A 72,089-nucleotide genomic window follows, 5' to 3' on the forward strand; every position below is an offset into this window, starting at 1 on the left:
ATACATTCTCTAAACAATAGAGAGCTTTAAACAGATACCTCAGTTAACCTATTCCATTTTGAGGTCCTGTTCTATGAAAGTTAGTATATCTCCTAGACGTTAAAATAATAGACTGACCTTACTAATTATGTAAACAACACAAATCTTAAAATAGAACCTAAATACACAAAAATTGCATAAACAGTAAGATGTCAAGAGTCAATATTCCCATCACTTCCTCCATGAAGCTCAAGTGATCACCAAAAGCCGACAGGGAATTTCCAGCATTTAATTTTTTTGACCTCCCAAAACGGCAGTTTCACACAGTCTAACCTGATATGAAGTGGAAATACAAGCAGCAGGTGAATAATTTAAACTAGTTGCTCAAAGTACATTTTCCAGTTGAAGAAAATCATCATAGGATTGGACACATCTTCTAGACACAACATGATCTTTTCAGATCATGACCAAAAGGGGGAAAAACAGAGGTTGAAAGAAACAGTGATTTGAGGATTACCTGGGAATAAGATGAATCAGCTAAGTGAGCAGAGCTGGAGCCCCAACAGCAGGTTGCTCTGATGTAGGCAATGAAATCATGATGCAGCTTGCAAGAGGAGGTGGGACAAACCCTAAATGCAATATTCTGACAGCTGATGGCCAAAGGCTTTTCAAAATCTGGGAGAACCATAAGCAAGAGAAATAAAAGGTCTTCCTGAGGCTATTCAATCAAAGGGATGACCATTGAGGTTGGTAGGAATGCTATTCAACTTACATGTCGCTATTATTATTACTTTGAATCTTAAGCTAACATAACTTTATTATAAGGTTTTTGTAAGAATTAAATGAAATCATGTGATTGCACCCAATCACTGCTGTAAAGTGTCAATTCACTTCACACTCTCTCCTGGCTTCTCAGGGTTTGATCACAGATCTTGTTAAGTGAGGAAGAAGTCTTTATTTATTTTTTTTAATAATTCTTTATTGTTATGTTAATCACCATACATTACATCATTAGTTTTTGATGTAGAGGGAGAAGTCTTTAAAATACAGCCTACAGTGATTACTTGAGTAGCCACTAGCAGGTCTGTGTCAAAGGGTGCCATTCAAATGTAAAAACTGTAACACTCTTCTTTACAACACCATGAAAATATTTATGTTTGCTCCCCTCCTTCCTCAACCAACATAAATTCTCAAAAACAGTAACTTGGCTTCCACCCAGCACTGATCTAAACCAGTCTGATGAATGTCACCAATGACCCCTTGGGTTTCAAATTCCACGTAAACTTCAAAGTGCTGTGCAACATTGGCTTTTTCTTGGTGCCCTCTCTTCCCTCCCTCTTCTGCTGCTTCTCTTTACTGGTTGATTTCTATCTCCTTCCATCTTCCTTTTTTCTGGCTTCCCTTTTAAATGCCAATGCTCCCCAGAGCTCTTAGCTCATTTTCATGAGTTTCTCCATGGCTTTCTCCAAATTCACGACTTCCACTACTACCTATCCATATTCCTATCACCAGTATCACCATTCAGGATGTCTGCTCCAGCCTCTGGCCTGTAAATCCAACTGCCAAATGAGTAGATCCACTAAAGACACCTCAAATTAAACATGGCTCTTAACTCCCCAACCCTCTGTGTTCCCATGGCACTCTGCTGATGACTTACCCTTGCATTTATCACACTATACTGTTGGGGTGTGAAGAACACATTATTATTATTTTACTGAAGACAGGGACTGTTTCTTATTCATATTAGAATTCCTGCATCAAAGCACTAGCACATGGTAGGCATACGCTAAATATGAGTAAGCAAGTACAGGTCTTGTTACTCTGCTGACTTTAACCTGACACAGAGCATCTCCACTCTGCATGGAGTTTTTTTTTTTCTTTCCTTGACTCCTTGGCAGGTCTGGGTTATGTTTTGGTTACTGGTTTGCTTTGTTTTCAACTTTCTGATTGTTGCTGGGTGATTTCCTTGGAACTCTCCTAGTTGCTATGCTTCACACACTCTGAGATTTCCACTGGTAGCTAAATGGTCACATTTTTTATCAGCCTCTTGAATGGAACAGAGTCTCAGAGAAGCTCAATTGCAACAACACATGTATTTGTGGGCTCTACCATGTAGAGAAGGAGTCCGAAGGAATCTCCTTATCTGTGCCCAGAGTCATCCTTCATGTCGTATTTCACCATCTGCTTCCTCAAAAAGGATTTTGCTTTCTCACTGTTCAACACTCCAATGTGAATGTATATTCCAATGGTACTGAATCTACAAATTTAAAAAATAAAGAGGTTCATTAACTTCAAAATAAGTTTTTCTAGCTTTTGTGGGATAAAGTATTTTTGTTGTTTTTCTTTTGAACTTTAAAACAGATATTCTATAACTGACCTTTTGTTTGTTTACCTGTTTTCAATGTCCTTCTACTGAAATCAGAACTGGGGAGAGACATCTTTGATTATTTGCCTTTTACAAACATGCTATAGTAAACCTTTATCTGGAAATGTTGGGAACTATGATATTCTGATTAATTGAATATTCCAGTTACTCCATCCAAAAATATTTCCAAATGTTTCTCAACCCTGTTCTAGACATCAAGAGAAAATCAGAAGAATTTTAAAATACATTTAGGGGGGTGAAAAGTCTAAGACAGATGTATTAATTTGTGAACAACTTAAGACAACAGTAGCAAACCAGATAAATCCTTAAATAGGCTCCTGAAATGGACAAAAATACTACTATATCCACTAGTCAATTTATTCTCCCACTCTCCAGCTTAAGTATTCAAGATTTCTTCACTCTCTTCAAAAAATTCTGATTCAATGCTGTGGCTGCCACTGTTGCAACCCCTAACTTTACCACACTCCTTCACCTTCACTCCTTCCACCTTCCCTGCTCTCATGCCCTTCTCACTTTTCAAGGCTAGCAGCATTGCATCTCTTTGACTCTCTTCTGCCTCCCTCTTCACCTTTGTTTACATTTAGATGTAATCCGCATACCATAAAATTCACTATTTTAAAGCATAAAATTCAGTGGCTGTTAGTATGTTTACAAAGTCATATAAGTATCACTGCTAATTCCAGAAATTTTCCATCACCCCAAAAAGACATCTTACACTCCTCGGCAGTCATTCTTCATTCCTCTTTCCTTTAGCTCTTGGCAACCACTAATTTACTTTGTGTCTCTATGGATTTGCCTATCATGGAAATATAAATGGAAACATGTAATATATAGCCTTCTATGTCTGGTTTCTTTCACTTAGTTCATCCACGTGGTAGCATGTATCAATACATCAAGGTTCTTCCCTGTGGTGGCATGTATCTGTACTTCATCCTCTTTACGGCTGAAAAATATTCCATTGTTTGGAAATACCACACATTGTTTATCCATTGATAACAGTGGATGGATATTTGGGATGTTTTTACCTTTTGGTTACTGTGAATAATGCTGTTATGAAAATTCATGTACAAGTTTTTGTATGAACACGTTTTTAGTTCTCTTGGGTATAGATCCAGGGGTAAAATCATATTGTAACACTATATTTAACTTTTTGGGAGAGGATTCCAATTTCTCCAAATCCTCATTAACACTTGTTCTTTTCCTTTTTTATTTCTATAGCTATCCTAATGGCTGTGAAGTAGTATCTCATTGTGGTTTTGATTTGCATTTTCCTAAGGACTAATGATGTTGAGTATCTCTTCATATGCTTTTTGGCCATTCATATATCCAATTTGGAAAAATGTCCACTCAAATTTTTGCCCCTTTCTAATTATTGTTGAGTTAAATTTTTTTCATATATATATTCTGGATACTAGACCCTTGTCAGATTTATGATAAGAAAATATTTTCTCCCATACTGTGGGTTGTGTTTTCACTTTTCTTGATAGTGTGCTTTGATGCAAAAAAAGTTTTTAATTTTTTTTAAAAGATCTTATTTTTAAGTAATCTCTCCACCCAGTGTGGGGCTCAAATTTACAACGCTGAGATCACTAGCCATCAGGGAAATACAAATCAAAACTTCAATGAGATACCACCCTACACCGTTAGAATGGCAAAAATTAACAAAACAGGAAACAACAAATGTTGGCGAGGATGTGGAGATAGGGGAACCCTCTTACACTGTTGGTGGGAATGCAAACTGGTACAGCCACTCTGGAAAACAGTATGGAATTTCCTCAAGATGTTAAAAATAGAGCTACCCTACGATCTAGCAATTGCACTACTAGGTATTTACCCCAAAGATACAGATGTGGTGAAAAGAAGGGGCACATGCACCCCAGTGTTCATAGCGGCAATGTCCACAATAGCCATACTGTGGAAGGAGCTGAGATGCCCTTCAACAGATGAATGGATAAAGAAGATGTGGTACATATATACAAGGGAATATTACTCAGCCATCAGAAAGGATCAATACCCACCGTTTGCATCTACATGGATGGAACTGGAGGGGATTATGCTAAGTGAAGTAAATCAAGCAGAGAAAGACAATTATCATATGCTTTCACTCATATGTGGAACATAAGCAATAGCATGGAGGACCATAGGGGGAGGGAGGGAAATCTGAAGGGGGAGAACTCAGAGAGGGAGACTGAACCATGAGAGACTATGGACTCCAGGAAACAAACTGAGGATTTCAGAGGGGAGGAGGTGGGGGAGAGGGTAACAGGATGATGGGTACTAAGGAGGGCATGTGTTGCAATGAGCACTGGATGTTATATACAACTAATGAATCACTGAACACTGCATCAAAAACTAATGATGTACTATACAGTGGCTAACTGAACATAAAAAAAAAGAGCCGCATGCTCTACCCACTGAGCCATCCAGGCATCCCAAAAAGTTTTTAATTTTGATGAGGTCCAATATAGCTATTTTATCTTTGGTTGCTTGTGTTTTTGGTGTTGTCTAAGAAGCCATTGCCTAGTCAAATGTCATAAAGATTTACACCTATGTTTTCTAAGAGTTTTATAGTTTCAGATATTACATTTAGGTCTTTGATTCATTTTGAATTTTTGCATACTGTATGAGAAAGGGGTCCATATTCATTCTTTTGCATGAGGATATCAAGTTGTCCCAGCACTGTTTGTTGAAAAGATTTCTTGCACCATTTGAATGATTTTGGCACCCTAGTCCAAAATGAGTTGACCACAGATGTATGAATTAATTTCTGGACTCTGATTCTATGACATGATCTATAGATTTATGCTTGTGCCAGTATCACATTGCTTTTTTTTTGATGTAAGGTTTGAAATCAGGAAATATGAGTCCTCTAATTTTGTTCTTTTTTAAGATTATTTTGACTCTTTGTGGTTCCCTGCAATTCCATATGAATTTTAGGATCAGCTTGTCCATGTCTGTAAAAAAGAAAAAAGTTGAAATTTTGATTGGGATTGTATTGTATCTGTAGGTTAATTTGGGTGGTATTGCCATCTTAACAATATTAAGTCTTCCAATCCAAGAGCACTGGATGTCTTTTCACTTATTTAGGCATTCTTTAATTTCTTTCAGCAATGTCAGTTTTCAGTGTACAAATCTTGTGCCTTTTTGGCTAAATTTATTCCCAAGTATTTTATTCTTGTTTATAGTTTTATAGTAAGTGAAATAATTTTCTTAATTTCATTTTTGTATTGTTTGTTCTAATATATAAAACACAACTCACTTTTGTATATTGATCTTGTATCCTGCAAACTTGCTAAACTTACTATAACAGCTTTTCTGCAAATAGAGGCAGTTTTACTTCTTTCACTCCAATTAGATCTCTCTCATTGAACAGAAGTCATAAAAGCAGACATTCTTTGCTTGTTCCTGATTTTAGGGAGAAAGCTTTCAGACTTTTGCCATTAAGTATGATACCAGCTATGGGTTTTTCATAGATATTTATTATTTTGAGGATATTCCCTTCTGCTCTTACTTTATGGAATATTTTTATCAGAAAATGCTTTTTCTTCTATTGAAATGATCATGTTGAGGGTTTTTTTCCCCTTTATTCTATAATACGGTATATTTCATTGATTCATTTTTTATGTTGAAACATCTTTGGATTCCTGGAATAAATCCCACTTGATCATGTTGTATAATTCTTTTTATATGTTGCTGGATTTGGCTTATTAGTATTCTGTTGAAGATTCACAAGGGATATTGGTCTGTAGTTTTCTTTTCATGTTATGTCCTTACCTGGCTTTTGTATCAGGGTAATAGTGGCTTCATAGAATAAGTTAGGAAATTTTCCTTTCTCTCCTATTTTTTGGAAGAGTCTGTGAAGGATTGGTGCTAATTTTTCTATAAATACTTGGTAGAATTCACCAATGGAGCCAAATGGTCCTGGGCTTTTCTTTGATATAAAGGTTTTGATTACTGATTCAACCTCCTTGCTTATTATAGATCAATAACATATTTTCTATTTCTTCTTGAGTCAGTGTTGGTAATTTGTATCTTCGTAAGAATTCGTCCATTTTTTCTAGGTAATCTAATTTGTTTACATATAATTATTTATAGCATTTAATTTTAAGCTTTTTTATTTCTATGAGGTTGGTAAAAATGTCCCCTATTTCATTCCTAATTTTAGTAACTAAATCTTCTGTCTTTATCATGATCAGTCTAGTTAAATATCTGTCAGTTTTATTGATCTCTTCAAAGAACTAACTTTTAGTTTCTTTGATTTCCTGTATCATGTTTCTATTTTCTATTTTATTTATTTCAGCTCTAGTCTTTATCACTTCCACCCTTCTGCTTTCTTTGGGTTTGATTTGCTCTTCTTTTTCTTATATATTAAGTTAGAAGTTTAGATTGTTGATCTGAAATATCCCTTCTTTTTCTCATAGCTTACAGCTATAAATTTTCCTCTGATTACTGTTGTTTTTTTTTTTTTTTCGTGTCCCATAAGTTTTGGCATGTTGTGCTTTCACTTTTATTCATCTCCAAATACTTTCTAAATTCCCTTGTGGTTTCTTCTTGGAATCATTGGTTCTTCAGATGTGTGGTATTTAATTCCCACATATGTGTGAATTTTCAAAATTTCCTTTTGTTTTTTATTTCTAATTTCCTTCAATTGTAGCTGAAATAACACATTTTGTATTATTTCAATCCTTTTAAATTTATTGAAATGTGTTCAGTATGATGGCCTAACATATGGTCTATCCTGGTAAACATTCCATGCACACTTGAGAAGAATATACATTCTGTTGTTGTTGGGTTGTTTTCTATAGATGTCAGGTCTAGTTGGTTTATACTGTTGTTCAAATTCATTTCCTTGTTGATCTATTTCCCTATTCATTATGGCAAGTGAGATATCAAAGTCTTCAAGTATTATTGTCACATTGACTATATCTCTGTTCAATTTTGTCAGCTTTTGCTTCATACATATTGAGTCTCTGTTAAGTACATAGATGTCTATATTTGTTGCATCTTCCTAGCATATTGACCTTATATCACTATAAAATGTCCACCTTTCTCTCTAGTATTATAAATTAGAAAACTAATTTTTATTTTTAAGTCTATTTTGTCTAGTATTTGTATAGCCACTACAACTCTCTTTTGGTTACAAGTATCTCATTTCTATCCTTTAACTTTTAACATATTTTTGTCTTTAGACCTAAGGTGAGTCTCTTAGAAACATACTGTTGGATCATTGGGGTTTTTTTAATTTGTTTTTTTGTTTTGTTTTGTTTTTAAATCTATCTGCCACTCTGTCTTTTAACTCGAGAATTTAATCCATTTACATTTAATATAATTATTGATAAGCTAGGATTTACTATCTATAGACATCTAGATAGATAAATTTTATTCTATTCTTCTATTTTGCTGTTTGTTTTATATGTGTCTTTTGTCTTTTGTATTCTTCAATTCCTCAATTACTGCTTTCCTTTGTGTTAAATAGATACTTTCTAGTGTTCTATTTTAATTCCCTTATAGAATTTATCTTTTACTATATATCTCAGTTATTTTCTTATTGGTTTCCTTGGGGATTACCATTAATATCTTAAGGTCAGCCAATCAACAACCTTAAGTCCATCTGTAACCTTAATTCCTCTTTGCCATGTAACATAATTTACTCACAGTTTCCAGAGATAAGGATGTGGAAATTTTGAGGAAACCATTATTCTGGTTGAGGAAACTATTATTCTAAAGGCACCTAAAAGTCAGGATTTGCAGACTTCTCCATTGAATGTTGCCCACAAATACACAATCTCACACACACACACACACACACACACACACACACACACACACACAAAGATTCCACAAAATAAACAAGCAAATGACAAACTCCTGGTACTCTCCCAGTGTTTCCATATCTCAGTGTCTCACTGAATCATTTGTTATTGTGTAAACTAGACCTAGGCATTATCTTTCACAACTTCCTTTCTCTCACTCTTTAAATCCCATTCATTATCAAATCCTAGTTGACTTACCTCCCCCCAAATTTTCTGTTTCTGCATTTCTACTTCCATCATCCTAATCTAAACAATTTTTATTAATCTTTTCCTCATTATTATGTCCTAAGAAGCCTTTTTTGACATTTTTTCCTAATTGCCCTATCCACAAAATGTAAGCACCACAAATATATTGTATAGTTATGATTTATATATTTAAAAAAGTAAATATATTAAATACAGCTTTTTATTCACTATAGGATTAAGAATGGCTAAGTAAAATTTTAAAGTTAAAAGGTAAATTAGAAAGCTATCAACATTTAACTTAACTTTAAAACTGTATTTGCTGAGTAACTCTTTTTAATGAATAAAAAAATTTATTAGCTGTTTATTACAAACCAGTTAGTCTGATTGATGATTTTGAAACACAGTATGTCATTTAAACTTTTATCTACAAGTTTTAATTTTTATCAAACTTGTATATGTACATTGTTTTAAATGTTAAATGAAGCTTACTATGGAAAATAGCAATCCTCTACTTTTATCCCCCTTCCCTTCCCCAATTTACACTAGGTAAATTTTAATGTAATTTACATGCTTACGTAAATTGCAATGTATCAAATATATGCATAAATGCAAATGAGCAATTTATATAAATACATACTAATAATAGACGTGTAATCAAGTTTTTCTTAAAAAACCATTAAATTGTATTTTCCAGGGGCACCTGGGTGGCTCAGATGGTTAAGTGTCTGCCTTCAGCTCAGGTCATGATCTGAGGGTCCTGGGATTGAGCCCAGCGTCCCACTCCCTGCTCAGTGGGGAGCCTGCCTCTCCCTCTCCCTCAGCCCTGACCCCTGCTTATTTTCTCTCACTCTCTCTCTCTCTCTCTCTCTCAAATAAATAAATAAATAAATAAATAAATAAATAAATAAATTTGTATTTTCTAGCAAAAGTATAATTAAAAACTGAATTAGGGGTGTCTGGGTGGCTCAGTCATTAAGTATCTGCCTTCGGCTTAGGTTGTGATCCCAGGGTCCTGGGATCGAGCCCTGCACTGGGCTCCCTGCTCGAAGGGGAAGTCTGCTTCTCCCTCTCCCACTGCCCCTGCTTGTGTTCCCTCTCTCACTGTGTCTCTCTCTATCAAATAAATAAATAAAATCTTTAAAAAAAACTGAATTAATTTTTTAATTAATTTCTTAAAGTTATTTTAGTTTTGACTTTGACTTTTGCCTGATATTGGAATATAAAATTCAATTTAATTAGCTGCTAGATACCAATTCTGATAGTGTTGCCCTTTTTTTATCATTTGATAAGATGAAGGATGAGTTAACTTCTGTCAAAATAAATAACATAATATAAACTGCTTTTATGTAATTCTCAAAGCCCAACTCACACACAAAAGCATTAAGATCAAACATAAACAGCATCTAAGGTAGCCCAAAACAGCCCATACCCATGCTCAGACCATCTCTTGTAATATGTATTCAAGATCAAATAATCTTACAAGACAAAGTCCCCAATTACAGCCATCTATTCCCTGTTGTTATGTAGCCCTGATTTTGCATACATTTTGTGCATCATCCAAAAATCCAATGCCAAGGTTGCTCATGTGATACCTCAAAACAACACTAAAACCCAATGAGAGATACTAAATACTGAGGAAAAAGATTTTATCAATCAGAGTTGAGCTTTGGAGGGTCACAAACTATAATAATAATAGCTAAGATTTTTTTGCCCCCAAATGAACCAATTTTTGCCCTGTTGGGGGGTGATATCACCCCTATTAAGAGTTCGTGGTTGGGGAGCCTGGGTGGCTTGGTTGGATGATCAGCTAACTCTTGGTTTTGGCTCAAGTCATGATCTCAGGGTTGTGGTATCAAGCCCTGTGTCAGGCTCCCATGCTCAGTGGGGAGTCTACTTGGGATTCTCTCTCTCCCTCTCTCTTTCTCCCTCTCTCTCTATCCCTACCCCCGCTCCCAGGCATACACCTCTCTCTCTCTAAAATAAATAAATAAATCTTAAAAAAAAAGAGTTCATGGTCTAAACAATCAGCATTTATCACTTGTATTCCTAAAATCATCTCCTAATACCTCTCAATACCTCCTTCTTACCTCTCTGATGTTTCTTTACAATGCTGTCAGAATGATTTTCCTAAACAAACTTTAATCACCCCACCTCCTTCCATGCTTTCAGCAGCTCTCCAAATAAAGCAAAAAAACCTAACAATGCCTACAAATTATGCATGATCTGGTCCTAGTTCACATCATCTCATATAATAACCTCCAACCCTTTCTGCACACCAGCAACACTGCCCTTTATTTCACTGAACCACCCTCTTGCCACAGAGACTTTGCATGTGCTGTTTTGCCCGAAGACTCTTCTCTGCCTTCTTTGCTTATTTAAAGGCTATTTCTTCAGACTTTTGCTTAATCATTCCTTCCTCAAGGGATCATTTTCTGTTATTCCCAATTTTATCAAATCTACCTTTAATAAACTGTAACATGACCATATCTTCCCTTCAGTGACACTCATTACAGCTGCAATTTTATTTGTTCTGTAAGTTCTATAGTCCCTAAGTTTTATGTCTTTTTTTCACCAGTATCTCCCCAATATCTAGCATAAATCTGGCACATAGTAAGTGCTCAATAGTTTACTGAACGAATGCATAATTGATGAATTGTGTTTTAAAGAACTCAAAAGGTTAAGTAGTTTGAATGAGTGAAAAAAAAAATCATTGAGACCCATACCGTAATCGTCTGCAAAGGCTTGATGAGGCAAAAGTGAAACTATAATAACAAATATAAACTATAAAAACAAGCAATATGACTCTAGACCTTGAGTCTTCTATTAAATTGTATTCCAGAAATCTTATTTTAAAGTCCAATTAAACAAATTGTGTTTGACTGAGAGTTGCCATATTGTCACCTAGGGGTGTTATCAAATATAGTAAATGCTAAGACTGTTCCAAATGTAATAACTATTTGATACTTCAGATCACATCCTGAGAACCTACAGTGCCTTAGGGACATTGTTGCAAGCCACAATTATCACAGCACAACTCAGCAGTCACAGATAACACATGCTTGCTTTCAGCGATCTGTCAAAAATGCTGCACCAGTATTCTGCCTCCCAGCCTTCTGCTGTGTCTGGGCTGACGACAATACCCTGGCATACAAGCAGGCACAGAGAAGTAGCTCTTACAAGCCTTAGGGTGTGAAGGCAGCTACTAACCTCTATCCACAGAAAATGGCTTTCATGCCACTTATTGCACAAGCATTTAATACTGTCGATGATGCTGAGGATGGCATTAATGTAGTGAATAGTATGACAGGTTCTAGTCAGAAATTTGGGACTTAGTCTTATTCCCATCACTAACCAGTTGCATGACCTTGGAAAATGCATTTGACCTCATTAGACCTCTGTAGAAATTAAACCAGATGAGAGGTTGAAACACTGACACTACTAAACTCTCCTGCTAATAATTTTTAACCATGGACCTTGTATTTCAAAATATTATGTCTAGAAAAAAATCACTTAGTGAGCAACAATTGTTTCATTTTTTTGTTTTGTTAAAAATTCTGACAAATCTCTAAGGGGGACTAGGAATGGTGGCCACACAGATGGAGGAAGCTGTGGGAGGCAGAGGGCAGTGTAGGTGATTGGGCCAGAAGGAGATGTCAATTTTATCAGGTAATTAAGAAACAATTTGATGTCCTGTTTTTACAGAACAAAGACCTATAAAACTGAGCACATTAGGGGGAAAAAAGCCCAGCAGAAGTATGATTTTGTCAAGGAATTTTGAAATATTGAAAATAGCACATGACATCTCATTATTACCTTTGTAATTATTCAAAGATCTCAGATTAGACACACTGTACAAGATCGCTGAAGTCCCTAGAAAAAGTGCACTCCAAAATGAATTTCTATTAAATGAACTTTGGGAATGACTGACTTCTGTAATCAAGTCAGGGAATTTTTTTAGGAGGCGGGCAGTAATCTCTTTTACATATAAAATTATACGTAAGAAGACAAAAAAATTAAATTATATAGTTCAAGGGAAAATATATTTTTCTTGCAAATATGCACTTTATAAATATTTTCTAGTAATATTTTAAATTTATTTAGATTATGCATTTTCAGTGGGGCACTGTTGCACCAAACAGGACGAAACTTGTTCCTTGGGGAGTGTTAAGAAAGAGTGGTTGAGTTTTGGGTTTTTAGGGGTATCACATGAGCAACATTGACACTGGATTCATGGAAGGTACCAAATGTATGCCAGGTCAGTTCTACAAAACTATGTCTAATAGAAGGCTGTGAATCAAGGACTTTCTCTTGCTCAATTGTTTGATCTCAAAAATCATATTTCAAGAGGTGGCCTGAACATAGGTACGGGCTGCTGTTGATCTGGTGATGTTGTTCCTCATGCTTTCAGGTGTGAGGTGGAGTTTGAAAATTAAATAAAAATAGTTCATATTTTATAGCTTAACTTGATAAAAAGTATTTGATATGTTATCAGTTATGTCAAGGGCTAAAAAGAAAACTTTCAACAATATCTGCATGATAAATTAGCAGCTAAATTAAAAGTTACATTTTCACACCAAACAACCAGTTTACTAAAAATAATTAAGAAATTTTAAATTTTTCAATAATTTTACTTTTGCTGGAAAGTAACACTTTTGAGTGATTTCTGAAAAAAATTCAGCTACATTGCTATCATTATTATGTATTTATATGTATTGCTAGAATTTGATCCTTCTCTGGAATTTAGTTTCTTTCAGCTTTCTTTTTTTCATTTAAGAGCTCTCTCTTAAAATATGAGTTTCTAAGTTTATGTAATTTTTTTTTCATTTAAGGATGGAAGTGATCATCACATTTCCTATATCCTAACTAGAACAGAATGCCATTTGTTTTAATTTTGCCATTTTGATAAAGGGAGAAATCAATAGTATACAAGGATTTTATATGTTTGATTTAAACCTTTATGGAAGGAGGGCCATGTCAGCATCTGAAATGAAGATTACTTCTTCAGTCTAAAGACACTGATATACTAGGTTACGTATTCTGAAAGGGGTCTCAGTACAGGGAAGTAGCCAAAATGAAATTCTTAGAAATGGGCTACAATGTTGGGGACAATGCTAATTCTTAGATTGTGGGACAAGAGCTCTTCAAATCCTTCCTACGTAAAGTCAGTTGATCCTCACCTTGTAATTAAATTTTTCTCATTGTTTCCTTATAGGGTCAAAAGCAAACATGAAGCTTCGTATTATTTTCTCTTTGGTCTAGCAAGAGATGTTAGTCAAAATAGTGTAAAACACCAGACTAAATTAAAGATCGAGAGATCTTTATGGATGGATGGAAGAGACAGACAGGATTTAAGGGGTTTCCCCTTGGACAGAAAGTGAGTATTCTGTGTGTGAGGAGAAACGTGTGCACAGACATTTGGGTGGTTAAAGAGAGGCACTGTGCCTGAGATGCTAGTGTACTAGTTTTCTATTGCTGCTGTAACAAATTATCATAAACAGTGGCTTAAGACGACAAACTTTATTGTCTTACAGTTCTATGGGCCAGAAGTCCAACATGTCTTCCTGGGTTAAGAATAAGGTGCTGGCTGGGCTGTGTTCTTTTCTGGAGGCTCGAGGGGAGAACCTGTTCTCCTGCGTTTTCCAGCTTCTAAAGGCCATCTGCATTCATTGGCTCATGGTCTCCTTTCTTCTCCAATTTCAGAAGTGGTGGGTTGAGTCCTCTTCACGGGGAACCTCTCTGACACTCCTTCTGTGGTCACATCTGCCTTCTGACCGTAACCAGGAAAAGTTCTCTGCTTTTAGGAATCCATGTGATTATATTGGGCCCACCCAGATAGTCAAGGATAATCTCTCCATCTCAGGGTCCTTACTGCAAAGTCTGTTCTGTTTTCACATATTCATAGGAATATCCTGGGAATTAGGATGTGGATATCACTGAGGGACAGTTATTCTGCCTTCCATAGTTAGTTAAACCTCAATATCTATTTTCTTCTTTTCAAAAGTAGAACCTCCATGTTATTTACTGGAGGCAGGGAACATCACTGCTCAGAAGGAGAACCATGCTTCCCAGCTTCCTTTCATATGTTTGATGTGACTAAATTCTACCATGGGATATAAGTGGAAGTGCTATATGCAGCTTCTGGAAGTTGCCTTAAAGAAAGAAAGCACTTCTTTCTTTCTCTTTTATCCTTCCTGCTGGCAAAAATGTACACATGAGGAATAAAGTTGGATCAGTCATCTTGGAAGATGACATAGAAGCTGTATAATGAGGGTGACAGGATGATGAGATAGGAGACTGCATCCCAGCTGATCACGGAGCTACCATATAAACCCTGTGATTTCATTTTTTAAGATTTAATTTATTTGAGAGAGAGAGAGCAGGGGGAGGGAGGATAGGAAGAGAGAGAACCCCAAGCAGACTCCAGGCCAGGACACAGAGCCTGATGTGGGCTTCGATCCCACAACTCTGAGATCATGACCTGAGCCAAAACCGAGAGTCAGACACTGAACTGACTGAGCCACTCAGGCGCCCCTCAACCCTGTGATTTTAATGTGAAGGAGAAAATTAACTTCCACCTTCCTAACTTCTGTTATTAGGGGATTTTGATGCTCAAATGTATTCCTATCAAATATATAGGGTGCAATGACATTGACCGTCCAAAGCATAGAAAACAAGATAAATAGATAAGGAATGAGAAATGAGGACTTGGGATTTCTCCAGGCTTTGGCCAGCTAAAGAAAGAGAAGTCATGGATGTGGCCATAGAAAACAAAACAAGAACAAAAAAACCAATCAAACAAACAAAAAACCTCAAGAAGAAGGTGTAACCAAAGCGATGCAATGGAGGTGTAAGGTTCAAACATAGCAGCCTTTTCACTGTGAGAGCCTCTGCTCATTGTTTTTCCCTGTAAACTTTGAAAGAGTAAATTTTAATTTTAAAAGTTAAAACCTTATCAGTTTTCCCTGGGGGAAAAAAAGGACCCAAAAATCTCAGTGGCTTAAAATAACAAAGGCTTATTTCTCATTCACTACATGTTCACTGCAGGTCAGCAGGGAACACTGCTCATTTCAATAATTCAGGGATCCAGGCTGAGAGAAGCTCATCTTACTGTATGCCTCTGTTCATGACAGCAGGAAAAAGAGAGTATGGTGAATCATACACTGACTTTTAAAAATGGTGCTCAGCATAGCACACTACTCACAGTAGCCAGGAGGTAAAAGCAACCCAAAGTCCCAAAGTCCATAGGCGGATGAACGAACAAACAAAATGTAGGATACTCACACAATGGAATATTATTCAGCCTTAAAAAGTTAGAAAATCCTGTCACATGCTATACCATGGATGAACCTCAAGGACATTATGCTAAGTAAAATAAGCAATCCACAGTGACAAATACTGCATGATTCATTCCGTGTATATGAGGTACCTACAGTAGTAAAATTTATACAGAAAGTACAATGGTGGTCACAGGGTTGGGGGGAGGGGAGGTAAAAAGGGAAGTTGTTATTTAATGGGTACAGAGTTTCTAGTTTTGCAAAATGAAAATGTTCTGGGTTTCATAAGAACATTCATGTGAGTATGCTTAACACTACAGAATAGTACACTTAAAAGTGGTGACGATGGTAAATTTTATGTTACGTGGTTTTTACCACAGTAAAAAAAAAATGGTGCTCAGGAAGGACAAACGTCACTTATGTTCACATTTAATTAGCCAAAGTAAGTTTACATAGCTAGGCCTAACTTTAAAAGTGCGAGGAGGAGAAGGGTAATCCCATTAGAAGTAAAACCAATGAACAGTACTGATTATTACCATAGTCTTCTCTTCTGGGCATGAAATAGTTCTTTCACCCTCCCTCCTGCAAACAAAATGCATTTACTCGATCCCTTTTGAGAAAAGAGAACTCGAAATCCCAGTGATGACATCAAGCTCAAAGCCCAGGATCTCTGGGTGATGCACGGTGGTCTTCATTTCAGAGAATACTAGCCTCTAAAACGGGTCCATGTGCATCTCCTCTTGATCCAGAGACCTGACCCTCCCTGTGGTGGAGCAGAATCAGGGTGACTTTAATAAATGCTCTAATGCAATAATCCCTCAATAAAAAAAGGAAGAACGGGAAACACATGGCAGTCACTGGCCTATTATAATTCTGATATTAGACTGAGCAGAAGTTTTAGGCCTCCTACCCGAAGCTGAGGAACTGTCCCTGAATGGGCTTCATGTAGGCTTCCTAGGAGGGGTTCCCCTGGTATTTATCTCCACGGTCCTTGGATCTTCCCTTTGGGAGGTTCCTCCTTTTCCATTATGCTTCTTGACCTTGTCTGAAGTAGGCAGGGAAGAATATATTTATTTGCCTTAGAGGTTGAGCAGTTTTCTCAGCATACTTCTTGTCCAAGGGTCCAAGGGTCGTTTTAAGTCTCAAACAGCCACAGTGGCATTTAATCCAGGTTGGTGCCTCTTTTAGCGGTGAAACCGTCTTCCCAACTTAAACTTGTTTGACTTCTTACCTACCCCGTTTCCTTTCTAGACACATGACTCTGTCATATTTCTCTGCTCTCTTGCCCCCGTGCCTGTCTCCCGCCTCCTCCCCCTGTCTCTCTCTCTGTCTCCATCTCTGTCTCTAACCCACTGTTTCTCTCTGTCCTTCTCTCCCTCCTTCCTTCCCTTCCTAATTGTAGGTTCCTTGAGCCTAGCAGTGAGCACACCGTTCCCCCTGGACCACTGTATGTTACTTTGAGCTATTTGGTCCAATTGAAAGGAATTTCAGGCCAGCACACCCTAATCCATGTTCAGTGATTTGATCCTTGCTACAAAGCTGAGTTTGTGGTGCCTCGTGGTCCCTTGTGGCTCAAAGTATCAATTTTATCCTTTACTGTTTGGGTTGAGAAGCAGTTGCCTTTGAATCCCTGAATTTGCAGACTCTCTAGTCTTTTCTATTTATCATTGCAAACTGACCAATTCTTCTCCAAACATCTCTCTTTCTTGTAACATTGTGCCAAATGCAGTTGATAGCAGCCAATTAAATGGTAGTATTAATGCTTTCAATCTTTTCCCTAAAGTTAGGTATGCTTTCTACCTTCCAATTTACTGCAGGCAACACTTTTTCCAAATGTTTCATCACCAGAAAAATCCATTCCTCCAGTCTTCAGCAAGAGTTTCTTTGATTCTCTCTGACCAGCTCTTAAGCCAATTCCACATATTTTAGGGTTTATTTTATTATTAAAACAGTACCCCAAGCTCTTAGGTTCTATGTCATTTTGGAATAAGGTAGATAATCCTGTGATAACAAATTTCCCCAAATACCAACAGCTTAATTAAAAGGTTTATTTTCACTTATGTCCCATATCCATTGGAGAGGATTTCAAAGGGCTCCATTCACAGTGGTCACTCAGGGACACACACAGACAGTCTGCATCTCAACATCTGCGTCCATAATCATAGATTCAGATGGAAATAAAGCTGGAAATATTTTCTAAACAACACTAATAGAAGCTCCATGGCTCTGAGTTCAGACGCAGGGAACAGAACCTGTTGTATCTAATTTAAGGAGGAAGAGATACATTCAAGGAGTCAAGGGCTTGCGGACAGCTGGGAGGACTAAAGAAACAGACTCTACCTTGAACTTTCAGAAAACTCCCAAAGTCGCACCCCAGAACCAGGTCATCGAAGGAGCTCTGCTTCTTCTGAAGTCAGGACTCCACTAGCGTCAAGACTCCATGAGAATAAAAGTACTTTCTCAATCAGGAAGCCACCATTGCTCCCAGTTCCAGACCACACCTCACCTGCTCCAGTCTATGTCTGCAGAGCGGATGCAGGGAGTCCTGCCTAGCAAAACCCACAAAGCCTGTGCCTGGGATCTCTGAGGATATTGTTGCAGGAAAAGAGAAAGCAGCAGACACAGCAGACATAGCCTAGTGTGGCCTCCTCCTAATCACCACTCCACAAATCTCATGCTAGTGCATCTAATTGGCCAAATCCAAATCACACCCAGAACCCGAGCTGCTCTGAGATGTGGTTTTTAGATTCTAGCATCGACAGTACAGGGAGGCATACTATAGCAAAGATGGAGTTGAGCCACAAGCCAACATATCCATCCCTTAACACGTGGCAGTAGGCCATAGTTTGGGGCAGTACATTCTACAGAAACAATAAAACTTGTTTGTAGTGTTTATCTCTGCCTATTTTAAAGTAATTTTAAGAGGTTTACACTAAACATTCATAATCAGGCCCTTAGGGATTCAGGAAAAGTTAAAATTTTTCTGTGTACACTTTTATAATCTATGGGGGAATATAATATACTTTCTTTTTTCTGTATTAGTAAACATTTATTTTTATTTATTTTTTTAATTTAAATTCAATTAATGAACATATAATGTATTACTTGTTTCAGGGTACAGGTCTGTGATTCATCAGTCTTATATAATACCCAGTGCTCATTACAACAGTGATATACTTTCTTCAAACAAAATATGTTAAGTACTATGCTGCAGGCACATGTGCATTCCTACAGTTTATTGTCTCCAATTTTCACACCAATCCTATAAGGTGGTGTATTCGTTAGGGATTATATCCAGCTGCACGTCACAGGCACCCACCTACCATGGCTTGATCAAGCAGGTGCTTATTTTCCATGCATAAAAAGTAGTGGAGTGGTACAATCCAGGGCCAGTACAGAGACCCGCAGCCCTGTCTTTCTCTTTCATCCTTGACTTGTTCCACTCATCCTCTTGGACATAAGATAAATGTTCTACTTCCAGACATTATTACCAACTTCCGGGATGGAAGAAGGAGAAGAACAAAGGCAGAAGGCAGCTGTGGGGCTGGGTCTGCCCCTGCCCTGTCATAGGTGCTATTGATACTACGACCTTGTGACGTCTGCACACATCTCATTCACCAAAACAGCGTTGCGTAGCAATCTCTCTCTGCTGGGGAAGTGGGGAACTAAAGTTTTTGTTTTGCTTTGGCCAGGTCTAATGTCAAAAATCAGAATTCTGTCAGTAAGACCGAAGACTAATGTGAATATTGGGTTAGTGACTAGCAGTGTCTGCCTTGGATCAACATCATTATTGTCATTTTAGAGCAACAAAAAAAGCAGATGTCAAAGAGGTTAAGTAATGGGATGGCAGTTCAATGACTTGGAATTTGAGTTCAAGCCGAATGGCTCCAAATTCAGGGATTTTTGATGAGGATTTATTTAAAGAATAGTTAAAACTTCAGAAAAGTTTTGACATATCCTATAAAGAAGTAAATTGGATTATTCAGAAAGCAAATTTTCAAAAAATTTGTTAAAGGTTCCAAAGACCAGAAGTGGGAGTAGGAATGAGAAAGGGGGGGAAGGATGAGATTTTCTGTGGGAATAACACAATTCCATGCCTCAAAAAAAGCAACAACAACAACTCTGTGTAAAAGCAGCCTTAAAGATTATGGCACTTTTCAGGCTAGCTTAAAGATTATGGCACTTTTCAGGCACTTTTCAGCTACCCACTGCTGGGTAAAAATGTATTGCCTTGAGAATTAGGACAGTTATTAACCAAGCTAACCTGAAAAATCTCCAGTTGCCATACGGTGTTTTCCAGAATGATTCACTTGACTTTCATTTCCCTAAGCCTGGATTTTGTTTATTTGTTTTCATTGAGGAAAGAACATGGTTCAATCTGCCCTGAAAGGCAGGACCACTGTGCATAGTGACAGGAAAGGGGCTATTGGATGTTTCTCGCAAGATCCCAAAGATTCTGAGGTTTGAGGAAATGCAGAAGACATCAGAAATGGGTGGACAAGATCCCCAGCTTCGAAGGCAGGGTGCAGTCCCGTCTGAGAGTGTACTGGCAAAGGCAGTAATCTACAAGAATGTGTAACTCCGTCTGAGAGACCTGCAACAACCCCTAACGAGTTTCTGGCACTTTGCAGCTTGTGGGTTTTCCCCTAAGGGGATGAGTGGTGTCCTTACTTTGCTGTGTCCTCACCATGAAGCCTCAGGAGTCCCTTCCCTGAACTTTCACCTCCTTGTACACGGCTGGCTCTTGGCACCAGACATGCTACCAATCTGGCAGAAAGGGATGGCTGGACAAATGTAGCCCAATCCCTGGTTCTTGCTACTGAGCATGGCTAATTCATCCCCAAAGAGTCATTTGGGAGCCACAAAGAGCAAATTAATTACACTCCGATGAGTTTAAGCAGCAGCAATAAGAAGGAGAGGTAAATAACACAGAGCTTGAACCTGAAAAGGACTGGGGGTGGGAAAACTATGTAGAACATACATAGGGTAAAGAATCTGCGCACAGATTAAATTTGATTGAAAGTTGGGAAAAACAACAAGTTGGTTCCTGTTAGATCACAGAATGTCCTGGCCCCCTTGCTGTTAATGCAATTACAAGGTATGCTTGTACAATCACTGAAATAATACATTGAAAGGGTATGGTTTGTGAAACTTTGAGCAGGTTAGGTTCCCTTTGAGGACATGGGGCCCGGGAATTTAATCTTGTCAGGGGCTCAAGGAGCTGCCCAGAGCACTGCCAGCGAAGATGGGAGGAGGTGCTATTCTAGGGATCTAAAAGTGTACAGTTTTTAATGACCCTCCATGCTCCTTACAAGCAGAGAAGAGGAGGGAGAAGAATGCAGAGTAAGCATGTAGTGCCAAGCAAGACTGGAACCGAGGAGAGATGGAGTACTTGTGCTTGCTCAAGAGGAGGTCCATGGTAGGGAAATTTCACCCACAGAATGATGCTCCTTCTCTGGAAGTGTGTTGAGTAGGCAGCAGGCTTTTACAGCATTCGAATCTAAGTACTGGCATTCGGCCAATGGTTGTTGAGAACTAAGGCCTAGCCTAAAACTCTCAAATTCTAGTATAAGCATCGTAGGAGAGGGGCGCCTCGGTGGCGCAGTCAGTTAACTGTCCAACTCTTGGTTTCCCCTCAGGTCACGATCTCAGGGTCGGGAGATCAAGGCCCAAATCGGGCTCTGCACCCAGCGCAGAGTCCGCTTGAGATTCTCTCTCCCTCTGCCGCCCCCCCCCACTTGTGTGTGCACACTCTCATAAATACATACATACATACACACTTAAAAGAATCATAGGAGAAACTTGTTTGAAGTGCAGACTCCCAGGTCTAGTCATTAAAAATTCTGATTCAATAACTTGGGCTTAGGGTCTGGGTACCTGCATCAGGCAGCTCCTGTGATTTGAGGTTGCTGGCTCTTAGACCTGGTTACTTTGTAAAAACTATAACATGGTCTCTGCAAAAGTTAGCGTTCAGCAAACCAGAGATTTGACTAATAAAAATACAAACAAAATAAAATATTCCTTTGCCACCTCTTGTCAGTTGTTTTTGATGTTTTGTTATATTCCTGAAATCACTCACCTCTGGAAATCTTTGGCCAATTTGCTGAAGAACAGTTTATTCCAGAATTACAGAGTTATCAGAAGCAACCATAGATTCTAGATATTAATTCTCCAGCAATTCGCCATTAATTAAAGCAAAACCCTGCCTGTGCCTGCCTGAAACAGGGAAGAATGAACAGATCAGGAGGGAGATGATAATTTCCCTTCAAAACTTCCTTTCAAGATTTGAAGATTAAGCACCCTTCTTCAGAGGAAGAAACTGCTGGAACCCCAAATATCCATAAGATTCATTAGGGCTGCGAAGTAGCTTTACTTCACAGTACTACCTATCCTAAATACACCAATACCTATCCTAAAAATACATTTCAAGTCTCAACCCAGAACACTCACACACGCCTCCACGCACACGTGCCCATACATGCACAACTATATACGTACATGTGTGGTGTGTGTTTATGTGGAAATGTATGAAAGATAGAAACATTTTAGAAAACACTACTTACCTTTACCATGTGAAATGCACCCTGATATTTTCCATGCTCTGCCCTTTCTTTTCTTCTCCTTTCTCCCGCTCTCTTCCTTAATGATAGTCATGATACCACCAATGGGTTTGCCCTGCTGTTTTGAAAAATGCTGAGGTAGGTATAAGATTCCAACTGTTTTGACTAGGAAAGAAGGGGAGAGGAATTGGAATTGGAAAAGAAGTTTGTTCACTAATTTTTCTTTCTTTCTTCCTCAGGCAGTAATTCCCTTCATTTGTCCACTGTCCATCTTGGCTAAGATAGTCTCCACATCTTGTAGAGAAGACTTTATACTGGCTTAGAGGTTGATGTTTCGAAGCAAGTGAAACACTCAGCAGAATATACTGATAAACACATGAGTCTTTACTTCTTACCAGGTTGACCTTTTCTCCTCACTGTCTTGCAATGAGGCATGCTCATTTCTGCTCAGTTGTCTTTATCTCCTAACCTGGAATTCTACCTACCCACTAAATTATTCTCTTTGCCTACTCTTTCCTCCACAGGTCTGTGCTTATTTTCTCAGACCTTAAAGCTACTGAAGCTATAGGGAGAACCCTCCATTCCAGAGTGTTCTGCTCAGGCAGGTGCAATCCACTTCAAAGGAAAGAGGATCGATGCCGTTATTCATTTCAAAACTAATCTGTTATTTTCATCACTTGTAAATGAACTAAGAGGCTCAAATGACCCAAGGTTCCCACAACCAACTTTCTTTATCCAACTAGCAAATTTCATTTTCATTGCAACTATTTTATTATGTGCAGTAAAAACATTCACAATTTTGTTTGCTGTTGATTGCTTAGCCTTGAAAAATATAAACTAAAGAAGCCAAATTGTGAGCCGCTTTTCCTCACAGAGGGAAAAATTCACCCTAGACTACCTTTGTTGTGAAACATTTTGATCTCCATAAAGAAAAAATTTTCGACCCAGATTACAAATGCTACCCAGCATCCTTCCCACACATATCTTATTAAATATGTCTTCACTGGCTTTTTTTTTTAACCACCAAGCATTCTGCAAATGAACTCTTTTCCAAGACAACTCCATTATAAATATTATTTTTATGGTAAAATTATTAACCTCAAAGTTTTTATCCAATTCTCAAGCAAAGAACTTGTTTTATCCGAGTTATTTTGAGCATATTGTGATCCACTGAATGCCCAAAAGCAAGAAATCTACCAAAGACAAATCTGTCAAAAGAAGCAGTTTGAAAAAGATCCCCTATTGGGGGCAATATGAGCATTAAAAAATAGTAATAATGGCAATAGGATGAAGCATATCAAATATATAAAAATCCATGAGTTCCTAAAGATATTACAAAAAGAAAGTCATTGACCACTTCTGGAGTTTGCTGGGATGTCAGTTCATTATTTTGAAACTTAATAAAGAAAAAAGCCACGCATTAAAATTAACTACTTGATCGCTTCTCGGCCTTTTGGCTAAGATCAAGTGTAAAATTAACTACTTGATGACATTTAATGCATATTTGCAGCCTCTGCATGACCAAAGTGGACTTGGCCATGTTTGTGATGTAAGACTTCAATATATTTTCCTATGATGTGAACTTTTGCCTTCTAATATGATTATGAAACCAAGCTTGCCTAATTTTGCTTTTCCTATGATTTCTTAAGAATGAAATTATTCAGTATGGTCTTTTGTATTTGACTTCTTTCATGTGGATCTTGTTTTTGGCATTTGTTCATGTAGGGATATTTTGTTCCTTTTTATTGCTGAGTATTATTCTATTGCATATGGTTACCACAGTTTGCTTACCCATTCACTAGTGCTTTTCCTGTATCTGCTGAAATGATCATATTTGTTTTTTACTTTATTCTATTAATATAGTGAATTACATCGGTTGGTTTTTAGATGTTAAACCAACTTTGAATTCCTAGGATAAACCTCACTGGTCATGATGCCTTATCCTTTTAAATGTTGTTGGGTTTGATTTACTAAAATTTTGTTCAAGATTTTTGTGTCTATGTTTATAAAGGATATTGGTCCATAGCTCTCTCTTCTTTTGAGATCTTACACTGGTTTTGTTATCAGGGTAAAACTGATCTCATAAAATAAATTCAGAAGTGTCTCTGCAATGTCAGTTTAATGCCTTGCAGAACTTTGAGAAACATTAAATTATGTCTATTTTAAATATATTTATTTAAATATATGTTTCAAATATAATCTGTTCTGACCTTGTTCATTCTTTTTCTAATTTCCATAACAAACATATCCTATTCAACTTCAAGCCTAGTTTGAAGTTGGCTGAATTAGTGAGTGATTTGTAATCACAGATTTTTAGGAAACGAAAGCTAAGTAACTTTTGAAATTATTGTCATTAGATATCTAGAAAGGGAAACTGAGACCTTTAGAAATTGCCACACTCTCCCAGAACAGGATATCTTCTCACTCTTACAGGTCTCCATCACCTAACATTCATTACAAGCCTTTACGGGGTAGGAAACGTATCAAGTGCCTGCTGTGCATATACTTACACTATATAGTTGATGTGTCCAGCCGTACTCTTGTTTCTGACGATAAAGGCCCACACTGTTCCTACTGACAGGATCCAAACAGGGAGCAGCAAAACGATCAAACTCCAGGACCGTGTGGCTTGGGGGTTACTAGTTGAACTGGGCATGCTCAGTCACCAGGCAGATTTTTTTTTTTTTTTTTTTCGGTGAAGTGGAAACTACAACAGCGCTTACCGTGTGCGCTGAGGTGGGCGTGCCCTCGTGGAATTTAGAATGTTGCCGCAGCCAATGGGGCCTCGCGGCCGGCTGCCGGGGCTCCTCATTGGAGGAGCGGGGAGGCGAGCGAGTAGAGGGCCCCTGGAGGGAGCCGCGGAGGTGCAGGTCGGAGAGGCCGGGCTACGCCGTGCCCTGCGCGTGAGCAGCTGCAGCGGCGGCATCCAGCGGCGGTGTCTGCAGTTCCAGCCCGTTGCTTTACTTTTTAGCTGCACGAACGTAGTCATTATGCCGAAGAGAAAGGTAAGTCTTGCCAAAAAAGATTCAAAGGCCTTCAAATTGTGCTTACAGCAGATCTTGTCATTGCGGTGGATTGCGCGGAATGCGCTTGGTAGTAACTCGGGGTTTGCGAATCTCTTTGCTCTTTGCGAATCTCTTTGCTCTTTGCTTCTCCACGCTTGTTTTCAGATGCCTGTTGCGGACATTCCTCCTTCCCTCTCTCCCTCCCTGCGTCCTCATCGGTTTCTGACTGTTACTTTCTCTCCAGCGACGCGGCTTCCCTTCTTTTTGAACTCATGCTAGCTGGAATGGTTTCCACTTCAAACAACAAGAAGCAAAAGAGCTTTCCATTCGCCCTTCCAGGAGGGGAGTTTCCTCTTTAAAACTGCCGGGTTGTGATTAGTGTGGAGGGAAAGCAGTGATGGGGGCGGAGGGGGGGGGGAACAAGTCCATGCATAGGGAGATCGAAAAAAAAAAAAAATAAGTCGGGCAGATGTTGGGGTTATTCCCAGGTGGGCCTAGCCCACGGCTGGGCGCGCCGCGTTGGCTCTGAGGCCAAGGGAAGGGAAAGCCATGTTTAAAATAGCACTCACCCCCCTGCTCGCCTCCGCTGCAGACCCGTATGTACCAACTCCCGTGTCAATCAGGGCTGGGGACGGCGCAGGCGGGGCCGGGCGCCCGGGACCTGCCGGCAGTTCGCGGCGGGAGCGGCGCAGTTAGCCACGCGCAGGACGGGACAGCGCCGGTGGCGCCCACTGTGGTTTGCCGAGGAATGGGGCCACCGGGTCCACTCCGGCGACCCAAGCCCACACTCAGTCGGGAAAGGCGGGGTGCGCGTGCTCCCGCGCCCCTCGATACTCACGGGGAACTGGGGACATTTTCGTCCCAGCTTCAGCTCCTTGAGGACTATTACGTCCCCTTCCGCGCGGGCCCGGGACACGAAGTATCGAGCACCGCGCTGCATGTTTCCCTTGGGGTCTGGCCGCGACTGGTCATTGTCTCGGGGAGGGAAGGGAAGGCTTTCCTTCACCCAGAGAAAACCGGTGTGTGGCGGCTGTAACCTAAGAAAATGTTTTGCACCCTCCCACTGCCTGCCAGGAGTGTAAACCAGTGTGTCTTAAATTTGAGGCAAAATTACAAATAATTCCTGCTTTATCAGTTAAAGACTGTGGCCTGATTTGTGTCAGTGAATGCATTATTTTATAAAAATACAGAAGCTTTTGCCTTCTTACCCGCCATTACTAAGAATTGGATGGGAACTTGTCTCCTCCACTTTTTAAAAAACACAAAAGTTTGTTGTGGTTTTTTTTTTAATCTTAAGAGTTTATTGTGCACATACTGTGAGCTTCGTACTGTGGGAAGAGTTTGACTTGTATTATTTCATTTACTCCTCAGTACATCTTGAGAGGTGTTAAGGCCATTGAACTAGGGTTTGAATACCTGAGTTCCCCAACGTTTCACCAACCAATAGCTAGTACCAAAGATTTAGTGGTGGGCGGGCGGGTCAAGTCGAATTTAGGAAATGCAAAGAGATTAGGAACCTGAGAAGATGGATGGCATGTTACGAGTACTAATACTTGAGATTCATTATTTAAATTTGTTTATGAAAATATTGCTTTCCAGGCCTGTTTTACTAGAACTAGGGTATTTAAAATGATACCACCATTTTCAACACTTATCTGAGGTTTAATGACTACGTTGGGAATTCTAGTAGAGTCAAAAGAACCAATCATCAGGAGATGAGTTAGGGAGTGAATTCGTGCCATCCCTTTTCCTGAGAATTATTAGCAAATTTAAATGAACAGTAAGTTAGAAGCTAGCCAGGCATCCTGGGACTAGGGGCAGACTTGTATACAAGCGCCTGAATGTCATCCCTCAGGATATCAACATGTTCTTCAGAGATGGAAAACCTGTCCTTGATTAATAGGAAGGCTTTTCATTTATACCTGGAGCCCAAAGTTGATACCTGGACAGAAGCAGCCACAAATTTAACGTAGTTACCACGCCATCCCATCTATCAGTCACACCTTAGAGCTGCCTCATGGAATCCTGGAGGTCACTGGAGCTTACTGGTAAAGCCTGCCTAGATGCAAAGAAAAGACCTGAAGACAATCTGTGCCTAGCACTTCCAGAGCTATAAAGCTGGGGCACCTGCTAAAACATGTACATACTACTCCACGTTATTTTTCTTGACTAAAGGACTGCCTGTTCTACGTTAAAATAAATTTTTTAAAAGTGCCCCTGCGATACTTTTTTGCCATCTTGGCCCCCTTTTTTCAACTTGTTCCAAAAATCCAGAAAAGTTATTTAATGAACACCTGTTTAGGCTGTTCTGCAGAGTAAGATATGGAATCCTAGCACTGCTTTAATGTCATGGGGATACATAGTTCGCTCTCATGGAGCTTATATTCAATTCATTGAAGATGATAAGAGTAGCAGGCACAAAGCACTTGAGTAACCTTAAGACTATATATGCATATACACATACATACATACATATATATATATATATATATATATATATGTTCCAGAATATACAGTTTAGGTATAGATTCTAAATGCTGTAGGATTGATAGGAAAAGAAGGTTGAATTTGGGTGGATCTTGCAAGTGTAGGTAGGACTCAAATATATACAGAGAAAAACACAGTCATTTTCTGTTATCAGGCATTTGAATGCCTCTTCTGATTGTATCTTAGTATAAGCAGGCCTCAGTTTTACAATTGAAAGGCCGTAATATCCACATTAATATAAAACCTATAAATATAAATATATATTTACATAATATATATTTATATAGTATACATAATTATAAATATATATTTTATATATAATATATAAGATAAATATAATATAAAATAAAATCTTTTATTTTCTTAATCATATCTTTGTTTTATCTATATCTTTGTGTCTTTGTGTATGATAATTATATTAAACCAAATGGTTTTTTTTTATAACCGGTAGAATTTTTTGAAGCAATATGCACTAAACAGTAAGGAGTTGTTTAGTTAACATTAGATCTCTTTCTGAGTTTGCTCAATTTGAAAAAAGTTCCATTTCCAGTATTTATTACCTAATGGGTGATGGGCCACCCACCACTTTTTAGTAGTGAGTGAGATAGCAGGGAAAATGATAATATGCATGAATGCAGGTGGTGGTGAGATCATGAGTGACTGAGTTCTAGACTGTTCTGGTCAGACAGCCATGAATGCCTGCTGTGGTCACGTTATTATGTGATGATATGATGTTCTACAAAGAGGGATCAGCCAGTGAGCCCCAGAGTCATGGTCCTGGCATGATTAGCAACAGCAAACACATTTTCACATCTTTTTTTTTTTTTTTTAATTTTTCCAGTACCTCATCACTGGAACTATTGGAAATGTCTAGTGTATCACATCACTAATGAGGCAATTTTCCATGAATTTGGGGTGTAAACATTTGTGTCTCTTTACACTCAAAGGCTTAAGGAAGAAAAACCTTTCTGCCTCTAGCTTTGAAATTTGAAATTAGGTTTTATCTCTTAAAATGGAGAGGCCTAGTAGTTCTGGGCTTGGCACAAGCAATGCTTAACTCAGAATATTCAAGGTTTCTGATTAATGTTTCAAAAGAATATCACGTGTCATAACACCAGAGACAGACTCTGAAAATGAAAATACAGATGGGTGTGACTTCATGACTTCATGAGTTCAGTATGACAAAAGCCCATTGTTAACAAAATCTAAAAACTTACGAAAAACTGGGAAAAAGTATTTGTATCACATATCACTGAAAAAAGTTTGCTATTTTAAAAAGATAAAAGTCTCACATGTCCTTATGGAAAAGATGTATATCCTTATAAGAAAATAGCAAACTCAAATAGATGAAGTGTTCAGTTTTGCTAGAGATCAAAGAAATGTATATTATTAAGAATAAGGAAATGTGATTTTTTAAAGCCAATTTGGTAAAAAATATTGGAAGTATCATTGCCAAGTGCTGAATGATACTGACACTCTAGCAACAATCAAGCAGTGTGGATGGGAGTACAATTACCCGTTTTAAAAAAAAGGCCTTATTTGAGTATGATCTACTTACCATAATGTCCATTCATCTATTCAAAGTGTGCAAATCAGTAATTTTAAGTAAATTAAAGTTATGTAACATTACCATAATCCAGTTTTGAGCCATTTCCATCACTCTGAAAAGGTTTCTCAAGTTGTTTGCATCCAGTCTATGCTCCCACCCCAGCTCCAGGCAACCACTAATCTCCCGACTCTATAGATTTGCCTTTTCTGGAAATTTTACATAAAAGGAATCAAACAGTACACAGCCTTTTGTGTCTGGTTTCTTTCAGCATAATGTTTTTGAGATCCACACATGCTGTAGCATGCATCAGTACTACTTTCTTTTCTGTTGCCCAATGATACTCCATTGTTTATCCTTTCACAAATGGATGGACATTTGGATTGTTCCAGTTTTCAGTTATTATGAATAATGATGCCGTGAATATTGATCTGTAAGTCTTTCATGGGCATATTTTCGTTTTTCTTGGGAAGTTTCCTAACCATAGAACTGGTGGGCGGTATGACAGTCTGTTTTTAACATTTTAAGAAACTTTCAAACTGTTTTCCAAAGTGATTGGATGAGGGTTCCAGTGTCTCTACATCCTTGCTCATACCTGGTATTGTCACTTTTTATGCTTATAGCCATTCTAATAAATTTAATTTACATTTCCATAATAACTAATGACAATGAGCATCTTTTCATGTGCTTACTAGCGTAATGTATCTCTTAGGTGAAATGTCTATTCAGATATTTTTGCCCATTTTTTAACTAGGTTTTTAGTCTTACTGAGTTGTTAGAGTTCTGTAAATACTCCAAATACAAGTCCTTTATTAGCTGTATGGATTGTAGATACTTTCTTCCAGTCTGTGACTTTGTAAAATAATTTGTCTTAATGATGTCTTTTGAAAAACAGAAGTTTAATTTTGATAAAATCCATTTAGCGTCACGTCTAATAAATCTTTGCCTAATCCAGAGTCACAAATATTTTCTCCTAGAAGTTTTATAGTTTTCACTCTATTATTTAGTTCTGTGATCCACTTTGAGTTAATATTGTATCTAGTGTGAGATAGGGTTTAAATTCACCCTCTCTCGTTGGTTTTGTTTGTTTGTTTGTTCGGTTGGTTTTTTTGCATGTTGATAGCCAGTTTTCCCAATACCAATTGTTGAAAAGACCATCCTTTTCCCATTAAATTGCTTAGGTACCTTTGTGGAAAACCAATTCCATCATAAATGTAAAGGTTTCTTTCTGCGTTCTCAGTTATATTCCATTGTCTATAAGTCTGCCCTTATGTCAGTACCACATTATCATGATTATTATGGTTTTATAGTAAGATCTGAATTCTGGTAGTATCAGTCCTCTACTTTGTTCTTCTTTTTCAAAATTGTTTTGTCTACTATGTTCTTTGCACTTCCATATAAATTTTAGAATCAGCTTATAAACTTCTACAAAAACACCTCCCATAATTTTAATAGGGATTGAATTGAATCTATAAATCAATTTAGGATGAATAGCCTTCTTAACCATATTGAGTTTTCCAGTATGAATATGAAAGGGCCTAACTACATGTAGTATGCTATCCATAAATGCTTGCTGAGTTTAATTGAGTTAATATTGATATGGTACCTGTGTTTGAGTAAAGGCTCCAAAATGACAGGCTTGTACATTTTATTCATTGATTCACTTATTTCATGTTAAATAAACATTTATTGAGCATCACCTTTATGCAGAGTACCATCATGTTGGGAAAATAAGTGAACTGGGTTTTTTCCCAACCCTCTTTGAAGCGAATAAGTAAATGCCCTCATTTTTAAGGATCTTTTAGTCTGATAGGGTAGGTAATATACACATGTAAGTACTTATAATTCATGGCAAGAAATGATAATGAGCCACAAGAAAGGCTATGAGAGTTCAAAGGTTTAGCCAGACCACAAATCCGAAGAAAAAACACTGACAAGAAGTTGTTTAGTTAAAAGGGCTGGAGGTTATAGCTTTTTTTTTTTTTTTTTAAATCTCAGGAGGATCAGTGCTAGTTTATTACAGGAGATCTGTCATTGGTCTTTTCTGTGAAGTCTTGCTTTCTTTGAAGTATAAGGAAGTTAAATTCAAGTCCTGTTAGCAGTTGAGATTACATTGTGTGCAGTAACTGCCCTCCCTCATTAGTAAATATTAAGTGACTTCATGGCCTTTATGCCTTTTTTTAACCACCCTCTTGTATTTTAATGGTGGTTGTCTGACAAGCACCATGTTTCTAAATTAGCACACGTTATTTAATTACCTAATTTGGAATTAACTTTGTAATCTTCCTAATTTGACTTGACCATGAGGTGGTTCTGATGGTTCTAATATCCCATGCCCCTAGTGCAGGTAGTAGAACTATTTGCTGAACAAGTGCATGAGTGAATCATTTTCAAGGGAAGAAAGGAGTAAGTTGAATTATTTCATATATGTGGTGAGGAGGTAGCCTGGTATGGTTCTGACATGTACTGTTTACTAGCTGTATGATTTAGAGGACATTGCTTCACTTCTTCCTAAACTTTGAAATTCCTAATTCTCTAAGACTCAGTTTTCTTGTCTGTAAAACAGGGATACAAATATGTTCTACCTCATTGGGTTATTGGGGGAATTAAATGAGATGGTGAATGCAAAGTACTTAGCATAGCACCTGGTGTGTGTAAAACAGTCAGTGGATGTTCATTATTGCAAAAATGATATTTTCAGTTATTCAGAGAACCACAGTGAAATAGGCTTATGATAAGCCCCATGCTTCCATTTTGTAGGAGGACAAATGGCACACACAGTGGATAGGGAGCGGGTAGATCTCACCCTGCGTGTTTAATTAACTGCAGTTCTAGAAGTAGGTGTTCCAACACACAGATACCAAATGCAGTGTTTTTGAAGGAACATAAGCTTTAACCTGGTGCATTTTTACATGGTTGGTTTTCCTCAAAGAAAAAAATATGTTTAAAAATATCTCCATATAACATTAAAATTCCCTTGGCAGATCAGTTATCAAGTGATCTTCTTTTCCTGTATTTTCCACCTAAAACACTGCTTTTGTTTACACCCAAAGTTAAATATATTCCACTTTCCTGCAGGGTACAATTTGGAAATGGTGACTGAAATAAACACCATTTTAGCTGTCGGCTTTCACAGTACCTAGTATGTTGAAATATGATGTCAGTCTCCTGAGTAATTTAAAAATCAGTGTTGAAGATAACAAACCAAATCAAAATGTTGAATCCCTTTTTCACTGGCTGCTTATTTTTTGCCCATTTCACTGTCTTCTTAGAAGAGTTCAGTCACATCAAGTATTGGTTCCTTGAGTCCTGTATTATTATATCTCGTGGACACATCCAGAACAGGGCCATTTAGACGTGCCAAAGGCAAATACATATTTGATCACATGTAAAGTAAATGATATACATATTCAGAAATAGGGAAACAGGAAAAACGGTTTTAAATTTCAAAATTGGTTGCAAAATTTAATCCTTTAAGGGAAACCTATCAGTAACAACATATAAATATATTTATTACTATTAAAATTTAAATAGCTACCATTTATTGAATGCCTCGATATACCAGACCTTAGCTATTATATGCTTTATGTTCATGAGGCATCTTATTTTAAACCATGTATGTGAAGCTATTGGGAACAAACATTATGGGAAGTATTATGGTGTAATTTCATATTATTTCATGTTTTATCCTCACAACAGTTATATGAGGCTATTCTCATCTCACAGATAGATAATGACAGCCACGATAAATAACATTTAGATGGCTTCCTGTAACTCAGGCACCGTCTGAGCACTTTGCATTAACGGACGGAATCCTCCCACCACCCACGCAGTAAGGTATATGTACTCTTCAAACTGCCATCTTAAAGAAGGCCCCAGTGATAAGAACTGGCCCAGCCGGGACTGCAGTCCTGGCAGTCTGGCTCCAGAGCCTGTGCTTTTTAACTGCCGAGCCCTACAGCCTTTCTCATACACACAAGAGAATATAAGGATTTGGTAAGATGAAGGAATTCCCCGCAGGTCACGCAGCGAGGAGGTAATAGAACCAGGGATTCTAAGCCAACCTCTTTTACCCAGGAATTTTGCTCTTAACTATTACACCACAGTACTTTCCATAAATGTTTATTTCTGAGAACCTCATGTATTTTTACTTAAACTAAAATGCCCAGTGAATGAAACAAGGAAGAATCAAGAGTTATATAAATACGTGAGTGTTCATTTGATTAAATGTTGTCTTTATTAAGACCTAGGCTGATGCCTTTTTTTTCTAGATTCCAGTCCAAGATACCCAACAAGTCATCATTATCTGTGATCATGCCCTAAGGTTGGTCTCAGGGTCCAGGCATCTGCTCCATTGGAGAGGCACATTACCATGAAGTCTTCTGGGTCTTTCAGTTAACTAATAGATCGTAGGGTCATATACAAAATACGTACGTGCACAGTGTCCTCACCCAAGTATTGATATCTTTGAGTATCGAGAGTCTAAGACTCAGTTATTTTCTCCAGTTACCATAAACTGCTGGATTTACTATTTCCAAGATATATTGTCTTCATTAATTTGTTCTATAGAGAATAACAGGGATACTCCCCTGTGATCAGAAACACATAAGTACCCTGGCATAGTATACAATATATTGAGAGGTTGTAATGTAAATATTATGTTACCATTACTTAGTCATTGGATTTAAAAAAAAGTGAGCAGGTGGTTTTGTTTTTAGAACTCTTCAAATAAGAATAAGAATAAAAGCTTTATAATTTAGAAAACCTTTTGGACCTAGGACCGAATTTATTTTAGGTTCTGGATTACCAAATTAATGTTTAATTACAAAAGTTATTTTTAAGAGGTATACTGTAAGGTGATTCTATTTTAAAAGTGTATTTTGATTATTCTGACCCCATACAAAGGTAAATACAAAGTCTATCCTGAGAGGTGTTGGGTTTCTTATTTGTTTTTATTTTCTCTGTTTCTCTTTCTTTCTTTTTCTTTTTGGGTATAAGCTGTGTTTTTTTTTTTACAATACTGGACAGAATTAGTTAAATTCTACTTTGTGGGAAGTCATGAGTGTTAATCATGGTGTATGTGGGAGATAAGCATACCAAAGATTTGAGGTAATCAAAATGTGAACTTTGAAGACTCCTTCTGAAGTTCTATATGTGTTCCATAGAACACATTTTTAAAAACTATATTCTTTCTACTTCTCATTGCTTTCCTTTACCTCCTCTTAATTACAATTTTTAATTTTTTTATCCTCCTTTTTGTGGTCACATGTCAATCACATCAGACCTCGCTGAATATCAGTTTTGCAAAAATGCAAGGAACATCATAACTGTGTTTACCATTTGCTAGAAATTAATTCATATCTGGGCAAATAGGAAAACGGAGTAACCATCTGGAAAGATCCCTGGTATAAAAGTTGGAAAACTTGGATCTAGTGTGGACTCCGCCTCCTCTTTACCAGGAGAAAGTCACCTGACCTCTTTGAACTTTTATTCTTTGTCTGTTGTAAAATGGGAATGTTAATTAAGGTCACCCATGTATATTCCTACGCTATTGAGAGGACCAAATACAACAAGTAAAAGTCATTGAAAAATGTCAAGCGCTATAAAAACTGATAGAAACGATTTGGTGTTTTGTCTTTAGTTTTAATAGTAAGGTGAAAATGCTTTTATCTATGTGACCATTCAGAAACCCAGAATGGTACTTTTTGTGCATCTCAACATATAGTATTTTTAATGGGGAATTGTTTATTATTATTCCAAGAAGCTCACCAGTGAGGTGGGATAGGAAACATTCCACTACATATTATATGCTCTTCCTCTTGATCTACAGGTTAAAATATTTCCCAATCTGGAAACCTTTTGCTCTTCTGGCATCCTAGATCTGCACCCAATTTTGAAATTCAGAAAACTAACACAAACCACTCTGAGAGGTGTAGTGCTTAAGAGAATGAACTCTGAGCCAGCCTGAATCCTAGGTCTTCCCTTACTGGCAAGATTACCAGCTAGGTAATCTTGAGTAAATTACTTAACCTCCTGATCTCAATTCCTCATTTATAAAACGGACATCATGCTACTTTACCAACTTCACAGGATTGTGGTGAGGATTAAAACATTTAGATCATTGCCTTGCACGTAACTGCAATATGTACATTATTTATTATTATTATTTAGGATCCATTGTTTTGTCCTTTTCCAAGACCCCAGTACCTATAGGCATCCCTATAATATACACAGTGACCCTTCTGCAGTGTGATTAATAAGTACACGGGCAGCTAAGTAAGTCAGGAAGATGAGATCTTCAGGCCCATCATCTTTCAGTTGTACTTGTGAAGAAACTTGGGCAGAGGGAAGTGAGATGTGAGCCAGACCGGAATTCAGGCTTCTGACTTCAGCCAGGTGCTTTCCCATCTGTACAAAACCACTCACACGAAAAACGTAACTCAGGTGGAAGAGACGATTCAGACCAAAGAGATGTGTGAAATGTTTAAGGTTGTTTATTTCATATTAAGGATAAACTTCCATTATTGCATTATATATATTTACGCTAATAAAATTTCACCGAACATCCTAGAACATGGCTTTTTCTTTTACTTTTTGTTATCTTTTATACCTGATTACAATGTGAGGTATTTTCCCTAAAGGTATCCCTCAGGAAAAAAAAAAGGTAGTTTCTGTTTATTTCAGTTCATCCAGTCTTTTACAACAGCGTTTTTAACTCAATTACTTTTATCTCTAACAACAAAATAACATTTTGGGAAGACATACTAGCCTGACGTGACCTCAGTAAATGAATTTGGGTTTATAGAAGTTGATGAAATTAATAGACATAAGCAAGGAAGGAGGTAGCAGAGAAATTTAACATTAGTTTGATTATTAACCCTCTTAACGTGATCTCTCAATTCTAAGTGTTGGGTTTTTAAAGATTATCTTAAAAAAAGTTACGCAGTGTTGGAGGATCCCAAACACAGACCTACAGAATGAATGAAAAACAACCGTGCTAATGTTAAATAACGATCCAGGTGGCTTAAATAAAAATTTAAATGTGTCTGTTTCATGTGTCCGGTTCATGTGTCATGGAATATTTGAATTTAAGAGAACTACCTGTTATTTAGAAAACCTCAAGAATTTCATGGGTAGGGGTGCCTGGGTGGCTCAGTCATTAAGTGTCTGCCTTCGGCTCAGGTCATGATCCCACGGTCCTGGATCGAGCCCTGCATCGGGCTCCCTGCTCCGCGGGAGGCCTGCTTCTCCCTCTCCCACTCCCCCTGTTTGTGTAAAAAAGAATTTCATGGGCAGTGCCCCCATTTGGGGGGAAAATTAACACTGTGTTAATCAAATAGTTGAGTTATATATTCATTTTAGCAGAAGAGCAGCAGAGTTTGTTATATGCACGTTTCTCTGGGTGGGTTATTTGGATATTTCCTCTGCTAACCAGCTCACTCTTAGACTGCTTCTTTTCTCCAGCCTTGGGTTTGTAACAGGAAATGTAAATTAATTTTTAAAGAAATTTTAAATAATAATAAAGAGGCTTAAAAAAATATTGGGCAGCAAGTTAGAGAAGAATCACCTCAAAGTAATACATTCCCCAGGTTAAAAGAAGTATTTATTGGTTTCTTTGCTTTGTTATATCTGCTCCCAGCTTTCCCACATTAGCATGGACTACCCAGGAGTTGACAATGGATTTGTTCTATGGCTGCTGGAAAATGGTTACTTGAATTTCATAGATACTCTAGGCTCTCAAGTAATTCACTTAACTTACAAAGCAATATCCCTTGTCACTTAAAACCTTAGAAGAAAATCTCTAAGGGCTGACACTTACCAATAAAGAATTTTTGGATCTTTAATATAAGACCCTGCACTTGTTGCTAAGAATCCTGAGCCTTCCCCTTTCTTGTCTTGTGTGGCTTAGAACGATGACGCAAGCCAGGTACTAGCCTTACACGTCCCAGCTGTCGGCCACACAGTCAGTGTCTTTCTCCGCACTGATAATCCACAGGCTCATGCCATTTGAATTGTTCCCAAACAACTCTTGAAGGATTTTCCCATCTTCTCTGATATCTTCCTGAGTTTGGACGGAGAAAATCTGGTGTATCACCACCACTACCCTGGTGCCCCTCTATTTGGTGGTAACTGCTCTTTACTGGAAGACAGTCAGGCAGTTTTTCCTGTTAATTCCTTATGGATCATCTGTGCAATAAAAATTCCAAGTTTCTTTTCTTGGTTTCCTGATAAGGACTGCTGGTTTGTTTAGTCTTCAGGAGAATGGTTGTGTCCCCTTAGTGCATTTTTTGTGTCCTCATGTGCAGGGCTCAGGCATGTCTGTGTAGGGAAAGAATGGGGATGGTACAGTTGGTCAGCTACTGAAGGAATCCATCCTTCCCGTCAGCTCTCCTCCTACACTAGCCCAAGGAGCGTTCACATTCATGGGGTCTTGCTCTTGGCTTACCTTCTTGCCCACTCCAGTGCCTTCCTATGAACCCAGTTGAAGCAATTATGAATATGTCTTGAACAGAGAAGAAAGAGGCAGTATATAAACCAGATTTATAAGTCATTTAAGTGCAGAAAATGCTGTGGATAAGCCTAGTCATGAATTTGTGTTAGGGCACGGTTAAACTAGACTTAATGGAACAAGTTTGCTTCTAGTCTTTTTTTCCCTCAACATTGCTAATATTTTTATTTGGAAAAAATTTAAATACAGAAAAATCCAGAAAATAATATAACATATTCACTTACCCACCTCTCAAATTTCACAAATTTTAATGTTATCATTTTGCTTCAGATATTTTTTAAATAAAATAACATGTTACAGATAAAGTTGAACTTTCTTTAGAAACATCCCCTTGGTTCCCATCCCTTATCAGCCTCCATTATCATGAATTTGTTGTGTATCCTTCCAGTCCATGATTTTATACTTTTATGATCTGTGTGTCATATATAAATCCTTAATATTGATTTGTGCATGTTTTAAAATTTGTAAAAGTGGAATCATATACATATATTTTTATGTTTTTCTCCTTCTGTCACTTGACATTAAAATGGATGAGTATAATTTGTTTAGGTATATTGTGATTACTAATGTATTTGGACTTTTTCTAAGGACTTATTTTATGGTTTTTATTTATTATTTGTCCTTTTCTTTCCTCAGTTTTTTGTTAAAATGTGCTTCATTCCACTCCTCCTGATTTGGAAGTTTATAGATTCTGTTCCTTATGTTAAAAATTTTAAGGACTATCAAAAAAAAATTTTAAGGACTATCTTTAAATTTTAACAAAGTCTAAAATGATTCTGTGTATCACCCTCAGAACAAAACCAGGACTTTAGCATGCTTTAACTTCTCATCTATTCATTCTGCTCTCATTTTTTGTGGTTATTATGGTCTAGAACTATGCTGTTCAGTATGGTAGCCACTAGCTACATGAGGCAGTTAAGTACTCTTTTAAAAAAAAGAATGAGCTGAATTTTTTAAATTTCAATTTTGATCAATTTAAATTCAAAAACTTGTATTAGATTAAGTTACTGAAAAAATTTAAATACGTTTGGAACAACCTGGATATGTGAAGCTACTATAAACTTTATGAACTCTAAATATAGATCAGGTACTCTGGTGAAAACCTAGCGTTTGAGTGGAGATGTGCTTATGTTAAGTGTAAAGTACATGCTGCATTTTGAAGATTTAGTATCAGAAAGCTTTGTAAACTACCTGAATAATTTGTAAATTGGTAACACATTGAAATGATACAATTTTAGATAGATCCAGTTACATATTAAACTTAATTTCATCTGTTTCTTCATACTTTTTTAATGTGGCTATTAGAAAATCTGGAATTACATGTTATATTTCTGTAGGACAGCACTGGTCTAGGATTTCTATTGAAACTTTTTTAAATGCAAAAAAAAATAGGTATTATTATCTACAAGTAATAGATAATTAGATTTACCAGTATTTCATACTTAATTCATATATACTTTGCTTCCATCTGAATTCATTTTTATAATTGCGAAATTTGATCCATTAGTAACAGGTCCTTATTGAAAGGAAGGTTCTGTTGATGCTTAACTGTCTTAAGTATCTGTATTCTGAGATATCTTTATTTTTCCTTCATTCTTAAATGATAGCTGGGTATAAGGTTCTAGGTTGATAGTTACCATCAACTACCTGAACATTACTCCATATTTCTTACATTTGTAGTTGCTGGTGAGAAGTAATTCTTTGTAGATAATTCATCTTTTAACTCTGATAATTTCTAAGATTTTTCTCACTTTGCTATAGTTTTACTACTTCATGTTTCATTGTATTTATTTGTTTTGTTTCCAGTTTGTTCCTTGGTGTAAACTTTCAATCTAGAGACTCATGACTTCAGTTTGGGAAAATTCTCAGCCACCATGTCTTTGCCTTCCTACTAGTACCTCTGTTCCTGGCTTCTGAACTGTCTGTTAGGTATATGTGGAGCTTCTCAATTAACCGTGTCTGCTAACCTCTCTTGCATAGTGTTCATTACTTTATTGCTCTTTGTTGCACGCTGAGCTACTCACTCAGCAGTCTATGATAGTTTATTATTTCTTCTGTCCCTGGTCCAGAGCTTATGTTTTGAGGGTTTTTTTCTTTTTTATTTCAATGAGCCTACTTTTATTTTCAGAATCTGTTCAACAAGTTCAACTACCTATTGATTTTTGCCAAAGTTCGTGCCTTCTTGGCCGATTCTCTGTCCCCATCTGGTCACCAGGTGTTCAGTGATCCACCTTCCTGCTGACTTGCCCTCAGATCAGCTCTCAGTGGTACTCCAAACTTCTAGAATCCCTGCTGTGCCTTCCATCTGGCCACCATGTTTGTCTTCCACCCCCCTCCTGGCTCTCAGTTCACTACCCTTGCCACTCGGGTACTGAAGTAGCCTCACATATGTGAATGAGACCTTTTTGTTTGACTGTGGTTCTCTACCCTCTTGACCAATCTGGATTCAAACTGGATTAGCACAAGCCTGCTCTGTCCTTGGAAGTGAGACGAGAACCCTTCTGCATTGGAATTCCTCACACTCACCTCATCCTTCCCATCAGCCCACTAGAAGGTTGAAGTATGTCTGAGATCATCAGTGTACACCCCCAATCCCCATTTCCCCCTTTATCTTTATTCCTCACAATCTCTTGGGAGAAAAACTTTGGGCTTCTGTTCAGTCCCTTCGTACCATACCCTCCTTCTTGTCCCCAGCCTCATGGCTAAGTGTTAAAGGTGGACAGGGTGTGTGGTAAGACAGTCTGAAATGGTAAGTCCTTCTGAAATTACTCCGTGTTACCCTGTTCAAAAACAGATGACAAGGTTACAGGGAATCTGGATGTGTTCACCTTTAAGGTTCTTTTGAATATAATTTGACATTTGGTAATTTAAAGACTCATTAAGATACATATCTCGTTGCATAACATCTGTATAACTATTCACCATCTATGAAATGCTCTAACATCTCGCTTGGTCTTAAGCATGATGCTTGGGAGTTCAATGTCATTATCATCTGTCATTCACGGATGAAGAGACTCTAGGTAGAGAGCCAGCATTCAAGCCCTTGTCCTGACCTGCATTCATGCTACAGTACCACACTGATCCCAGGGTAAAGATCGTTTGGCTTGTTTCTAAATTTGTTATGTGCTTGTTAATAGAAAGCCCTTATGGCGAGATTGCCAGAGAAACCAGCTTTGCCTTGAGTTGTAACTCTTCACATTTCCACTCTTATATTCATTCATCTGAAGCCATTAACATTTTCAGTTATACCTGTTTTTTTGTGTGTGTGGCGTCTTTCCAGGTTTCTTTTTTTTTTTTTTCCAGTTATTTGCATTTGACTTAGGTCAGTGTTTAGAAAGTGATCTCCCAATCATATTGCTGTCAGTAATGCACTGCATAGAATATTGGAAATTATGTCATTAACATCCCTTTTTAACTTTTTTAACGTCAGTTAACATCAGAATAGCTGTGTGCTACTTCTTTAAATGCCTACCAGTTACAGGTGGGGGTACCCCAGATTGAACTGGGGTACCAACTGGCCTAACAGGTGTGAATGAGAGCCCAGTGCTTCTTGACAGAGGATCTCATTTGTGGTCAGAGGGTCGAGTTTGTAGCATAGAATTGAGCAAATTCAAATGGTCCACGTATGGACTGTCTTCAGACGCTCACACTTTGTAAGGTTTTGCTCTCTCCAACTTGGCCGGCTGATACAGCAAGATCTGTGAATTAGAAATTCCTGTGCAAGAGAGTGGGGAACAGAAAAGAGAAGCTCTGTTTCCCTTCATGATAGAGAAGGTATCAGGGAAGAGGGGAAAATGGTTGGTTCATTTGGGAAACAAGAACTCCATGAGAAGCGCCTGGGCAGCTCGGTTGATTAAGTGTCTCACTCTTGGTTTTGGCTCAGGTCATGATCCTTGGGTCGTGAGATCGAGTCCTGCCTCCAGCTCCCTGCTCAGCCGGGAGTCGGCTTGTCTCCATCTCCCTCTGCTCCTCCCCTCGCTTGTGTGGGTGCACGTGCGCTCTCTCTCTCAAATAAATCTGGAAGGAAAGAAGGAAGGAAGGAAGGAGGGAGGGAAGGAGGGAAGGAAGGACGGAAGAAAAGAAAAAAGAACAGAACTCCATACATGTCTCCATCTCCCTCTGCTCCTCCCCTTGCTGTGCGGGCGCGCGGGCGCGCGCTCTCTCTCTCTCTCTCTCTCTCACTCTTTCAAATAAATAAATAAATCTTGAAGGAAGAGAGAAAGAAAAGAAAAGAGAAGAGAAAAGAACAGAACTCCATGCATGTCTCCGTCTCCCTCTGCTCCTCCCCTTGCTTGTGCAGGCGTGTGCGCGCTCTCTCTTTCAAATAAATAAATAAATCAGAAAGGGAGGGAGGGAGGGAGAAAAGAAAAGAACTCCATGCACATGCGAGGCTCTGGAGAGAGGTGAGCCGACAGACTGTGGAGAGAGAGTCTGTGGACAGTCTCAGAGAGAACCGAAGGTTTACTAGGTCATCTGCCTTGAAGAAAAGCTTTTGACTTTCTAAAAGACTTTATCTACCTCTGATCTATGTTTTACAGGTTATTTTATAGCCTGTTTTTTTTTTTAACTTAGCATTGTCTTATGTGGACTTTCTATGTATTCACACAGCCTAACTATTTTTAATCCCATTGCATTAATAATTACATAGTTTACTTAAATATTTCTCTATTATTTACTAATCATGTGAGTGGTTTCCAGTTACTCCCTATTAAAAACAGTACAACTAAAACAGTATTTTTACAGTCTGTCTTTGAGTCCTGGTTCCAAAACTGGAATTACTGGATCATTATATGATTAGTCCTGTGTGTCTTTCTCAGATTGCCCGTTTGTTCTTTAAAAATATCATATTAATTTACAGTGTCGCCAGGCCCACCAAACAGTGGGTTTTATTATCTTTAAAATTTTTTCCTCATTTTATCAGATGAGGCATTACCGCATAGCCCTTTCATTTTGCTCAAGCCAAGCAGTATGCCAAATGTCAGTTTGCTATTTGTATTTTTTCTCTTAGAAACTCTATTCATATCTTCTGCTCACCTGTCATAGAGATTGGGTAATCACCTTCCACATTTATATGGTTTTAAAATGTATGAAATAGTTTAATTTTCTAATTAGCTTAATCGTTTTCATCTTATTTACTGCCTTTAGCCAATAAAAATATATTGGGATCTGCAGTGTGTCACCTACATCTAATGATATTTTTCCTTCAGTTGTATGCGCTGTTGTACTCACATAAAGGAGTCAGGTTTGAGCTGTCACCAGGGTGACAGGTGCTGCCTCAGGGGGTGGGTCAAAATCAGGAAGCAAATCAGCTGGGGTGGCAGGGCGTTGGGCTGTCCGGCCAAGGCTGGGGGTTTGGTAGAGATGCTGGAGTTGATAATGAAAGAATAATAATCCATGACATATTTGTCAAGTCATATCAAGAAGCAGGCTAGAAATCAAAGCGAGGCGAGTATGGGACAAAAATACGCTTTTGTGCTCAGGCTGAGCTTTCTTAGCATCCTGCCCTCATCTTAGAGAAACAAAGTGCCTGGAACGTGTGGTGGTTCCTGGCACCGCTGCCTCTGGCCACTGGGTCTCTGTTCTTTTACTAGTGGTTTAATCATCAAAAATCAATGAAAATGACGTAGGGTGAGTGCACATTAAAAACAGGGGTTCATATCAGTTCTTGCACCACTCCTGTTTTAAGATTAGAGCAGTTGTGCAGATAAATGCTGTGTGTGTATGTGTGTGCGCGCACGTGTGCATGTGTGTAAAATGTATCCTCTTACAAACTTGCTTTTTCTCCACAAAATATCTGTTGACTTATGTGGTCCTGTGAATTGAAATAGCTGTTTTTTTCAAATGTGCCTCGAATGTGTGCTTTCCCTTTTAAATACAATTCATTGAAATATTTTCTTTCTAGTCTCCGGAGAACACAGAGGGCAAGGATGGATCCAAAGTAACTAAGCAGGAGGTAAGTGTATCTTTGACATCCTGTATTTAATTATTTTACCTGGAATTTTTTAATATTGTTAGGATTGTCTACATCTGAGTGAATGCAATTCTGAATAAGGTTGTCGAGACCGCATAAACCAGAGATAAAAGTGTCACTGTGGAGTGTCTCTTGGCCTAGGTAAATTTCAGTTGGGTACACTGGTGCGGCCTTTTCCACTTACTGTGTTGTTTATGTTTCTACCTGTCGGTCCTGCTATCTGGTAAAGTGGATACTGAGAATTCCTTCTGGGCAAAGAGCGAGATAATAGGTAAATTCATCAAGGAGAACAAAGTCTGCCTTTCACAGCAAGGAAATGAAAGACTGTTGATTTAATAAATTCTCTGCTCCAATGAGTGAATTATAAATTTCTTTTTTCAATGCTGAGTATTCCCCTAAAAGGAGTCATCTCTAAAGTAAAAAAAATTGTGAAAAGACACACAAAATGTCAAAATATTAAAGTTTTTTTTTAATCAGGAAAATTCTTAGGGCTTAGGATAGTTAATTAGGTAACAATTCAAAGAAACTGTGTATTAAAGGGTATGTGCTAAGGTGAGCACTGTGAATTGTGTAAGAATGATGACTCGGTGAGCGCTGTGAATTGTGTAAGAATGATGACTCACAGACCTGTACCCCTGAAACAAATAATACATTATGTTAATTAAAAAAAAACTGGACTCAAAAAAAAAAATAATAAAGTACAGAAACCTCCAAAAAGCTAAGAAATGGAGAGAGATGGTTGCATTTACCCACCGTGGTAATATCATGAACTTCTAAAAGGAGATGGATGAAAAAGTAGCAGATTAGATGCTAACTCTGATGACAGCCATTCACTTTTGCACAGAGCTTTACAGTGTGTAAAAAAACTGCAGCTCTTACCCTTGAGCTTATAAACTAAAAGGGTCATGTGAGAGATAGAAACAGTATCTGGTCATAGATTCTTTGATTGGGTGATTCATACTGTGGTTTAATAATTCAGAGGAGTTTGTCATGATAGCAGAACCCCTCCACAAAACTTGTACAAGGAAATTTGTTCTGCCAAATGGAAAATCTTTAACAGAATCTATAACTAAATTAATTTGAAAGTAAAACAAACAAAACTGCCTGTAACCAAGGCCCCATCATCATTTCCTGCATTCAGTGTCTAACAGTTTGGGAGGTGAAGTTTGTGGTCCCATGTCAAGTTACTAAACAAACACTAGAATCAACCAAAAAATGACAAATGCATGGGTTTTCCTGAAAATGGCAAAATGTAATTTGTAGGACAGTTGGCTAAGTGTAACAAATCTTAATGTAATTTTTAGATTTGGACACAAACCACATTTGGATTTTTCCTTAGGAACTGCTATTTAAATTGATCTGTCAGTCAGAAAACCTAGAAACCATTACACACAATAGATCTTGGATAGTGTAAACAGTCTTTCCAATCCTTCTACACAGAGCAATCAAGCTGGTCAGAATATATGTAGGAGATTCTTGCTTATCAAGCTGTCTTATACATAGTATTTTAGCCTCAGAATTTTAATTATTTGTGTTATTTATATATTTTATATTATTTTAACAATTTATGTTATTATATGTATTATTGCTAACAAAAATTGTTCCTAGAAGAAACTCTTACCCTGTCATTTAAGCCAAGACCAGATTAAAACTCATGATTTGTCTTCAGGACATCAACACAATTGTTTGAAAAGTGAAAAGGTCAGTCAGTTAGCTGGTGGGTTAGGGTAAGAACTGTCAGACAGTATATTGATTGATTTTTTTCCCCCCACTGAATTGACTGAATTTTCTAGTTTTGTCATTGAATATGCACAGGCTTGACTATGGGGAATAGGTACCAAGTTACAAAGAGGGATCCTCTTTTGAAAATCCTCTTCCACTGCCATGATATTTCAAGGGCATGGTGCAGAGTATAGTTTTTGGACAATAAGCGACCACAACAGTATGTTCAAAAGCATTACATTTGGCAGTTTACAAAGCCCTTTAATGTTCATTATTTTATCTGATCCTTACAATAACCCTGAAATGAGGGCAGAGTACATTCATTCCTCAACAGAAAAGTACTGTGCACCTGTAATGTGCCAAGCACTGTTCTAGGCTCTGCAGATTCCACAGTGAACAAAAGAAGCCAAAATCTCTTCCTTCATGGAGCTTCCATTTTAGTGGAAAGAGAAAGAGAGTAAAATGAAATCACTGGATATTTGCTATGAAGAAAAATAAAGCCAGGAAAGGGAATAATGAATATCAGGGAAATGCTATGTTTGATAACAGGCAGATACTATTATTTCCAGCTTTACTAGAGGAAACAAGGTCCTGAGAGAAATACATTATTTCCCACAGATGTCGCAACTTGTGTATTGCAAAACCAGGAAAGATACCTGAGTCTCCTGACTCAAAATCCTCTGTCCTCATGCCACTTTTGTGGTAATCATAAATCTGGTTATCCAGTGCCATTTTTCTGTCCTCTGCATTTCCCCAGCCAAGGCTCTGATATCCATCTTTCCCCACTTCCCAGTTTTCCAAAAAGGTAATTTCTATTTGGCTCCTCATTCGTCTTTTGAAATTAAAAGCAACTTGACTTCTGGCTTTGCCTTCGAGTACACATGGTCCCTGACTTGTGATGGTCTGACTTAACAATTCTTTGGCTTTACTGTGGTGCGAAAGCAATACTCATTCAGTAGAAACCACACTTTCGGTTTTGCTCTTTTCCCAGGCTATCTTTATGTGGTATGATGTTCCCCTGTGATGCTGGGCAGTGGCTGTGAGCCGCAGCTCCCAGGCAGCCCTATGATCGCGAGGGTCAACAACCCATGCGTGTACAACCCTTCTGTACCTAGACAGCCATTCTGTTTTTCACTTTCAGGATAGTATTCAATAAATTACATGGGATATTCGATACTTTATTATAAAACAGGCTTTGTGTTAGATAACTTTGCCCAACTGTAGGCTAATATACATGTTCTGGGCACATTTAAGGGAGGCTAGACTAAGCTATGATGTTTGGTAGGTTGGGTGTATTAAATGCATTCTCAACTTACGATGGGTTTATGAGGATGTAACTCCATTGGAAGTTGAGGAAGATCTGTACATGGTCAGGCTTAGGAGCATTAAGAAATCTTATAAAGATAAACATACTTCCAAATCCCATTGGAATGGGCCCATATGTTTCAAGCAGTATTCAGCAAAGTCCAGTGATTCTACTTGAATCCAGCTATCCCAGTGAACTTAGTTGTAGTGAAATTAGACTTCCATGTTCTTTTACAACCAGGATGCTAAAGTAAAAGACTCTGTGTCTTTCAGAGTAGCCTTCACCAGAATTTGCTCCAACCCAGGGAGTGATCAGTTACTCAAATGCTTATTAAAAAATTTCATTGTGCCCAGCCCCTATACACGGCAGTGACAAACCCTCCCATATCTTGTCTCTGTAATTCTTGGTGATGTGTCATTCTGAAAGTCTTCTTTCCTCCTCTGAGAACCACTCTTTTGGTGGCCACTTCTCCCAAGGAGTCAGTCAACAAATTGAAAGAAATTCTTACTTTTTTTTTTTCCATAATTGTCCTGCCCAACGGTCCGAGTCTCAAATGAATACTTAAAATGCTAGTGCTTTAAGGAGGAAAAACTGGCAGTCTCGTCCATGTTATAGCCAATAAATACAGCCCGGTCATTTATAGATTTTAAGGCTGTGCAAGCTGTTGGAAGCTTCCAGGAAGGTGAACAAACTTGCATGCATAAGCTGCTGCCTGTGAGTGCAAGGTCCATCTCAGCCTCCACTGTTTGCAGTGAAAAAGAAAATCTCTTATGATGGTCACTGGAAAGGGAAATTTGAGAAAAGTCCTTTTTAAATAGCATAGAAAGAAGAGCCGGTAAATTTTAGACAGAAAGTCATGAGATGATTTTACAGTAAAAGATGTGCTTTTTAGAGACGGTTGGTTTCGACAGCCTGGAGAGGCAGACCTTGTTTTTGCATTAATTTCCTAGGCTTGTTATTTTGAAACTCTTGTACTGGGCCTGAATTAAAAAAACAGGGAGTCCTCTGGATCAGAACGGCTTTTGGGCCCCGCAGAACAGTGCTTGCTTGGGGTTGGAGTATCTCTGGAAATCCCAAAGCAGTCTCTGACGTCTGCCTCTTCGGTACGCTCAGGGGTTCACATGGAGATGAAAGGAACTGCAGCACCAGAGTTGGGAAATTCTTCACATGATTTGGCCTCACTTCTATGAGATTTTACTCACGACCACTACTTGGTGGATAGGAAGGCAGTTGTAAGTAGTAGTTAGTGTATTTGGCCTCTTTTCAGATCCCTTCCTGGACAGTAGCTGAGCAGTGGTCTCGGCACAGCTCCCCTCAAGTTCCCACTACTACACATTTCTGGTGCTTATGCATTCTGCTCACCTCAGCATTCAGGGAGGGCCCCCACTGGGCACTGGAGCTACAGAACTGCCAGAGAAGAGGGTCTTGTGCAGTAGGGGTACAGACGTGAGACAGATGAGGTGAACAGTGAGGTAAGGCCAGTGCCGTACATACGTTGACAGCAGCTGGAGAGGGATTCAGATAAGGTCCGTTCACCCCTCTTGAGCATAGAGGTGGCCATTTTTTCTCTCAGAGTGTCTCTTTCTGAGCACTCTTCTACCAGCAGGGCTTCACCTGGGAGAGGGTGGGGTAGTTCTTGAGGCCATACAGAAGCATCAAAGCTGAGCTCTGTTTGGTAATTAGTGGATGCTCCAAGAACGTTTTGAAGAAGCACAAGTTACTTGCTGGCTGGTTCAATTGCTAATGTTGTCTTTTCTTTGGTGATATCCAGTTCATTGCAGTTAACCATCCTGAGAAAGGCATCACAGGATTTGGGTTCTGGTTCCCTGTGACTCACGGGTGCATTGTCATGAATGCATCCGTGATAATCCTAGCAGACACCATGGTATTTCCTATGGAGCATCTGATCCAGGCACTCCTCCCATACTAAGCGTCGAGCTGTACATCCTCTTACCCTGTGCAGTGAATATATCACAGCTACCACTTCACCTGCACCGTCTCCAGTCTCTGCATATTCTGTTAGCTGGCCTGAAGTCCAGCTCTGCTTTTTTCCCTGAGACCCCAGGGTTAAAATTATTCATGGAGGCCCTGGCCCTTCGTTTCCTTCTGTAGTTTAAAGAAAGATGAATTCAGCTTCCTCCGGCTATTTTCAGGAAGAAAGTTCTTAGATGTGAAGATGGCAAGAAATATTTCTTCCAGTTTGGCCTGCCCAGCTGACCTGCACTGACCTTAGCACGGCTTCAAGAATTCCATAATTCCTTGCAGTCGTGGCACGCGTTCCTACTGACCATTTTTGCTGACCCCCTTAAAACAATTATTTGAAACATTTAAGCTATCGTAATGAGGCAAAGTCTGCATAAGGCAGCAAGAATTAGGGAAAAGATCAAGTTCATTTTTTCAGCACATCCTTTTGAGAATCTACTGTATGTTAGGTGGAACATACACTGTGTTCTGCCAGAGACAGGGCAGTGAGTACAACAGACAAAAAGTATGGAGTATTTATTTCTGGAACACTTAAAGAAAGGCAGTTGTACTTTCAGAATGTGAAATCCCTTGGGGAGCCATCTTTTGCTGATGGTAAGTAGAATATCAGTTCTGTGTGCTTCCTTCTGAAATGCCTACAACAGTTTGGCTATTTTAAATTTTCTTTGCAGTCTCATTTGCTTAATTTGTACTATCCTCGAAGAGAAAAGATTTCCTGAAAAATACCAATCTCAATCCAGTTTTTCTAAATTTTCTAAACATCCAAATTAAAAGAAAAGATGAGTGAATTTTGGGGGCACCTGGGTGGCTCAGTCGTTAAGCATCTGCCTTCGGCTCAGGTCATGATCTCAGGGTCCTGGCATGGAGCCCCACATCTGCTCAGCCGGGAGTCTGCTGCTCCTTCTCCCCCTGACCCTCCCCCCTGCTCGTGCTCTCGCTCATTCTGTCTCTCTCTCTCAAATGAATAAATTTTTAAAAATCTTTATCAAAAAAAGATTAGTGGGGTTTTTACTCTGTTTAAATCTTTAACATATGCGTTTAGCAGATAAATATAAATACCTGTTACAAGTAAAAGGAAGTCTTTCTTGTTAACTGCCTAAGATTTATCATCATTCTCCTTTCTAGCATAGTAACAAGTCAGAGAACTCCTACTTTTGTTTCTACCCAGTTATATACGTCTTTTTTTTTTGTATTAATGTGTAGGTTTTAGTTCTGTTTGTAAGGAGCAAGAGTCAGACTGGAACTAGTTCTTAAATAGCTCCTCAATGCTCCTATTGTTCGTTTTATCACAAAAGGAGATTATGGGTCAGAACCTAAATTAATCTTCCTTTCTTTTTCTTGCCCTTAGTTAGGAGAGGCCATTTCTTTGAACAGTGTGTCTACACATCTTTAGGAAACTTCCTCTTGAGTATTGTGGTATCCAGGGCACTTGAAGTGCCCACCTGGAGAGGGTAATTGGAGCCATACCATTATAGTCTTTCAACAAAGTCAGATATCAGGAATGAATTTTTAAAAACCAACTTGGTTGGATATAATACGAATACATATTTTTTTTATTTCCTTTGTAGCCCACCAGACGGTCTGCCAGATTGTCCGCGGTGAGTACATTAGAACCCCCTTGTTGTTCTTACGAGTCCATGTTCCCTCCGTTCAGGGCAAAGCAGCAGAAGGAAGATTAAGGCATTATTTCCCTTGAGTTTTTTTATTTCTTTTTTGGAAATTACCTGGGTCGGAATTTCTAGCAAACATGACCAGTGTTGCCAAGCAATTCACTTGAGCAGATAGGTCATTGAAAAGTCACACGGCCACCCCCATTACCAAGAACATAAAGCCCAGGAAGTTGTTAGACATTGCTAAATCTCTGCTACAAAAGAAGCACATTAAGCCAAGTCCTACCTCCTGATTCCACATGATGTACTAAGGTGGACAAGAATTGGGAGTCTCCACGGCTCATGCTTCCATCAGAATGTGCTGAAAGCTATCAGAATTCATGTGCTGTAGCCTCATTTCAGAACCAGAGAATCTTTGGAAAAGTAATGATTCCACTTTGCCACTCAGAGTCTCCCTCTGTGGGTGAGGCCTGGGGAATAGACAAGGGTTAATTAAGATCATTAGGTGTGATCAAGCCTTGGCCATGAACGGGCTCCAGCCCTTCTCACCATGCTGTGCTCCTTGGTGGCTCTCATGCTCCTCCTTGCTGTCCTGCCGGTGTACCAGTCCCCACTCTGCCAAGACAGGTGGTCAGCCTGGCTTGCTGGTGGAGGAATTTGGTTAAAATAGCCGCCACCCAGGCTGCGCACTGAGATGTAGGGAGAAAGGCGTTGGCTTCTTGGCCACCAGGAGCTGCTTGCTACTTTGGCCTTCAGGGAAGCATGGATTCCATCCTCGGCCAACACCTGTGCCTGGCACAGAGCAGGGAATCAAGGCAGAAGTGTTTAATTAGGGGCGCCTGGGTGGCTCAGTTGGTTAAGCGACTGCCTTCGGCTCAGGTCATGATCCTGGAGTCCCGGGATCAAGTCCTACATCGGGCTCCCTGCTCAGCAGGGAGTCTGCTTCTCCCTCTGACCCTCTTCCCTCTCGTGCTGTCATTCTCTCTCTCTCAAATAAATAAATAAAATCTTTAAAAAAAAAAGAAGAAGTGTTTAATTAGGGCACTGACAAGTTCAGAGATATAGCCGAGTTTGGGTTGGGTGAGTCAGTGCTTCACGTGAATCCCAACCTAAGGAAGCGATATTAGAGTCACCCAGAAGATTAAGAGCCGGGAGGTGTGTGTGTACACAGTTAAGCTGGATTCTTCTGCAGGCCCCTCAAGTTGGTGTGCTCTGTCCAATACTAACTTTCACCATGGTTCAGTAGTTATATTTTAACTTTTGTTAGGCTTAACTAGAGATTATACTACAAGCCACTGTAGTCTGTGGATCTCTAGCCCGTTAAGGGAGTAGACCTCCTAAGTCAAATAAAAACCAAAATTTAAAACCAAGCTTTTCCTGAGCACCATGAACTAGCAGTAGAAGCACCTTCCACTGAGATCATTGCCCGTGCTACTGACACAGAGCCTCCTCAGTGGCCAGTGGGTCTACGGACTGCAGAACCTCATCCTTTACCTGCCCCATCAACACGCTTGAATGCTGAATCAGGGAGACGTCTCTCTTACAGAAAACATAAAAGAAAATTATTTGCTGTAAATTGTGAAAACAAATATATGTTAATACAATATATCAAAGCCTGACAACAACACAATTTTTTAAATCCTGAAAATGTAGGAGCTCTGCAAGCTGCTGTCTTTGGGGAATAGACTACAGATTTAGGGTGGTAAGATTAATAAAAAGACCCCTTATTTCTCAAGCCATTTTCTTTTTTTATTTGAAAAGTCATGTCTAACAGCTAGTCTTCTGGAATTGCACTGTCTACAATTTCCCTTTATGCCCTTGATGAACAGGGCCAGATTCAATATGAACCTGAACCACCTAGAGGCATTGCGGAGAAATTTTTCTCCAGAGGGGAAGACCCTGGGCAGTGTTTTCTGCTTAAAAGCCATTCTCCCTAGTGCTCTCAGAGAAGTACACTTATTTTTTTCTAGCTTGATGAGAGAAATATTTGCCCTAAAATAGCCGTAGAAAACCAGAGGCTTAAACCCGTTATCTTCCCCAGTGTCCCCACGTGCACCCTGGTTAGGAGCCCTGGTAAGCAGGAGAGGGCTGAAACCCCATATGGAGGGGACCTTGGCCACAGGGTAGGCACTGCTCAGGGCAATGGGGAGGAGAACCACATGAATCAAGAGAAAAATAGTCACTTTGTGGACTCTTTGGCTAAGCATAAGAAAAATCTTAAACTTTGGAAGCTAACAGTGGACATTTTATTATAATAATTGTGTTCTTAATAAAGAGCTCTAGGAGCAAGTGAGCCCAGTGTCTGGTTGGGTGTGAGATTCTTCTCTCACCTTGAGCTGGCATTGGAGAGGTTGAAAGTAGAAGAAGCTTGGCTACAGAACTTGAAATCGACATCAGAGGTGGAAGGATGTGGAAATGATTTTGAAATACTTCACAGGCAGCAGTCTTCATTACCGGATGGGCTTTGCCTGCGATTGTGCTGTGATTTCTAGACTTGTTGGGAAGGCTAGTGTGACCGAATTCATTGAGTCATTTGGCTAAGGGCCTGAGTCATTCCTCTTACTGCTGTGCTGTGATCAAAGGAAGTACAGAGACATCAGAGATGGAAGCTTAATCCTGTTCCTGGAGAGCTACTCTGGACTGGGGAATAATGAGTCGGCTTTTAAATCTCACCTGCTGTTCACTTGAGAACCCAGGATGAAAATAGTTATGAAATGCACAGATCTTTATGCTGTTACCTGATGCTGAAAATAGAACGAAATATTTTTAAATGAACAGAATCAGAGTCAAAATGGCCTGTTGTCTTTTGCAGTCTTGCTGTGTGCCTTTTGTTCCTGAGGGTTGTCTTTTTCAGTATTTGTATAATTTAATTTATCTTTGCAGAAACCTGCTCCACCCAAACCTGAACCTAAACCAAGAAAAACATCTGCTAAGGTAAGAGGTGCTCCCTCCCCCATGTTGGCCTTTTTTTAAACAATGAATAAATTATAATTCCATACTAAAAATCATCCAAGGAAAGATCACGTTTACTGATTCAAACTAAACGTACGACTAGGAAAGTGTCACCATTTTTAACAGTCTTTCTCAAAAGGCATAAAGCACAGTTTTATGCTTTACCAGGAATGTGTTTCTCATTCGGTCAGTAAAGGCAAAGGTGGTCAGAGCATGTTGCTCTGAGAAGCCTCATGTCCAAGAGGGGTTTGGTAGCCACACGCTATTCGCGTGGCAGCTCGGAAAGCATGAGGCTGGGCCCTAGCCACACAGTGGCCCGCAGCTCCAGGGGCTGGGGGAGGGGGGCCGGACTTCTGTAACTGGTCTTAGGCTGGGCTGATGACTCATCATACAATAATTAATACTAGCAAATAATCAACATCAGCAAACACTTACATGGCTCTCCTACTATGCTAGACCCTGTTCTAATTGCTTTTCTTATGAAGCCGTCACATCAGTCCTACTGAGGTAGGTGCACACACCCGGGTTTGCCAATAAGGAGAAAAGCACAGAATTATTAAGAAACATCCCAAATAGCTTTTCTGTGCTCTGCCCTTCAGAGCATTGTTGTGAATTATTTGAAACTACGTGTTATTTGGGGGGTTCCTGGGTGGCTCAGTCTTTTAAGCATCTGCCTTCGGCTCAGGTCCTGAGCCTGGGGTCTTAGGATCGAGCCCCGCAGCGTCGGGCTCCCTGCTCCGCGGGCAGCCTGCTTCTCCCTCTCCCACTCCCCCTGCTTGTGTTCACACTCTCTGTCACTCTGTCAAATAAATAAAATCTTAAAAAAAAAAAACAAAAAAGAAACTACGTGTATTTGTGGCATGAGTAGATGATTCTGGAGCAGAACTCATTTCTGTGGCTTGTATTAAATTCAGGAACTTTTCTTCACGTGGGGCTTCATTTATAAGCATTTTCTCAGCCTTCTCGTTCCTCGAGCCCCGTGGCCCCATGTGAGGTGTTTCTCTTGCTGGCTTCTTCCCTGGCTTCTGCCTCACCCTTCAGTTCCCACTGCTCTCGGCGGCAGAACCACTTCTCTGTAGCGAGTGAGGAGGCCCACTGAACAAATGCATGAGGAGAATCATCTTTTCCCTGGAAGAGAAAGTCAGTGGACCATCTAAGCAGCCCGTTAACATTCTCACAGAGCCTCAGTGTAACTCACTTGAAGCCTTGCAGACTTGGCTTCTCCTTCCCCACCTGAAAGCCACCGTGTTGGCCATGGTTGCGCTCCGCCTTGTGTTTGGACGAGGCTGACAGATTTTCGCTGACCTCACACCCTAACATGCTTTGTTTCCCTGTGCTCTGACCCTCTGTTAGAAAGAACCGGGAACAAAGATTAACAAAGGTGCTAAAGGGAAGAAGGAGGAAAAGCAAGAAGCTGGAAAGGAAGGTACTGCACCATCTGAAAATGGTGAAACTAAAGCTGAAGAGGTACTTTCCATGAATACCTCCCACTGACTGACTCAGTGTCTTAAAAGAAATTGCTCAATGCGTTAGCCGGTGATAGCACGTTCATAATGTCTCTTTTTATTGCCCATAATGTTATTGCAGATCCACATCTCTCGCTCAACTGTTAATGTCTCAACCTCCAGAGGTACCCCACCCAGCACACTGTCAGTAAAGGGGCAGATTGAAACAGTGAGAGTTAAGGGTACAGTAGAAAATTCTGCATGTTTGCAGTGGCTAGAAGCAGATAGTAGTAGTGTGGTGTTTTTTTATCATGAACAGTGGGAGCTTGCAGGTAAAGCTTCTGTGGCCGTTTGAAAAGCAGAAAGCAATCAATGCAGCAAAGTGTTTGCGTACTGTATTCCTGCCTTGTCTGTTTTACACCCAGAGTCGAACTAGGTTTTGCAATAGAGCTGCTAAAAAACAGATGTTCAAAGCATGTGTGTTGGCTGGGTAGACTTTTCTTTGGCTTCTAGTAGGTTTAATAGTAACTGTCTCTCTTTTTTTCCCCTTTCTTTTCCACAGGCACAGAAAACTGAATCTGTAGATAACAAGGGAGAATGAATTGTCGTGAAAAAATTGGGGTTGATTTTATGTACATCTCGGGGCAACTTTTAAAAGCTATTTTTACCGAGTATTTTGTAAATGCTAATTTTTTAGGATTCTACTAGTTGGCATACAAAAATATATAAGGATGGACATTTTATCTTCTCATAGTCGTGCTTTTTGGAAATTTCCATCATCCTCAAGTGAAATAAATACCAGTTTGTTATTGGAAGCTGTGTGTAAGATTGATTCAGCATTCCATGCGCTTGCTTTAAAAATCGAGTCCTGTGCATACTGTGGTGTTTTTACTGTGCGTATTTAAATTTTTCACGCAGTTTTTCTAGAGCAATAATCAGTGGTGCTTTTGTACCTAGGTTTTACGTGATTTTAATGAAACATGGATAGTTGTGGCCACCTGCTGACTATTTGTGGTTTAAAATAAAAGGTTTTCTTGCCTGCAAAATACCTGCCTCTAAGTAGTGTCTTTACTAAACTTGGGCAGTGTTTCATTTTGTTGTTGCTGAAGACGTGAAGAATAGTTACAGTTTGTGCCATAATGGTATCTCTAGTAAGTCAAACAGGATGATTTCTTAGTTGCTGGGCCTTTAAAAATGTTATTATTTTAATAAAACCATCTATGAGTGCTAGCGTGGAAGAATTACATCTAAAACACTTGATATCAGAAGTGCTCAGCAATGATCACCATATAATAAACTTAATAAAACACTACTGTTTAAAAGGTCTTTATAAACAGAATAGAGTTCTGTTAAACCAGAGCTGGTGAAAAACCATGAACTAGGGCTGATCCTTGAAAATCTGTCACTTTTGGGGCGCCTGGGTGGCTCAGTCATTAAGCATCTGCCTTCGGCTCAGGTCATGATCCCAGGGGTCCTGGGATCGAGCCCCATGTCAGGCTCCCTGCTCAATGGGGAGTCTGCTTCTCCCTCTCCCACTCCCCTGCTTGTATTTGTGTGCTCTCTCTCTCTCACTCTCTCTGTCAGATGGAAAAAAGAAAAGAAAATCTGTCACTTTCAAAGTACACTGAATCACATTTTACTAAAATACTTTCCCATTCGTTGAGGACTTCACCATTTTGAAAGCTCCTTACCCAGCATGACCACATTTTAGCCTTGCGTCAACCGGAGAAAGGAGGTGGCATAGTTGATATTAGAGCTCCTTTCTAGGCTAAGAAATAGGGACTTGGATATATATGCCTTCAGGAATGAGAAAAACCAGGATTCGAACCTGGTCTTTTGAATTTTAAACATAGCCTATCTTGGTCTGTTCAGGCTGCTGTAACAAAATACTACATTTTGGGTGTCTTATAAATAAGAGAAACTTAATTCTTACTTTTCTGGACACTGGAAGTCAAAACTGAAGGTGTCAGCATGGTTAGGTGAGGGCTGGCTTCCAGATTGTGGACTTCTCACTATGTCCTAGCGGAAGGGGCTAGGGAGCTCTCTGGGCCCTCTTGCCTAGGAGTGGTAATCCCATACATGAGGGCTCCACTCGCATGGAAACACCTCCCAAAGGCCCCACTTCCTAATACCATCATCTCTGGGGGGGTAGGACTTCAATGTAGGAACTTGGGGGGGATCACCAGCATTCAGACCATACCGGGGTCCTCTTTTGGGAAGGACATAGGACTGCCAGGAACAGAGGAATCACTTTGTAAAGTAATTTTTTATTTCTTTTCATTCCTGAGAAGTTTGGAGACTGCATGAGCACCCCAGGAAAGCTGAATTCTAAGGATTCCTCTTAGATGAAGATTTGAATCTTTTAAGATGGAAAGTAGCACCTGCACTGCTCAGGACTCTTGCAACCAAGGCCGTTGTTCCTCAGGGCCTTAGCGTATATCGGAGGGCTCAGAACTTGTATAATTGTCCCAGGTATGTTGTGAATCAACTGCATTTGCCAGCCAGCCATAGTATGTACAGAATAATCTTAATCTGTTCATAGTTGTTTTTGGCTTCTGATTATAAAATGTACAACACCACTTTTACCCAAAGGAAAATAGCTGGTATCCTGTGAATACTTTATGAAAATATTTTCAGTGTGCAGTCAGTACACAGTTGAACTATATTGCTGGCTAGCTACCAGTTCACAAATGCAGTATGAACTTATTAACAGGTCTACTTTTTAAACAATGACAAAAGTGCTACAGGTGATTTTTTTTTTTTTATTAGACATAACAGTTGTACATGGAGAAGTCAAAGTCCTCCTCTCTCCCACTCTTGTGTCCTAGAGGTAACACCACGCACTGTTTTCTCTGTGTGTATATTGTGTGTGTGTATATATATATATGTATATATATATATATATGAACATACATGCACATGTAACTTTTAAAGGAGCAAATATTATATCCATTCTATTTTCAACTTATTAAACCAGTAATTGGAGATAAAGATTATTTCTAATACTGCAGTGCTACCAGTGATACTGCAATAAATATTCTTGTGCACAAAGCTTTTGCCTACTTAGATATTTCTACTCAACTAGATGATTTCCTGGAAGTGGAATGTCTACGTCAAAGGGAATGTACATGACATTTGACTATTGCCAAAAGTTGTGCCCATCTACTTCCATCAACAGCATATAAATGCCATTTTATCTTACCTTTGCCAGCACTCTTCTTTTGGTCAGCCTGGTAAATGAAAAATAATGCCTCACTGCTTTAATTTTAGATTTATTACTAGTAAAATTGAACTTTTTATATATTTAATGGTCATTTGAATTTCTTCTGTGAATTATGAGGTTTTTCTACTTTTCTGTCAGGGATCAGTGTGTTTTAATCATTCGTGAAAAAAATATCATTATTCACAATGACCACTAATGCTATTACTTTTATTCAAATACACAAAGATCAGGGATTCTTAGGTCATTGGTATGTGTCTATTAAAGTTTATGGGTATTGGGGCACCTGGGTGGCTCAGTCGGTTAAGCATCCAACTCTTGATCTCAGCTCAGGTCTTGAGCTCAGGATCATGTGTTCAAGACCCACATTATTAAAAAATAAAGTTTATGGGTATTATCATTACCATTTTAACAAAGGGCAGACAGCTACCAAAATAACATAAGAGCCCCATTTTGGTTCCCCAAAATTTGATCTGATGGATACACCGCCTGAAAACAGATGGAAATTTTGGTCATACCCATGACTGCCACATTGCTTACCCCAGCAGTGCATTCATACATGTTAGAAAGTGGCACACTACATCAAAAACTAATGATGTAATGTATGGTGATTAACATAACATAAAAAAAAGAAAGTGGCCTCCTTCTCCAAAACATGTCTGCCAATCTGATGGAAAATCATAACCCTATGAATCTACAATGACTCGGAGTCATTGGCATCCCCTGTAGTTAAGCAGTGCACTGCTTGTATGATCTTATGTGCTACTCCTAACATTCTCCCTGGACTTGGCCCCATGGATTGTGGTGGAATAAGAGTGGGCTCAGAGAAAAGTGGCCCTGAAATTCCCATTTTTAAGTTATGTGAAAGGATAATCAAAGTCAAGATCCACTGGTCCAACAATAGGTGAACTGTCCCATAAAATCTTGAATGTACATTTACATAATTAAGGAATTTGAAACAAAGTTATGAAACAAAGGCTTTTTTTCCTGTCCCCAAATTTTAGGGGACTTCACTCTTGGCTCAGGGTACAAGTGCTACCCTTTTGCCTGTCCTGGCAGGCATAGGGAAGTCATCTCAACTTTTAGCTATCACATAATATGCTAACATGTCTTCTGAATGCCTTTCACTTAATCATGAGTTCCAAATTTTTATTATTATATTCTATTTATTATTTTATTCAGAACGTTGATTTAAATCTCCCAGAATAATTTTAATGATTAAGATAATAAATAGTGGGCACCTGGGTGGTTCAGTCAGTTCAGTGTCTGCCTTCAGCTCAGGTCATGATTCCAGGGTCCTGGGATCGAGTCCCACATCGCTTCTCCCTTTGCCTTTGCCTCTCTCTCTGTCTCTCAATAATTAAATAAAATATTTTTTAAAAAGATAATAAATATTTATTTAATGCCGTGTGATAAGTACTTTACATAATTTACAAAATACAAATACAAAATGTATTATTTTAATGTTCCCATCCCCTAGTAAAAATGAACCCAATTTTCCAATGCCAAATAGAGAGCTCAGGCTTATTTAAAACTACAAAGGGAACTTTGTGATTATCTCTTCTTCGTGGGAGAAGAGAAAGTCTTTGAAATCCAAGTTTTAAAATGATATTTATGTAAACTTCATGACTTTGAACTAAACAATGGTTTATTAGGTATGACAAAAAAAGTAGAAGCAACCAAGTAAAAAATAAGCATCACAAAAATTTCAAGAAAGAAAAAAGCTACAGAATGGGAGAAAATATTTGCAAATCATATCTGATAAGAATCTAATATCTAGAATATGTAAGAAACTCTTAATGAATTGGAAATAAACTTGGAAATAAATTTTAAGATGGGCAAAGGATTTGAAAGATGTTTCTCCAAAAACGTACATCAGTAGCCAATATGCAAATGAAAGGATGTTCAACAATTAGTAATTAGGAAAATGTGAACCAAACCGTTACAAGATACCATTTTACATGCACTAGCATGACTTTTAAAAAATGGAAAATAGCAAGTGTTGGAGAGAAAGTGGAGAAAGTAGAGCCCTTTTTCATTGCTGGTGGGAATGTAAAATGATGCAACCTCTACAAAAAACAGTTTGGAAGCTCCTCAAAATGTTAGTTACTGTATGAGCCAGCACTTCCACTCCTAGGTATGCACCCTAAAGGATTGAAAACAAATGTTCACACAAAAGCTTCTACGTGAATGTGAATAGCAGTGTTATTTATAACAGCCAAAAACTGGAAACAATCCTGATGTCCATTAATTGATGAGTGCATGAGCAAAATATAGTAAGTATATCCATACAACGAAAAATTATTCGGTCAAGAAAAGGACTGAAATACTGACATGCTACCACATGGATGAACCTTGAAAACACCATGCTAAGCGAAAGAAGGCAGTCCCCCCAAACCACTGATTATATGATGTCATGTGTATGAAATGTCCAAAATGGGCAAATTCATGGTGGTAGAAAGTAGATAACATGGTTACCAGGCACTGGAGGAAGGGGAGAGTGGGGAATGGCTGCTAATAGGTACAGAGTTTCTTTTTTGGAGTGATGACAATGTTCTGGAATAGTGGTAATTGTTGCACAACCTTGTAAATACACTAAAATGCACAGACGTGTACACTTAAAGAAACGACGTTTGCAAGGCAACTGTTAAGCACAGGACTTGGAATCAGGAGGTCTAGTTTTAAGTCTCAGCACTGTCTCTCTAATTGTGTGAAACCCGACAGGTCATTTAACTTCTGCCTCTCAATTTCTCATCCTCAAAATAGAATTAATATCTGTTTGACAAAAGCTGTTAGGATCAAATGAGACAGTCACTGTGAAATCACTTAGTGCAGTGCCTAAAATACAGTAGGTTTTCCATAGATGCCAACTGAACTGAAGTTGGATGAATACAAATGAGCCGAGTAGGCTTTGATGAGTGTATATCATGTATGTTCGTTTTAGGCAGTCAGCCTCCAGTCAGTCTCCCTTGAACAGTTTAAAAGGAAGAATTGTCTTCCACTTAAAGAAGGCAACATAGTGTAATGGTTAAACTTATGAACTCTGAAATCAGACTGCCTGGGTTCAAATCCTCTTTGTTACTGGCTGTGTGACCATGGACAGATTACTCAATCTCTCTACACTCTGTAGATCTTAGAGTTCCCATCTGTAAATGGAAACAAAAATAGTACCTACTGTCTAGGGTGTTGTAAATGTTAATGGTACAAAGTTAATTGTTCAGGAGGTATCATGTTTGGTTAAAACATGAAGATGAGATGTTAGGTCCTTGAAGGAAGGGATCACTGTCTCGTTCTCCTTTGTGACACATAGTAGAGGCCCAATGAATGTGGGCCTTCCAGAGAGAGGGAAGAACCAAGTTCAGGGTTGTTAACCATTGCTATAGCCATCTCCAAATTAAGCTAATTGGATGGTGTAACTCAAATATACAAAACAATTCTGGCCAGTCTTCCTTGAAATTAACATAAAAATTAAACCATCTTTATTTCACTTAGTTTGTACTTAAGCTAATGACTTTTAAAACACCACTACCATAACTTTAAGAACATTTTTCTGTTGGTTGTGGTATTATTCTTATAACAATACCTGTTTAAGCTGTGTACTCATATTTTTGATTTAGACCCAGCTTCACTTTCCTAGAAAAGTACACCACTGCACGATATGCAATGCTTTTATTTCTAGGTCACAAAGCACTTAACAATTAAACGGAATATATACTTAGAGATAAATACACCTGGACCTAGGTTAATGGGTCTTGTTGAGTTCCTTGAAGCCAAATCATCAACTCTGAAGAGGGAAAGAATCCCTGAGGTCATCTAGTTCCTCTCTGATGTGGCTTAGATTCCCCTTTAAAGCAGGACAAGCAAAGAGTTCCTCACATATCTGGTCATAAAGGAGTTATCCCTCAAACAGCTCTGAGACTTAGAAAGTACTTTCTTATTGTGGAGCCAAGATATACCTTTCACCAGATCCAGGGACACATAGAACTAACGGATTCTTCCCCCAGCAGTCCCTCAAGCATCTGAAAACAGCTGTTATATTGCCTCAGAAACACCTTGGTCTCTCTCACACATCCTTATGGATTATAGTCAGAGGACATAGACCTTTTTAAAAAATGTTATGCATTCATATTAGTCTCATAAGTTCAGATGGTTGAGAAGTGGAAGCAGAAAATTTTCAAAACAATGACATTAGGTTGAACTACATGAAATGCCTATCTTCTACAGACCTTCAAAAACAGTGATTTCACATGGTTCAACCTATACTTCTCTTCAGTTTTTTCCCCCTTATGGAAGCTTGATTAATGAGTTCATCCTGATCTCTAATGTTTACAGGGCAAAGAGCACTTCAGGACTGCACCAAATACCGTCTTCCAGATTTATCCATTCATCAAAAATATATTGAACATCTACATGCTGGGCATTTTGTTAGGCATTAGGGATTCAGTGGTAAGAAGGTCAGTGTCCCTACTTAAGGAGCTTAGAATCTAGTGAGGAAGCCAACATTAATTACTTAGTAACACAAATAACTGTATTTACAAGAGCCATTACAGAATTCTAATCTCTTCATGGTAAGCCCTTCATGTAGGTCCTATAACGGACTCCATTTTGAGAAAGATGTTAGCCACAAACAAACCCACAAGAAACTAAGCTAACTTACTGAATAGCATTTCTAAAGTATTAATTCACCTGGTTGCCATAAAGTGTGAAAAATGACAATTTGTGCTTGGCCTAATAAATGTTCAGTTGCTCTTCCAGGAAATAATTGGTCCTGAGTTCTTCTCATGGCTCTTCTACTGATGTCTTTTTGACTACAAGACTCCAGTCACTTAAATTGTGGGTGGAATTTGAATGACTGGACAGGTGAAACAGATTTTTGAAGGAGTGGAGGATGGGAGGAGAGTGGCCTCAGAGTTGGGAATCACAGAACTGGATTGACCTTTGTGGGCATCTGATGTAGCTTTCTTCTTAGAGCCTAGTCTCCTTTGAATTCTGAAAAAATTGCTTTTTTTTTTCTGCCCAGGTTTTGAGGTCTTTTTATAGTAGGCTCCAAATCAGAATAAGGGGATTTAAAAAATATATGCTTACTTTTTGTGATGGAATTCAATTTAAGAAATTGATCATGAATGAGGCGCCTGGTGGCTCAGTCAGTTAAGCGTCCAAATCTTGATTTCAGCTCAGGTTGTGATCTCAGGGGCATGAGATTGAACCCCGAGTCTGGCTCTGCACTGAACATGGAGCCTGCTTAAGATTCTCTCCCACACCCCTCTCTCTCTCCCTCTCTCAAAAAAACTAAAGAAATTTTTAAAAAAGAAGTTGGTAATGAATCATACTCTTAAAAACTGGTTTACTGAGCACATACAAAGTCCCAGAAGCCACACTGACCTAGCAACTGTTACGCAGCTAGTGTTCTGAGCACTTTGCTACAGAAGTACTAACAAACCCAAAAAGAGATGGGAATTTTGACTTTGCTCTTAGAGAGAAAACAGGCCTTGGCTATATGCATTTCTGGATTTTGTTGTTGTTGTTACAAGAAGTTGAATACTGATTCATCAAAACGGACCTTCAGTAAAATCCTCCATTAATCAACAACTGTTGAATGTCTACAATGTGCCCCACGGTGGACAGCCACAAAAGAAAACTTTACTGACCTTTTCTGTCACAATGAGTTTCTTTTCCTCTGCATTCTCATAGCACCTTTCCTGACCTATGTTTCGTACTTATTTTACTTGTCTGGTACTGTAAAATGATGTTTTCTTGTCTATTTCCTCAAGTAGAATTTGAGCATCTGGAGGCAGGGAGTTTTTCATCCTTATTCTCCGAAGCACCTAACTGGTGCTCAGTACATAGTAGTTACTTAATGAATATTTATTGAAATGTTTAGGCAGACTAAATTAAAAGTCCAAACTGTTCTCTCCACTTTCAAAGTACTACTGACCCCAAAGGAAGGCACAACTATGGTACATAAAAGAAAAAAAAAAAAGACTCTAGCGTACAATATTAAGTGTTAAATGTGTATAGTTCAGAACTATCTTGAGCAGCTGTGGGAAGGTTCAATGGTGGGGAAAGCATGGAGGTTCTTGATTTCTTAAGGAGGCCTGGATGAGTCAGAGAGGAGCAGAAGGACCTGTCAGACAAGGGAAGAGCTTTTAAGAAGGCTAGTGTCAAATATATCTGTAATAGGTTCATCTCAAAAAACTATGTTTTGGATACCTGAATAGGTTGGTTCACCATTGCCTGCTTCCATTTCTTCTGTAAAATGATTGGGTTGGACTTGATTAATGGCTTGCAAAACCATTTTTAAAGCAGTAAGATACCAGTAATTCTCTCTTGATAGTGGTGGGGGAAACTGCAGGAGGTGTCTGACTCACCCTCTTGACCATCACCTCATCCCTTGGGGGGCTCCTAATGTTCATTGATTGAGCCCATGGAACACAGTTTGAAGACTATTGAACCAGGGGTTCTCCGAAGGTCTGGGTGACAGGATGACCCCTCCTCCCCACTATCAACTTGCACAGTTTGTCCAGAAAGATGGAGTTACATAATGGCTGGAAGAGAGGGTTGATGGTGGGAAGCAGAACTGAGACTAGGAACATGAATCACTCAGCACTGTGCCTAGCACACAGTAACAACTCAGGAAATGTGATGTAAATGTATGGGGGAATGTAATATTGTAGGCTAGGAATGTGAAATCTACGTGGTCATAGAAGCACTGAATGGCAGTCACCAGTGTTTGGACCTGATTCAGCAAGAAACACGGAGCCACTCTGGATTCTTCTTCCACAGAGAGAGACAGGATGAGCACAGTGTCCAAGGAAGAGGAGTCTGGCACTTAACTGGGTCCCTCAATTACCCTATATTTTCCCTTTAATTAGAATATTGTCTGTATATTGCATTTTACAGAATTATTGTTAGTTTTTTAAGGTGTAAAATGATATTATAGTTATTCTTAGGAAATACATGCTGAAGTGTTGATAACTGCAATATTTTCAAATAATTCAGATGCATACACACACGTATACATATCTCCAACTACATAGATACAACAAATATGACAAAATATTAATTGTCAGATCTAGTGGTAGGTATACAGGAACTCCTTGTACTATTTTCTTCTGTATGCTTGCATATTTTCATAATAAAAAGTTGGAAAAGTGGGGAAACAATGTTTTTCTTTGATCTTCTTACAAGAGAGAACAATTAATAATAATAATGATACCAATACACATTAAGAGAGTGCTTATTCTGTGACAGGTTGTGAAGTAAAAAATTTGGCATGACCCAAAGCTCCTGAGAAGTAACATTTAAACTCTTGGAATTTCCCAAGTGATAGAAGTGTTTTTGTTATTCGTGGTGGGCCCCGTGGGCCTGGGTATCAGCCCAAACTGGACGGGAGGGGTCCCTCCCTGCCCATTGATTGATGGGCAATCAGTCAATCAGCCATGCCTATGTAATAAAACCCCAATAAAAACTGCACACCAAAGCTCTGGTGAACATCCCAACTTGGCAGTATTCCATGTGTACTATCTACACATTGATACCAGAAGGGTAACACATCCTGAGGAAAATGGACACTTGGCCTTTGCCTCCACCCTATGTGTCTTTTCCTATAGCCTGTTCTAATTTGTATCCTTTCCCTTAATAAATCATAACCATGAGTGTAACACACTTTTAGTGAGTTCTGCGAATCCTTCCAATCTTACCACATTATCAACTCTGGGAGTGGTTTTGAGAATCCCTCGAACTTGCAGTTGATCTCAGAAGTGAGGACAGTCTTGGGGATAGTACTCAGAGATTTTGCAGCTTGGCCAACACCAAGCTCGGACATTGTCCTTAGTACTTCTGTACACATATTTAATACTCATAATCTAAGCATTAAGGAATTGGAGTAGGACCTATGATTTGGCCGATTTCACAGATAAGGAAACCTAGGAACAGATAACTAATTTGCCCAAGATCATACGGTGAGTAAATGCTGGAACTGCAACCTAAACCCTGGCAGGCTTTAGAAGAGCTAGTGCATCTCATTGATAAGGAAACAAATCTCCATCAGGAATACGAGTGAAAAGAATTCCAGAGTACATAGGTCCAGGGAGCTATGTAGGTTGAGTCCTGTGTCCTCATTCTCTAACTGCAGAAATGTAAAATAATAATAATGGGCCTTCAGAATGAACACCCTGAGGCACAGCAAGACACTGCCCCGAAAGAAAGATTCAGTGATGTGTAATACTACACACTTTGTTTTCTAAGGCCATTAAGTGGACTAATTAATTTTAAAAAGAAGTCCAAGAGTTCTAACAGAATGGGCTTTCTCATAAACTTTCCCCTTATCCAAGCAGCAAGACCTCCACATTCCCTGACCAGTCTAGTTAATAGGAGGCCTGCTATAAAATTTCAGTGGCATGGAAAAAATGCTTTAAAAGAGAGAGCTGTCCCACACCTCTCTCCACTAATTGATAGTTGACAATAATCCAAATCCAAATGACATGTGCTTCAGAATTCAAAAATAGGAATGGCAAAAATTTCAATACCCTAAAGAAATTATATGAGGAATGATCTAACAAGTGAAGCTCCTATATACTCTTCTTTTGCACAATTCAAAATGCTCCAATTCGAAAGGTCTAATTTTAACAAGCCACAAATTCCAAGACTTTGCAAGCACTTTGGTAATTTTATAAATCAACTAGCTGAATATGCGTTAAATTTTAATCAAATTGTTACAAAAGCTTCCAGACAAATGGTACTATATAGGTGCAAGCAGAAAGTGTGAATGACTCTCTGCGGTAGTCACCAAAGTTGGGCATTTGCTCTTTGAATATGTGCATTGATGTGTGAACAATGCCCTTACACAGGTTGTGAGGATGCTATTCTTCTCTTGCCACCCCCAAAAAGCCTGGAGGTAAGCAATTCACTAGTGGGGGAAAAATTAGGCAATGCCAAGAGTACATAAAAACAAGAGAGATCCAAGAGATTAAACCTCTGGTGCTGCTTTATTCTGCTAACTGGAGCCTAATGGCCAAGCGAATCTCTTAAGAGGTTTTAGTTCGTGCCCCTCTATGGAATTCCTTAAGTGGCTTATGTTTCATCTAAAACAAAACCCACAACTCCAAACAATGTGCCTTGAGATTATGCTTTGCTATGATCTCTACTATAATTATTTTCCGATTTTTTCAATCATTAAAAAAATTTGATTCTATACATAATTACGCACTGTCCTAAAACCTTATGTAGGAAAAAGAGAAACAAAACAAAGAAAAAAAACCACACCACCACAAGAAAACAGGAAATGGTGTTTACACATTGATCTATAAAATAAAATAATCAAGGTGCGTATAGCATAGGGATGTTGTGAAGATTAAGTGAATTAATATTTTTAAAGGGCCTAGGACAGTACCTGGCACATAGTAAGCTATATAACTTTGTTTAATAACAATTTTTTAACACAAGCAAAAGAAACTTTTCAGGCACAGGAAGAGTAAAGTGAGTGAACATCAGAAACCTGGCTTTGTCCTCTTTATAAGTAATTAAGTACCATGAGGCTGTTCTAGAGGCAGAGAGAATTGAGGTACAGTGGGAGAAATGTGTTTCCAGCAAGTCTCAGCTAAGTGTGTTATTCCTTGGTTTATTTTCATTCTGTGAGTTTTTTGATTCTGCATACTTTGAAGTTTGCCTCAAGGGAAAAAGTTGAATTGGGATTCTTTGTGACTAGAATCTTTGGCCTGGAAGGTTGGCACCTTCAACTATTTCTCATGCCAAGCCTTTGAGATTCTATTCCCGTTCCAAAAGCTGACAGGAGCTTCCTTGCAAGTTTTTCAAAAAGAAATGAATGAGACTAAACTCCAACAGATTTCTGCCTTTATGGACCCTTAACTAGCCTAATTAGCTTGGTGAATTAGCAGTACGAAGGCCAGAATGCAGAGTGCAGCAGGCCCCAGCGCTGGGGTTGGAGACAGAGGAGGTCCCACAGATCCGAAGCGAGACCAGTCCTCCGGCCAGTGGGGGCCACTCAAGAAAGGCTGCCCGTGAAAAGACTGCAGAAAAACTGCTGCCATCTTTTGGCTGATTGCACAGGAACATGGATTTTGAACTATGAGCCATGCAAATTTATATCCAGAAAAAGGTTTTGTAATGCCAAACCTCCATAGTGAGCATAAGATATTACATCAGTTCTACTTTGGGCTTGAAAAAAAGAAGGACAATTTTAAGGTGGTTCTGAGTAGCTCTGTTCCATCCCCAAAGGGAGGGAGAAATGACTGACAATGGAATGCGCCATTGAGCAGTGACAGAAGGGACCCAGGTCAAATGCAAAGAACTTCCAGGCCTTCTCAGAACAGTTATACTAGATCCGGTCAGCCCCACCCAGTTTGTATAACAAATATTTGTTAACACCCCCTTTATTATCCTGAACTAATGCTTATAGATAATATACCTACAGGCATAATTTTAAAAACTCAATATGCTGGGACGCCTGGGTGGCTCAGTCAGTTAAGCATCTGCCTTCGGCTCAGGTCATGATCCCAGGGTCTTGGGATAGAGCCCTGACATCAACATTGGGGGCTCCCAGTTTAACAGGGAGCCTGCTTCTCCTTCTGCCTGCCGCTCCCCCTGCTTTTGTGCTCTCTCTCTCTCTCTTTCTTTGGCATATAAATAAATAAAAATCTTAAAAAAAACTCAATATACTGTTCTAACTGCACAATGCAGAAGAATTTAAAAGAAATTTATAATAGATGATTTCTACGTGTAAATGATCATGACTTAACAAGAAGACATAATGGAGTAGATGCACAAAATAAGTTTAGCTATAAGAAAAATATATATTTTATTATATATATGTATATATAATTATATATTCAGTGAATGAGCAACATACTCCCCTTATACTGGAAACTTAGAAACCAGGGTTAAATAAGTTTAGAGTATGCGTGGAATCACCGGTGGTAACAGCTGCAGCCGTACTGGAGACTCTAAACACTCCAATGGTGTTGCCGTTGGTGATGGGGTTTTCTGAAATGGTGCACAACACTTGTTAAAGTTCCAAACTAAGCACAATGTTCAAAACTGTGCAAAAGGTATTCAGAACATTCAGTGTGTAGGGGCACATGGGAGGCTCAGTCAGTTAAGCCTCCGACTCTTGGTTTCTGCTCAGGTCATGATCTCGGGCTGGTGAGATGAGCCCATGTGGGGCTCTGTGCTGGGTGTGGAGCCTGCTTAGGATTCTTTCCCTCTGCCCCTGCCCACCATCACCCCCCTCTCTTAAACAAAAAAAATCACAAAGAAACTTATGAGCAGGTTTTTTTTAATCTACATGAATGTCCAGTGGGGACATGAGAAGGTCGTGAGAGATGGAGGACGATGCTACGCTGTGTGGGACTGTTCACACATTGCAGGATGTCCAGCCATCCCTGGTCTCTGCCCAGGAAATGCCAGTAATTTCCTCCAGATCCATTTCACCCACCTCCCGGCTTCTGGTCATTGTGACAACTAATGATGACTCCAAGAAAGACCAGAATACCCTCTGAGGGCATGGGATGGCCTCCGTTAAGAAACACCGGTCTAGAACCTTAGTAACCTCTCAGTAAAGTCAGGATGGGGATGAATCTGGGTGTGAGGTCAGGTCTTAAGGGGTGCGGCCTCTGCTCTTGTTTGGGGGCCTGAGGGCATGGAGGGTGCAAGATCGCAAATAGGCTTCCTTCTCCGTGTTTCTCCCTTCCAACTTTTCAATTTTAGTGTACTTTGTTTTTTTAAATCAAATGTTTTAAAGGTCAAGTAGGACCTAACAGTTAACCTGCTACACACTTCTCCACCAAGCCCTTTCCCCAAGGGTATATACTTTCAGGTATTTCCTCTGGTATTATGCATCCATAATTCTAAATAATGTGTTTTTCTCTCCCTAGGGATTGATGTTTTAAATCATAATATTTTTAAATTTATATATAATTATAACAGATTATAATTATATATAATTTTTGCATATATATAATTATATAATTAAGTAACTATATATTATATAATCTATACAATATTATAATACTATATATCATTAAAATCATTTATAATCATAAATGTCTATTGGCTTTCAAGTAGGGAATATAAACTTTCATGGCATATGTACAGCATATATTAAAATTAAACTACTTTCATATAGTGTTTTAAAATTTACAAGTGAGTTTTCACACGCATCATTTCATGTAATATCCTCACAGAAGTTGTTTGTTTTTTTTTAAGATTGTATTTATTTATTTATTTTATAGAGAGTGTGTGAGTGTGAGGGGGGGAAGGGGCAGAGGGAGAGGGAAAGAATCTCAAGCAGACTTTGAGCTGAGTACAGAGCCCCATGTGGGCCTCAATCTCACGACCCTGAGATCATGACCTGAGCTGAAATCAAGAGCTGGGCATTTAACCCAATGAGCCACCTGGGTGCCCCCATCCTCAGAGAAGTTCTGATTGGGATTCTGTTAGTATCGTTCTCATTTAAAAGATGGGAAATTGCAACACAGATAAGTGCCATATCCAAGATCTTGACTATAACATAACAAAGACAGGACCCCCAGAACGTTTGCTCTTAATAGACTGTTGTTTTCCACCTTGCTTCAATAGCTTCTTTGTCTGTGGAACTCTTCTGCTTAGATTCCCTTCTGGCAGAAACTCCTTCAAGGCCATGTTCCCATGGCACCTTCTTTCTGAAACTTGACTGACCCTCCCCAGGCAGATTTTTTCACTGTGTGTCCCCAGCACTTTGTCCATGCTTCCGTCATAGCACTCATCACAGTGAATCATAAGTTATCCTTTTCACACTGCCTGAAGTTGGATCATGAGCTCATCAAAGCCCTGGGCAGCTCCTACTTCCTCTTTTTGTCCCCAGAGCCTGGTAGGTCGTCAGGCACATGGAAGGTGCTGGTTATCCAGGAACGTGAAGAGGAATCTTTGTGCTGGGACCTGTGCTAACTGCTGAGTACACAGGTGACCAGAACAGAACACATTCCCTGGCTCCAAGCCTCCAGTTTAGTAAATATGTGAATGCTTGAGTGCTACTTTCTGAAATGATAGAGGAGAAATGATTTCAAGAGGAAAGCCACAGAGACTGAAGTCCTCTCAGATTTGGCTTGCTTTGCACCTTAAATCTTAAAAGATTAGCCAAGACAGACTGAAAGAGATACGTATGGAGGACAAACTAGAATTCATAAGGTTTTGAAGATCTTGAAAGAGGAATAGAGTTAACGAAAGAGGAGATCAGTAAACAAGAACAAAGATGAAAAATGATTTTTGGTGAACAGAAGTGATTTATAAGTAAGGCCAACAGGAGAAGTTTACATTAATCGAGATGAGAAATTATAAATTTGTGGATTGATATTTTATCTGGAAGAATTTTGAATAGATTTAACAATAGAGAAAATATCTTTGGCTTTCTAGGTGGTCAAAGACAAAGAAGAGGAACAATTTAAAGAGAGAAGCCTTCAGTGCCAATATAAGAGAGAAGGAGTAAGATTTAGCAATAAATTAGTAATGGATATGAAATTGAAGGGAGTTTATTAAGTTATCAAATCAAATGGTATTGAGAAATTATGAAGTAAAAAGAGTAATTTTTTCATTGTCCAGTTGACTAAGAAGTGATGGCAATAAACACCTAGGAGAAATTACAACAGGTTATATATAACATACAGGTTATATCCATAAATGCTATCAAAAGTTATTTGAGTTGACAATCATGCATTTCTTTTCTTTTTCAGCCTAAGAAGGAAAATACCCTCATAAATTTCAGTAAATAACCACAGTTGCAAAAAAGATATTTGGGGAGTACTATGTTAGCCAAATACTCTATTTCAAAGAAAGAGTTGGTATTTGTAAAGAATAGTAATAATAGGCATAATAATAGATACATACATGTGCTAGGCCTTGACACAAACTTGTCCTAATATTCTGCAAAGAAGTTTTAGTGAGAAAACTAAAGCAACTTTCCTTTGGTCACATAGAACAGCTCAATAGAGGACACCTGGGTGGCTCAGTTGGTTAAGTGTCTGCCTTCAGCTCAGGTCATGATCCCAGGGTCCTGGGATAGAGCCCTGGCATCAGCATTGGGGGCTCCCTGTTTAACGGGGAGTCTGCTTCTCCCTCTCCCTCTCCCACTCCCTCTGCTGCTC

General features: G+C 38.9%; 1 protein-coding gene and 1 pseudogene across 1 annotated transcript; both read left to right on the plus strand.

Moving 5' to 3' along the window:
* Positions 1 to 23,635: 23,635 nt before the first annotated feature.
* On the plus strand, positions 23,636 to 23,785 carry LOC114213109 (U2 spliceosomal RNA; annotated as a pseudogene).
* Positions 23,786 to 25,099: 1,314 nt separating this feature from the next.
* Positions 25,100 to 55,780, plus strand: HMGN3 (high mobility group nucleosomal binding domain 3). The gene is made up of 6 exons (XM_028108078.2): positions 25,100 to 25,203; positions 43,648 to 43,698; positions 50,296 to 50,325; positions 53,221 to 53,271; positions 54,643 to 54,756; positions 55,297 to 55,780. Exons 1-6 carry the CDS (start codon positions 25,189 to 25,191, stop codon positions 55,333 to 55,335), a joined length of 300 nt encoding a protein of 99 aa, XP_027963879.1. The 5' UTR covers positions 25,100 to 25,188; the 3' UTR covers positions 55,336 to 55,780.
* Positions 55,781 to 72,089: the final 16,309 nt, after the last annotated feature.

Source organism: Eumetopias jubatus, unplaced genomic scaffold, assembly GCF_037043125.1.
Source record: "Eumetopias jubatus isolate StellerSeaLion01/CBP00866 unplaced genomic scaffold, mEumJub1_p1.0 scaffold_6, whole genome shotgun sequence".
Classification (NCBI taxonomy): Eukaryota; Metazoa; Chordata; class Mammalia; order Carnivora; family Otariidae; genus Eumetopias; species Eumetopias jubatus.

Excerpts from the sequence above, each read along its gene's own strand:
- HMGN3 (XM_028108078.2), top strand. Across the intron at positions 43,699-50,295 it reads CCAAAGTAACTAAGCAGGAG|CCCACCAGACGGTCTGCCAG; the intron begins GTAAGTGTATCT and ends TTTCCTTTGTAG. Across the intron at positions 50,326-53,220 it reads GGTCTGCCAGATTGTCCGCG|AAACCTGCTCCACCCAAACC; the intron begins GTGAGTACATTA and ends TTATCTTTGCAG.